The 70,929-nt window shown below is 50.8% G+C and overlaps 2 protein-coding genes across 3 annotated transcripts in view; one reads left to right on the forward strand and one right to left on the reverse strand.

Moving 5' to 3' along the window:
* Nucleotides 1-19,252: 19,252 nt before the first annotated feature.
* Nucleotides 19,253-47,296, forward strand: Trim62 (tripartite motif containing 62). Its single transcript, XM_059254999.1, has 5 exons — nucleotides 19,253-20,265; nucleotides 32,834-32,929; nucleotides 36,825-37,081; nucleotides 38,638-38,753; nucleotides 45,029-47,296. Exons 1-5 carry the CDS (start codon nucleotides 19,858-19,860, stop codon nucleotides 45,577-45,579), a joined length of 1,428 nt encoding a protein of 475 aa, XP_059110982.1. The 5' UTR covers nucleotides 19,253-19,857; the 3' UTR covers nucleotides 45,580-47,296.
* Nucleotides 47,297-67,564: 20,268 nt separating this feature from the next.
* Azin2 (antizyme inhibitor 2) overlaps nucleotides 67,565-70,929 on the reverse strand; it is a 35,983-nt gene continuing 32,618 nt past the window's right edge. For both annotated transcript variants that reach the window (XM_059255001.1, XM_059255000.1), the window contains 2 exons: nucleotides 70,673-70,887; nucleotides 67,565-67,910 (listed from right to left, as the gene is read on the reverse strand). In XM_059255001.1, coding sequence (XP_059110984.1) covers nucleotides 67,775-67,910; nucleotides 70,673-70,887 — 351 coding nt within the window. In that variant the 3' untranslated portion in view covers nucleotides 67,565-67,774. The remainder of the gene's footprint in view (nucleotides 67,911-70,672; nucleotides 70,888-70,929) is intronic.

The following is a 70,929-nucleotide window of genomic DNA, read 5'->3' on the forward strand; positions in this document are numbered from 1 at the left end:
AAGGCCAGCCTGGTCTACAGAGCAAGTTCCAAGACTGCCAGAGCTACACAGAGAAACCCTGTCTCAAAAACCCAAAAAAAAAAGAGAGAATAGAAAAGAAAAGAGGCAGCCGTGAGTTTTGGAGGGATCATGGCAAGAGTGGACATGGGAAGGGTAGGCAGAAGGAGGTATGGAAAATAATGTAATTATATGTTAATTAAATAAAAATAATTACATTAAAACTACACAAAATTTCCTTTTTAAAATTTTCACCTAAGAGGGGCTGGAGAGATGGCTTAATGTTAAGAGCACTGTTTGCTCTTCTAGATGATCTGAGTTCAAGTACCGGCACCCACATGATGGCTCACAACCATCTGTAACTCCAGTCCCGGGGGATCAACACCCTCTTTTGGCACGTGGTACACAGACATGGAATGCAGACAAAACACTCATAAACATAAAAAAAATTTAATTTAAAACATGCCTAAGACTTTATTACTAGTAAATGGCAGAGTTGACACTTGATGTCAGCTATGTGCTTCAGAGCCCATGTTCTGCACTGATATTCTATACTGTCGATCACAGTTCCCCTTTCTGCTTGTTCTGAGCTGCATTCGGGGTGTTACTAGAAATCAATGGGAGTTTATCAGTTCTCCTCCATCTGTGTCTAGTTAGCCCTTCAAAGCATCTACTGCATTTTGGGGAGACTTGGGGATTTTTTTTTCTTTCACAGCTGGGGATCAAACCCAGGGCTTTTAATATTTTGTTGAATATATATGTAAATTTTATTATAAAAAAAAAACTTTCAAAAAATCACACACAGAAATTAGCCAGACCCAAGATCTGTACATCTCAATGAGTGTCTATACAGTTAGGGCAGCCATTCTGAGGCTGTGGAGCTTCACAGTGAGTTTTACACTTTCACTATCGAATATATACATATTATATACTGGGGCAGTTCGAGACAGGGTTTCTCTGTGTAGTTTTGGTGCCTGTTCTGGATCTCGCTCTGTAGACCAGGCTGGCCTCGAACTCACAGAGATCCACCTGGCTCTGCCTCCCAAGTGCTGGGATTAAAGGCCTGTGCCACCGCTGCCTGGCTATCGAATATGTTTTTATGCACTTCTCCATCATCAAAAATGAAAAATTCACAACAAAGTTAGAATTAGGAAAACAATCAGCTTTACATCCTCTTTCATAGCTCATGTGCATTCAGTTGTTAAAAGTTCCTATCTACTACTTCTATTTGGTTCTTTTTAAAACAAGCATGCAATGTAATAGATCTCAATGGGGCATTTTCATATATTCTTTGCTCCTCCCCCTGCTCCTTTCCTGCTCCTCGCCCTGCCCCCTTCCCCTTCCCTGCCTGCTGGTCCCCTTCCCCCCATAGCTCCCCTACTGCTTTTGGGTCATATGTATTCTATTATCCCCTCCCTTAAGATCTCTTCCCACCCCCATAGTATTCTTTCTAGTTCCATGACCTAAACCCATCTCCCACACACATGTATATGTACACGTACATAAAATTTAAATCTGAGACTCAAATGACAGCAAATACTGGTAAAGATGATGAACCTTTACTCATTGCTGATAGGAGTGTGACCTACAGTAGCCACTGTGGAAATCGATACGGAAGTTTCTCAAAAAACAAAAACAAAAACAAACAAAAAATCCAAGATGGTATCTCAGAGTCATTTTGATTTGCATTTCCCTGATGACTAAGGAGGTTGAGCAATTCCTTAAATGTCTTTCAGCCATTTGAGCTTCTTCTGTTGAGAATTCTCTGTAGCTCATTTTTTAATTGGACTGTTGGGTATTTTGATGTCTAATTTCTTGAGTTCTTTATATGTTCTGGAGATCAGTCCTCTGTCAGATGTGGGGTTGATGAAGGTCTTTTCCCATTCTGTTGGCTGTCACTTTGTCTTGTTGACCGTGTCCTTTGCTCTACAAAAGCTTCTCAGTTTCAAGAGGTCCCATTGATTGATTGTTTCTCTCAGTGTCTGTGCTACTGGTGTTATGTTTAGGAAGTGATCTCCTATGCCAATGCGTTCAAGACTACTTCCTAATTTCTCTTCTATCAGGTTCAGAGTAACTGGATTTATGTTGAGGTCTTTGATCCACTTGGACTTCAGTTTTGTGCATGGTGACAGATAGGGATCTATTTGCAATCTTCTACATGTTGACATCCAGTTATGCCAGCACCGTTTGTTGAAGATGCTTTCCTTTTTCCACTGTATAGTTTGGCCGAACACCCTGGCTGTCATGATAGAACTCTCATCCAGTGTCTGATGGAAGCGGATGCAGAGATCCATGGCCGAGCCCCAGGTGGAGCTCTGGGAGTCCAATCAGCAAGAGAGAGAAGGGATTGTATGAGCGAGAGATACTGAGACCATGATTGGAAAAAGCACAGGGACCAAAATGAACTGTGAGCCAATGGCTGAGGAGCCCCCATGGAACTGGACCAGGCCCTCGGGATAAATGAGACAGTTGTTTAGCTTGAACTGTTTGGGAGGCCCCCAGGCAGTGGGACCGGGACCTGTCCTTGGTGCATGGGCTGGCTTTTTGGAGCCTGGGGCCTATGCTGGGACACTTTGCTCAGCCTTGGCATAGAGAGGACGGGACTGGATCTGCCTCAGCTGAGTCTACCAGGCTGGGCTGACTCCCAAGGGGAGATCTTGCCTTGGAGGAGGTGGGATTGGAGGGTGGATGGGGGGGCGGTGAGGGCTGGGGGTGGGAGGAGGGAGGATGGGGGAATCCGGGGCTGATATGTGAAATTAAGTTAATTATAAAATAAAAATATTTAAAGCAAAAACAACAAAATAAAACAACAACAACAAAAAAGAACTACTGTAGGACCCCAGTTATGCCACCCCTGGGTCCATACCCCAAGGACTCTGACCACTATCACAAAGACGCTTACCCATTCATGCTGCACTATTAACAATAGCTTAAGAAACAGAACCAGCCTAGAGGCTCAACAACAAATAAATGGACAAAGAGAACATGGTGTTTTCTTCTTTTCTCAAAAGCTCTTTTTGCCTTATGATTTCTAATTTTATTTCTTTTAAAATATTATCACTGCTTGGCAGTGGCCACACACGTCTTTAATCCAAGCAGCACTGGGAGGCAAAGACAGGCAGATCTCTGAGTTCAAAGCCAGCCTGGTCTACAGAGTGAGTACCAGGACAGCCAGGACTACACAGAGAAACCCGTCTCAAAACCAACAAACAAACCAAAATATTACCATTACTTTTATTTCATGTGTATGGGTATTTCGTCTGTGTGTATGTCTGTACACCATGTACACTCTGGTGCCCACAGAGGACAGAAGAGGGCATTTGATTCCTCTGGAACTTGGGTTATAATAATTGTGAGCCACTGCTCACAACAGCCACTATTCACTCAGCCCTGGGTACTGGGCATTGAACCCAGGTCCTCTTGAAGAACAGAATGTGCTCTTAACCCCTGAGCCATCTCTCCAGCCTTTAATTTTATTTCTTGTAAACATAATTGCACTAAAAGTCTTTCAGGTTTTTTTAAATGTCCTAATTTGAGGAAGGTGCACCCCTTGGATCTCTCTTCAAGAAAGAACTTGTCCATTGGCCACAAGGAGCGCAGTTAGCCGGCAACTTCAAGTTGTTGAGGCCTTCAGGACCTGCCTCAGCTTCTGAGTCAGGGCTGTGCTCTTCCTGGTAGCCCCTACCACCACCTGAGCACAGGGAGGGGGGCCTGCGCTTTTATGGCCGTTGTTGCTCAATGGACTGCTTTGATGGGCGGTGTCTGTTCTACGGTTCCTCTTTGCCCTGGTCAGATCTTCATCGTGTGTGTGAGTTCTCTCCACCTGGCCATGCTTGCTCCTCACCCTTAGCTTCGTCATCACTGTCCCTGGATCCACCCCTTGCACGCCTAACTCCATCCGTGCATTGACTTCCTGGAGGAGCACAGGACTCGCCCAAGTCACTTGGTCTCCTGACCTCCTCTCCCAACAGTCTTTCTCGTTGTGACTTTACACCGTTTCTACTCAGTTCTCTTCCGTGGGAGCTGTTTCCTGTGGAAACCCCACATGCCCTGCCCTGAGCAGTTTCCCAAGAGGACCCTTTAGTTTAATCGGTTCGAAGACAAATGTGATGGCTGTTTCTCGCCTAGGGTTCTCCCCAGGCACTAACATCACCATGGTACAGTTAGTGCAAACCTATCCTCACACTCTCCTAGTTCAGACGGTGATGCCCATTGCTCCCAGGTGCCTCTTCTCTACCTACGTGCTTGGAGTTCAGCCTCATACTGTAAAACGTGTTTGTCAGGTATGGTGGCACATATCTGCATCCCAGCACTCCGGAGGCCGAGGCAGAAAGACTGCGCATTCAAAGCCAGCCTGGGCTACAAAGTGAGTTTGAAGGGCTGGAGAGACTCCTCAACAGTTAAAAGGACAGACTACTTATGTGGAGGGCCTGAGTTTGGTTCTCAGCACCCACAGGTGCAGCTCACAACCACCTTAACTTCAGCTCTGAAGGATCTAACACCTTGTTCTGGTTTCCATGGGTACTGCACTCAGGTACACATCTCTCTCTCTCTCTCTCTCTCTCTCTCTCTCTCTCTCTCTCTCTCTCTCTCTCTCTCTCTCTCTCTCACACACACACACACACACACACACAATTTAAAATGAAATAAAAACAAACTAAATTTGAGGCCAAGCCTGAACTATAGAGCAAAACCCTTAAAATGAGTAAATAAAATTAATTTATCTTTTATCCAATGTTTCTATATATTTAGAGCAAGAAATGAAAGGGGCTTTGGGACATCTTATAGTACTTCACACTCACTAGAATTAAAACCCAGGAACTTGATATATGCATCATATATGTGATATATAAACCTTGTATGATGTCTTATTTGTGTCTTCTATATTCAAACACCACACAGAACCAGTGAGATGGAGGTGTGTTGGAAGCCAGACAGACACAAGGCTTTCTCAGAGGCCATAATGAAAGGACAAAGGGGATGTTGCTCTGTGTCCTTGTCCAGGAGCCAACTTGGTAAGGTCCAGTCTTGGTAAGGTCCAGTCTGGGGCCTAAGCCTGGGCCTTGAAGGAATTAAGGCTTTGGTTCCTAGGAGCCCAGCTTTGCTTCCTGAAGGGCTGTGGTTATCGGTCCTAAGGCAGCTGTGTCTGAGGTAGCCCATGTTTTCTTTGTCAATATTGTTTGATTTAACTTTCTACTGACCTTGCCCACTCTCCCCTGCAAATAGTACATGAGATGCTATATATAGCTTAGGCCAGGCGTGGTGGTGGCCCATGCCTTGGATGCCAGCACTTGTTGACCATCTAGGTCTATATAGCGAGTTCCAGGGCACCAAGAGATACCTAACAGAGAGATGCTGTCTCACAAAACAAACAAACAAAAACAAGACGCTGTGCTTCTTGATAACTTGCTTGGCGTCAGTCATCAGCTTATGCAAGACTTCCCGTCTTCTTTTTTCTCATCCCTGGTCCTTCCACTTGACACCTCAGTCCTACCCCTGTGGGCTCAGGCACAGGTGCTTGATGCCAAGACTAGCAACCTGCATTCCATCCCCAGTGCCCACGAGGTGGAGGGAGAGAATCAACTTGCGTAAATTGTCATCTGACCTCCGCACGCACACTATGGCATGTGTGCCTCCCACACGGGCAAAGCAGATAAATAAGCATAAAAAACCCTTCACATGGCACTCTATTAATATATACATATTTAATCTCTTTATTATTGTATTATCTATTAATATATAGATATTATTTCTATTTTAAATATCAGTTAAAATTTACATTTATATTTACATACATGTTTAACTATTTCCATACAATTTGTTGACTTGGTCATCTTGTCTCTTTTTAAAATTTTTATTTGGCTGTGAAATAATTGTAGTGCCCAGGAAGTTCCAGAGAAGTCACACGTGTGCATCACAGTTTCTCCCAATCAGGACCCTGCCCTTAAAGAAAGGAATCTGAGGGCTGAAATGTGGGTGGACGCTGTTATAGAGCCTGTCAGTTTCCCGTTTGTGTCCCCTGGAACTTCCTCCTGACCGGCGTGCCCACCCTTACCCAAGGACACGGGGTATTGCTGTGTAAATACCCCGCATCCTCACTCCTCAGACAGGTGGTTTCTGGGGCAGACTTTGCACATCTCACACCGAGTGGCTGCTCTTCTTTCTCTTCTCACTTCCCTTTCTCTCCCAGTGACACTGACTCCCCTGGAATGCTGGTCTGACTGGTCTTTGTCTTGGGGTCGGCCTTCAGTTTGTTAAGCTGAGGCAGTTTGAACCGTAAGTGTCTTAAAAAGCAGAGTCTGGGCCAGTGAGACGGCTTAGCAGCTAAGATGCTTGCCACCAAGCCTAGAGACTTGAGTTCGGTCCCCAGGACCCACACAGAGACAGGGGAGAACCAATTCCCACATTTCTTCCCCTCCACACGCAAGCCATGGCACATGCGCACATGAACGTAAATAAATAAATTTAATTTTAAAATGTTTAAACGGAGCTTGAGAGATGATACTCAGCAGTTAAGAGCACTGACTGCTGTTCCAGAGGACCTGGGTTAGATTCCTGTACACATACAGTGGCTCAGAACTGTCTGTAACTCCAGTTCCAGGGGATACAATACACTCTCCTGGCCTCCAGAGGCATCTGTCATGCATGTGGTGCACAGATAATTATGAAGGGAAAATACATACACATATAGAATAAAATAATGTTTGAAATATTTTTTTTTTTTTTTGGTTTTTCGAGACAGGGTTTCTTTGTGTAGCTTTGTGCCTTTCCTGGAACTCACTTGGTAGCCCAGGCTGGCCTCGAACTCACAGAGATCCGCCTGGCTCTGCCTCCTGAGTGCTGGGATTAAAGGCGTGCGCCACCACCGCCCGGCTTGTTTGAAATATTTTTAAAGTAGGTCCTTAGGATACATTCAAGAATTGAATAAACTGTCAGCAAGATTCCCCTTCCAGTGTGGTAGGATCCCCATCATAAGGACTCTTATGTGTGGTTAACTGGGACTAAGACACAAGCATAAGGAGATATAGTGGGTTACATATCTCCGCATACAACCCTTTGCCAGAGACCAGCAGGCCCTTCCCTGGCCTGCATGTCAGGCAGAGGCCTCACCTGATACCTGCTCTCCTCAGACCTGCTGATACCTCCTCTGTGTCCTTAGGCCAATGACTAGGGTCAGGTCTCAGATCCGTACCCTTGAGAAGTATTATTTCTGTCTAGAGAAATGAGATTTTTTTTAAAAAAAAAAAAGAAGAATTTCAGGCCCCAGTTACTAGGCACTAAGAGAAGGCTGAAGGACATGGCTGGGAATGGATGTTGAGGGTGTTGAGTGAGGAAAGGGACGGAGAAGAGAACTACTGATCGGGATTTCTGTCCTGGGCCTCAGCATTTACCTCTCGGGATAGGGTAGCTGGAACTGAAGTAGTTTCTGGAATACTGGAGGGAAAACTATCAGCGTTCACCAAGACACAGAAATCCCAGCACTAATTTAAGCTGAGACTCTAAGTAAATCATTGATGAGTATGTATAACATTATTAAGTATGTAATCAAAAAGGTAAAAAAGAGTACTCAGGGGGACTGCAGAGACGGCTCTGCGGCCCAGAGCACTACTTACTGCTCATTCAGAGGACCTGAGTTCAGTTCCCAGGAGTGGTGTCAGGAAGCTCACAACTACCTGTAACTCTAGCTCCAGGGGATTCTGACATCCTGTTCTAAACCCCATGGGTACCTGCACTTCACACACTCACACACACACACACACACACACACACACACACACACACGAAAAAAAATTTTTTTTTGGTTTTTTGATACTGGGTTTCTCTGTGTAACAGCCCAGGCTGTCCTTGAACTCACAGGGATCTGCCTGCCTCTGTCTCCCAAGTGCTGGGTTTAAAGGCGTGCACCTCTATGCTCTGTGAAAAATATATTTTAATCTTTTTTTTTTTAATGTGTGCTCAGTTATCCCACAGGAAGCAGCAGCAGGAACAGATACCATAGAAGGCTGGCAAAACGAGAGAAGAGGTTAATGCTAGCGAGTCTGGGAAAACTGCGAAGTGGGTCCAGCAGCTGCCAAAGAAGGCACTGCAGATGCCAGGTCGGAGAGAGGTGTTGCTAGGGCGACGCTAGAGGAACAGGAAGCCAATAGGAATAGGCAAGTCCCCTCTTCTGGCTGCTGCTTTCCCGGCCTCTGTCCGGCACTCTTTCCTGGCCTCGAGCATCAGGAAGCGACTGTGGTCCTCTGAGCTAGCTCCAGCATCACACAGCATGATATAGAGGGCGGATGTGGCATTAAGAGGCAATAGCTTAGCGAACAGAAAGACAGATTAACATAAACGAAGGAATGCTCAAACTTCCAGAACTAGAGGATACAGCTGAAAGGGTCAGAGAAGTGAGTCCTGCTGGAAGAAAGACACCACTTAAAGCCTTGAGGGCTGGAGAGGTGGCTCAGCAGTTAAGAACGCTGGGCTGCACTTCCAGAGGACCAGGGTTCAATTCCCAACACTAACTGTCTGTGAGTCCAGCCCCAGGGGAATTGATGGTCTCTTCTGGACTCCACAGTCACTGTATGCGTAGGGTGCACACACATACAATGCAGGCAAAACACCCACCCACACAGTAAAATAAAAACCAGAGGGCCCACCCGTGCTGTGCCCACCCCCAGTATGCTTCCCTCACCGAAGCAAACAGGAGTGGGCCCTGGCATCACCAAGCAGCTTGGCAAGCGGCTCACCAGTGGCTGTCCATTCCAGGATAGGTGGACAGTAGGGGAGGTCGCGGCAGGATCCAGATGGTGGCACTTAACACATCAAGAGCAACATGGATGCCACCGTCACAGTCAGCAAGGTCAGAAAGCCAAGCAAAGGTCCTACCCACAGGAATCTATGGGAACCTGGAAACCCTGAACCGAGATCAGTGGGCAGTCCCCGGAGCATTGGTGGCCCAAATAGACCAAGAGCATGTGATCTGAAGGCCCGGGGAGCTACCACCATGGAAAATCACAAGATCCAGAGCCCACTGTTTGAAGAAAAGACTAGGTTCTGTTTGTCTTATTTATTTTGTTTTGTGTTGTGTTGTTAGAGACCCAGCTCTGGCTGGCCACACTGTCACTATGCACCTGAGGATGGCCTTGAACTCATATTCCTCCTGACTCATTCCTAGAGTCCTGGGATTACAGACATGCCCCACCACACCCAGTTTTATGCAATTCTGGGGGTCAAACATGGGGCTTTGTGTGTGCCCACTCTGCCTATTGAGCTACATCCTCAGCCCTCACATTTCTTTTTTTGTTTTGTTTTGGTTTGTTTTTCTGGTTTTGTTTTTGTTTTTGTTTTGTTTTATTTTTTTGTTTTGTTTTGTTTTGGTTTTTGAGACAGGTTTTCTCTATGTAGCTTTGCGCCTTTCCTGGAACTCACTCTGTAGCCCAAGCTGGCCTCGAACTCACAAAGATCTGCCTGCCTCTGCCTCCCGAGTGCTGGGATTAAAGGCGTGCACCACCACCGCCCGCTGTCACATTTCTTAATGTATAAAGACAGATCCCTAATGGTAGGAAGGTCAAATAGAAACATCTGACATTTGAGGGGCAAGGTGGAGAGGGAGAATGTTCTGGTAAATGTGCTTTCTTTGTTCATCCCAGGCACTTTCAGAAAGGACGAGCAGATCTGCGTCCACTCGGAACAGATGGCGGTGTGCATGCCATCTTTCCCCAGCTACGGCGCGTTACAGTGACTCTCACACTGGTTCACTGTGGTGATCACATGCTCATCTGGTCTGACAGAGGGAAGCAGCAAGTGTTGTGGATGCCCTCTAAGACAAAGGCAGGTGTTGTGTGAATTTTCCTGGGTAAACAGGAACAAATAAATGTCCATTTACCCCAGAGGGGTAACAAGGGCAAACCAAAGCAAATAATTCCACTCTGGCGTGGTTTGGTGAACCACTGACTTTGTGTGCGTGCGTGCGTGTGTGTGTGTGTGTGTGTGTGTGTGTGTGTGTGTGTGTGTGCATGCTCAGAGGAGGATATTGGGTGTCCTGCTTCATCACCGTCTCTCCTATCCCCTTGAGACAGTGTCTCTCACTGAGCCTGGAGCTAGGTCAGCAGCCAGCAAGTCCCAGTGATCTTCCTGTCTCCGTGTCCCACAATGCATTGCAGGCACTGGCACAGCCACTGCTAGCTCCCCACATGAGTGCCAAAGATTTGAGCTCAGGTCCTCATGCCTGCACGGGTCCTCACGCCTGCCCGGGTCCTCACGCCTGCAGAGATCCTCATGCCTGCCCGGGTCCTCACGCCTGCACGGGTCCTCACGCCTGCAGAGATCCTCATGCCTGCCCGGTTCCTCACGCCTGCCCGGGTCCTCACGCCTGCAGAGATCCTCATGCCTGCCCGGGTCCTCACGCCTGCACGGGTCCTCACGCCTGCATGGGTCCTCACGCCTGCAGGGATCCTCATGCCTGCACCGGTCCTCACGCCTGCATGGGTCCTCAGGATTGCACAGCCCTCATGCCGGCACCGCAAGCACTCTTATGCACTGGGCCATCCCCTCAGCCCCAGTGGGCCCAATCTTCTGTCTCTTTAGGGTAATTTTAGTTGCTCTGATTCCAAAATGGCAAAAGCCGTGTGATACGAGGACAGAATAAGAGAATGGGAGACAAAAAAACAGTTGGGCTCTGACCCAGCTGCTAGGGACTGAGTGATCCAGGACATTCGGTAACAGCCCTTCTGAGGAAAGACAAACAGGCTCTCTACTTACAGCCTAGAAAGACACATTCAGTAGACTTCTAGGATTTGAAGACAGGATACGCCCCATGTGAAAATGCTGCTCCAATCCATTTACTGTGTGAACACTGTGCATGTGATAGAAGTATCCTAGCACATAGAGATCCTGAGGAAGAATCCTGGGGTGCTGGGCGAAAGCACTGAGGGATCCAGGGATCAGTCGGTATCTGAAATCCAGTACTTAGTGTTGCTTTTAATAGACACTGAGCATTTAGCCACACAGGGACCGACCACGCAACCAGAACTTCCCATCGTAGGTTGTATCTCGTTAGCCCCGCCAAACCAGTCAGGAATGTGCCCAGCAATCCAAAGCAGGTTGGAAACGGAGCCTGCAGAACCAGCTGTCAAAAGCAAGCTGTAGAAGTCAGATCAGCACCCCTGTGCTATCACTTCTGTTTACAGGGGGGCCTGTCCGGCCAGTTCACACCTATGACGGCGTCGGGGATTCTTTCTGACCGTTTGACCCAAGGAGGAAGTGTCTCTCCTTGGCTTCTGGAGTTTGAGAAGCAGAGGAAGCATGGGTGAATGTGTATTGTCGACATGGGCACAGCTATGTCAAAATCCAAGGCATCCTATCCATGGGAATTCATCAAAACCTTCCTCCAACCTGGGGCTAGGCTCTGGGGGATACAGGAACCCTCCTCTGGTCCAAGTATGAATGAATGTTGGTAGTGCGTACGTGCGTGCATGCGTGACAAAGCTAGCAACTGTAACTTCTCATCCCAGATGTTTACAGCTGAGACTGCTCACCTACAGACATCTCCTACCAGGACTAGCTAACTCCTCCGGACCTATACTGTACATAATAAACTCGCTGAGGTTTCAGGTTCCTGCAGAGTTGGTACAACTCCATCCGAGTGGGCACGACCCACCTGACCCCAGTTTTTCTACACATGTGTCTGTGTGTCTGCACATCCTTCATGTCCCCGTTGCTCCACATAGGTTTCAAGTGCCCAACCGTGTTGGATGCACTGGAAAGGCTAACTCAATATATCGGTGGAAGACAAAAAGAGTTCTTGCATTACAGCCCCTCTCAGGGACCCTAAAGAATGGCGGTCAGGGAAGATCCCGTCCTCCCCTTGCGGAACTTCAAGCAGTGTGTCAATCAAATCATCAGTTTGGTATAGAAAGGAAAGTAGATTAAGGTCAGGACTCCTGGGAAGTTTGAATGGTATAGTCAAGAGTGAAATTTTAAAATTACAGACAAGGTCTAAAGAAGAAGTCTGTGGGCACATCAGTGGGCAATGATACAGGTGTGTGAAGCTCTGTCTCATTTTATTGTCTGCCAGAGACCCCTCGTTTAGCAAGCCCCAAATATCCGGGTAAATGGAATGACTCATCCAGTGGAAATGAGTCTGCCTCTCTTCTCAAACATCCCGGAGTATGCCCAACTGGCTAGTGAACCAAGAAGCCGTAGTGGCAGGAATAGAAGCTGTGTGCAGTCCAACAGCATGGGATCCCTATCACCAAGCTGATCTAGGTATTGCCACCACCAAGCGTCCAATCTGTCAGAGCAGATACAAGTTGAGCTCTTGCCTCTCTTGGAGAACATCCAGCTGCAGATGGTTGATTATAATGGGGGCAGAGTGCCCTAGAAGAACCATGACTCTCCTTGGACTTCGTAGAATTGACCAGTTTGAATTACCTTCTCTATTCACAGTGTCTTGGATAGCACCTCTCTCTGAGCCCCCACAGGATGTGGAATTCTCCCAAACATGACTGTAGAAGAAGTGGGCATGCGACTAATACTCAGGTTGTCCTGCTGTATACCACCCACCAGCTGCCATCATAAAACCAAACAACCAACATTGAACCAAGCACCTGGAGGCAGAAGCTGAGGCACCATCTAGAAAGTGGGCATGAGTTGTCCTTGATGCCCTTCTGTCCCTTGAGCCAACAGCACCGTGGGTGGACTGCATCCCTAACTGGCAGCGGTCTGTAACAGACCCCTGTCACCTTTATGCTAACACCCGGCCTGGTAAATCAATGCTCCCTATCTCCAATGCTTTAGTCTCTGTTAGGGTGAAGATCCTAGATCTCAGAGGGTAGGGAGAGAAGAGAGGGCCTGTTCACAGCTTAACCCAACTGGGTTCTATCTGCTCATTGACAGTCTGGGGCTTCCCACAAACTTTGGGCAAACCCTGGGCAATGAAAGGAGCCCAGCACTGGCAATTTAAGTAACTTGTGCTGACCCAGGAGGGGAGAGAAGGATGACGAGTAGTTACAGTCTAAGCAATGGGGACTAGAGCTTGCCCTGCTCTCCGCCCATTCCCCTACTTATTCTCTCTCTCTCTCTCTCTCTCTCCCTCCCTCCCTCCCTCCCTCCCTCCCTCCCTCTCTTCCTCTCCCTCCACCTCCCCCACTTCTTTCTCTTACATCAGCATCAGCTTCCCTAATGCTGAGCCTGCAGGTATCCAGGCCCACACAGTCCTGTACACAGTCATACAGCCCAGATCTTCTTTCTCCTTTTACTCCGTTGTGAATGACCGCCACCATGGAGAAGCGGTGACAGCCTGTGAACTTACAATGGCTGTGAAGGAATCTGAGCAAGTGCAAGAGGGGAGGCCATAACAAATTCTGTCACTGCCCTGCTCTTATTGTTCACACCTGGCAGTGTATCCCCAAGAGTGGCAACTCCTAGCCCCAGAACTACTGAGAGCTAGCTGGCTGTTGCTTACTGGGGTCACGGAATCACACACCTTTGAGATGCTGTCGCGGCACTCCAAGATGGCAAGTGAACACCTCCAGCTCCTGTACCTTTCTGGGGAAATGACTCTGAGATAAGTGTTTTGTACTGTTGCCCGGGGCTTCCTGCAGAGTAACTTTCTAGCTGTCTTCTGTGATAAAAATGTGCCCTTCCCCACCTCGCTTTCCCACTTCCCTATTCCAGTTGTTTGTGCTCCCCAAACAGACTGTCTTTACTGGAATCTTTCAATCTCAGCTCTTGGAAGAAACCACACTAAGGCACACTGGTTTAGAGAGAGAATCCAAGACTGTTTTTAAAGATCTCCTCTCTCTCTCTCTCTCTCTCTCTCTCTCTCTCTCTCTCTCTCTCTCTGTGTGTGTGTGTATGTGTATGTGCACATGCGTGTATCTTCCTTCCATGTGTGTGTCTCCTTTCCTCATGTGTGTGTGTGTGTGTGTGTATGTGTGTGTGTTTCCTCTCCTCATGCGTGTGAGTGTGTGTGGTGTGTGTGTCTCCTCTCCTCATGTGTGTGTGTGTGTGTGTGTGTGTGTGTGTGTGTCCCCTTTCCTCGTGTGTGAGTGTCTCCTCTCCTCATGTGTGGTGTGTGTGTGTGTGTGTATGTGTGTGTCCTCTCCTCATGTGTGTGTGTGTGTGTGTGTCCTCTCCTCATGTGTGTGGTGTGTGTGTGTGTGTGTGTGTGTCTCCTCTCCTCATGTGTGTGGTGTGTGTGTGTGTCTCCTCTCCTCATGTGTGTGTGTCTCTTTTCCTCGTGTGTGTGTGTGTGTGTGTGTGTCTCCTTTCCTCATGTGTGTGTGTGTGTGTGTCTCCTCTCCTCGTGTGTGTGAGTGTGTGTGTGTCTCCTCTCCTCATGTGTGTGTATGTGTGTGTGTGTGTCTCCTCTCCTCATGTGTGTGGTGTATGTGTCTCCTTTCCTTGTGTGTGGTGTGTGTTACATGTGATAAAGGGTATAATGCAAGTTTACGTCCTTCTGATGGAGGAGTAATGAACATTTAAATTTCCTCAGCTCTTTCCTTGGGTTTGTTTTCATACCGCGGCCCCTGCACATCAGAAGCTATTTTTAATTGGCAATTAGGAGATGATTAGTGAATTCAGTGGAGTCGTGGGCTGGCACATGGCAGGGGAGGAGGTGCAGACGATTCTTTCAGGAAGCTGGGCTAGAGAAAGGCCGGCAAGGGGTGGTGGCTGGCAGGGGAGACCGGTGTGGGAATCGGGGAGTGTCCTTTTGGGAGAAATTTGAGCATGTTTATAGCCTGAGGACAAGCAGCCAGTGACAAGGAAGGAGGCAGAAATGGAGTCAAGAAGGGGAAAATTGAAAGAGCCAGAATCCAGAGGTGGCCTGGGGGTGGGGCTGGGCCAGCGCTGAGGTGGAGGAACTCCTTTTGAACTTCAGGCCAGCTTCACCCTCTGAGGCTGGGGGAAGGCGGGTGAACGAAGATAGGAGTGTGTAGATTCCATCCGTAGGTTCATTTCACACTGCCTCATGGCGCCCAGCACTTACGTGTTTCTATAGATACCCTGAGGGTTGGAAACAGAGAAGTCCCACACAGGGGCTTTACTCTCTCTAGCAGTAGGAGGCAAGGTCGCAGCAGGGCATCTCCCTGAATTAGAAGGGCCGGGGTAAGGCTTTGGGTAATGGGGAGCCCCACCTCAGAATTACCCCGTGGGGAGGGCTTGGGAACTGGAAGGCCACTTGGAGTCTTACAAACAGAGTGGATAGGCAGACCCAACAGCTAACTTGGTAGCACTTGCTCCAGCAGCATGGTGTAAGATCCTTCTATCGCCTGCTGGATTTGGTTTCACACAGGCCACTTCGCGGTTTCCAGCTCTGCAGCTGCAGAGAAAAATGTCAGCTCCGGAGGGCTGCTATGAGATTTTCATACAATAATGACAGGAAGCACCCAGATCAGTGCATGGCTCAAGAGGCTCACTCAGACCTTCGCCCTCCTCTTCCCTGCCAATGGCCTGAGCCAGCATTACCTAGATGGAAAGGGACGTGGGTGTTGGTACCTTGCATTGGTAAGTGCTGTTACACATAACTGCTTTAAATACAGCCGCCTCTCACTGTTCGTGGTAGTTACGGTCTATAAAGTCAGTGCAAGAACCGACTTTACAAATACTGAGTCACTGCCCTGAGAGGAAACACAGGGCTGCTGCGTTCCTGCAAGTAAGTCCCTGAGCACATTTTCAACCATCTATCAATATGTAACTGCATTTTATGCATGTTTCTGTTTAAAGATACTTTAAATATCCAGCCATCCTTCAAGATCTTCGGGGACTCTCACGTTAACCAAAATCCACGGGTGTTCAAATCCAAGTGTAATGACATTATATTGTATATAACCTATACATGTCTGCCCATAGATTTAAATCAGTTCAAGATTGCTTATAGCATCCAACATATGAAAATGCTATGCCATTTTAGACTGTATTGTTAAGAGGGAAATAACAATTTAAAAGCTTGTTTGTGTTTAGCACCAGTGATTTTTTTTTTCAAATATCTTTGATCTACAGTTGGTACCTCAAGTATTGGTTTTCAAGCCAGATTTTAAGAGAAGGTGAATTTGCAAATGTGAAATCTACCAATAACAAGGCTCAATTAAATCCTTATTTTTCTAAATACAAAAAAGTAGGGCTATATAATGAAAAAGTTAAAGTCTCTCACAATTCCAGCCCACAGCTGCACACACTTAGAATTGCTATGTGGTTCTGCAGAATTTTTGGTCTGAAATTCATGTCTGTGTGTATGCATAAGTCCACATGTGCTCATGTCTAAGTGTCTGCATATATTTGTGGGGTTGTTGTTGTTGTTGTGGTGGTGGTGGTTGTTTTCACTCAATAGTATCTATTGAAGAGCTCCCCCTTCCCTTCCCAAAAAATGTTTCTTAGAAACAAGTGGTCTACACTATGGTCAGCTTGGTCTTAGCTCACACCATTCATTCACATCCATGTCAGCGGGTGGTCCCACTCCACACAGTCATTCAGGATCCCAGGTTCCTTCCATATCTTTGCTCTGTTAGCCCTTTGAAGGATTACTGAAGTTAAGTTCCTGGCATATAAGTGGCCCAAGTGGACACAGCATGGAAGAGCAAAAGCTCATTGCCTTAAGGTCTGTTTCTTCTTACAGTTCACTGGGAAGAGCTGAGTTACAAAGCCACACTGTGATGTGAAGGAAGCTGGAAAGTTCAGTTTCTGGCAGACCAGCTACTTCTTCTGATTGCTTCTCTACTACCATCAACAAACAGGAGGAGGACTTTTGATGGACAGCCAGTGATTCTACTCCACTCCTGTTTTCTGTATCTTGGCATTTTCCTTGGTAAAATGGGGACCATGATCCAAACTGGTTAAGACTGCTTTGAGACTCATATCCAATAATGCCCTGTGTAAGTGTAAGAATATGTTCTTGTTTTTCCATCGAGCCTGCAAAATGCATAGTATATTTCAGACCCTAGTAAAAGGCTTGCGTGTATCAGTAAATACACACTGAACAACACAGCCTGTTTTATACATCACCAAGCCTTTTTTTTTTTTTATCATTTCTCTCCAATTGCTTCAATAACTTAGACTCTGCTCTGTTTTGGGGGAAAAAAGGTGGTGGGGGAATATGTGTCGAAGTATCAGTCAGGATTCTTTAAGTTGCCAAGTGACAGGACCCCATGGATCCTTCCCTCTCCTCAGGCACTGGCTGCATGCTCAGACTAGGCACGGCACGGCTACTCTAATGCCAAAGCACGGAAAGACTCCTTCCAGAAGTCTCCCCATCCTTAGTCTTTCTCTCGGGTTTGTTTTCCAAGTCGGAAATGACCAATCCATTACTGACAAGAGGGATGCCACCATCATAATTTGGATCAAATACAACTCCCTCCTGGAACTGGACTGAGGTCTGCCTTCCTGTGATCATATTGGATAGAGAGCCACTTGAACGGAATCCAGGCTCTGAGTGCAAGGAATAGCTGTCTCCTGAGCAACCAACCCGTCTCTCACAAGGTGAAACAGGAGCCAGGAGAGGATGGTGGAGGGTGTACCAACAGAATTAAGCATTTCTTTCTTAAATTGTACTTCAGGAAAGTTTAACTCCGGTGAACGCACTGGTGGAAGAGGCGGGCACTGGGGAGCCACTCGGCTGCGTCGTCATTTCCTTTGCATGAAATGTTCCTTCCAAGAAGAGGAGAGGCTCACAAGACCCAAAAAGTTAAACAAAACCCCCAAGTCTCAAGAAATGCGGACGGGCACAGGATTCACTAAGCCCCTCCCCAAGGGTATACAAGCCTCAAAGCGACTGACAAGGAGAGGGGACTCTCCGGCATGCTGAGCCACCCGAACGCTGTGCAGGGCTCCCTAAGGATGCAACTTTCACGAGCTGTCACTCATGCTGGGGTGGGATCCTCAGTGATGCAGCTGCCTTTGAGTCAGCCCTGCTCCTGTAACTAATCCCAATAAACTCACTGGTTCACCATGCCTTAGGTGCCTGTCTGGGGTGAACAAACCTTTGCTCATGTCTCCACAGGAAAAGTCATGCAATGTGCTCTCAATGCTTCCTCTCCATCACCCCCTTTTATCCACCGCTAACTTTTAACCCCATGGCCTTCTCCTGACCCACAGTCATCAGCGGCCAAACTCAGAGCTGACCTCTGGCAGGCACTAGGACGGTCACCAGCTCCCCGGGACCTATCCTTTCCTTCCCCCTGCCAGCCTCAGCTTTGCTGCTGAGCTCACCTGTACCATTTTACTTGTGCCCAGCACTACGTGCATGGGAAAGGGTCCCTGCCTTCACTGTCCTGATGATGTAACGAGCATTCAACACTTCCAGAAACCCAAACCATGACAGGTCATTCCCTGCTTGAAAGCTCAACTTCTTCAAGAAATTCTTTACAAAGACCCCCATACTTTCCACCTTCCCCAAACCTCTTCTCCATCCCACCCCAACAATACAGAACAGCATGGACATCCCCATGTGCTTCCCTCTCTCTCTCTCTGTCTCTCCCTCCCTTTGTCTGTCTGTCTGTCTGTCTGTCTGTCTCTCTCTCTCTCTCTCTCTCTCTCTCTCTCTCACACACACACACACACACACACACACACCTACTTAGAAATCCCTTACCTCCTCTCTATCTGGCACAAAAGACAAAGTCTCTCATTATACCTTTTCCTTCTCTCCTACACCACCTACACACACACACACACACACACACACACACACACACACACAATGCAGCAGTGCAGAAGTGTTTGATGAATGGCAAGAACCCTTGAGGCCAGGCATTAGCCAGGGTTCTCGCCACAATGTTCTACTAAGAGCGTTCCTAAGAAAGTGAAGAGGAAACAGGACCTGAGGGCTTAGGTGTGTGGCAGCTTTGAACTTAGCCTAAGCCAACATGGCAAGTCTCCAATTTTATACCTACAATCTATGCAAACGTTATGTTTTATGCAGACTACACAGCATCGTCTTGTCTTAACACTCAGTATTGTTTTCCTCAAATCTCGATCATCCAAAAAATTGACCGTCCATTGAGATGGTCCTTACTTGGGCGCTGGCCTCTCACTTTTCTGCATTAGCTCTCCTCTTGGCCCCTGCCGCCAGAACCCTAAGCAAACCTGCCAGCTGTGCAGACCCAGAACAAAACAGCTGGTTTCCATGTCCCTAGTGGCCAGAAGCACTGTGGAGGCCAGGCGGGATCTGGAGCCTGGAGGCCCCGCCCCTCCCCCGCCCGCCGCGGGGGCGGAGCGGCTTGGGTCCCGCCCGCGGGGGCGGAGAGGGAGCCAGGGCGCCGGGCAGCTCGACTCGGCTGGTTCCGGGTTGAGAGGCTGCGCTGGACCGAAGCGGTGGCCGCTGAGCTGGTGCGGGTAAGGGGCCGCGCGGGGCCGGGATCTGCGGCCAGGGTCGGGCAGCTGAGCGGGCCGGCACCCCTCCTCTGCTCTGCCGGGCAAAGCCGCGGTGCGGCTGGGTCTGGCTGCTCTGTCCCGCAGAATTCCCCATCCCCAGCTCGCCCCGCTCCCAAAGCTGTCCGGGTCCCAGGATTCCAGCCCCACTGTGGCCTCCGCCCCGCTTCGGGATCTCCTTCTCGCAGCATCCATCCTTTGGGACTGTCTGGTCCTCTAGACCCTCCTCGCCTGGAGCCCCTTCCTTGGGACGCCCTCCGCCTCTCTCCTCCAGCGCCCATCGCTGGTGGACATCTAGTATCTCGAAACCGAGCTCCAGGGCTCGCATCCCGGGTGGCCCCCACTCGGCACCGAGCCACCGAGTCCCCAGCGTCGCAGACAGCGCCCCCCGCGCTCCCCGGCGCCTGTCTCCCGTGCCCCCGTGGGCCTGGCCCCCGGGTGCCGCCCCCGATCGCGCCGCGCCGGCTGCCGGCCTCCCGGGCTCCGCTCCGCACCGCCCCCGGCGCCATGGCGTGCAGTCTCAAGGACGAGCTGCTGTGTTCCATCTGCCTGAGCATCTACCAGGACCCCGTGAGCCTGGGCTGCGAGCACTACTTCTGCCGCCGCTGCATCACCGAACACTGGGTGCGGCAGGAGGCGCAGGGCGCCCGCGACTGCCCGGAGTGCCGGCGCACGTTCGCCGAGCCCGCGCTGGCGCCCAGTCTCAAGCTGGCCAACATCGTGGAGCGCTACAGCGCCTTCCCGCTGGACGCCATCCTCAACGCGCGCCGCGCCGCGCGACCCTGCCAGGCGCATGACAAGGTCAAGCTCTTCTGCCTCACGGACCGCGCGCTGCTCTGCTTCTTCTGTGATGAGCCCGCGCTGCACGAGCAGCACCAGGTCACCGGCATCGACGATGCCTTCGAGGAGTTGCAGGTGCGTGGCAGGCAGGCGGGGACGTGGGTGGGGTCAGGGTTCCACTAGAGGCAAGGGCCCCAGGCCGACTTAATACCAGAGGGGCGTGGTTGTGGTGAGGGGCGGGGCAGGGGGCGTGGCCCTTGGGCATCTCTCTATCGAATGGGCTTGAGACGTATCTGGGGTGGGAGTCCGTGCGTCGGAGAGAGTGGGGTGGGAATGATGGGTAGAGAGGGAGTCACAGCTGGACCAGATGCTGGCTGAGGCAGAAGGAGAGACATCAGCTCCTTCGGGCTAGGGCAGGACCACTGTCACAGCTAGCGCGGGATGGGGGGATGGGGAATATGCTATTCTAAATGCAGCCACAGTGGCAGGTTTGAGGGCATTGTGGGTGCGGCTTGCTGCTCCAGATGTTCATAGAGATCTAGAGTGAGGACCCGGCCTCGGCTGTGCCATGCAGGTGGGAGTTAAGCTTAAGACATGCAGATTGCCCCGAGGGCAGATTTGGGTGCCAAGTCTTAGGTCAAGGTGTGTGAGGGTCTAAGGTTGGGATCAAGTTCAAATATGGCAAGAACCGTTTTGTATTTAAACCAGAGAAGGGGCTGATTGAGAGTGGAACCAGGAAATGAAAATTCAAGATTTGGAGAATTAGACTCAAAGCTGATAGGGGAAGGTGAAGACAGGCCCCTAGGACTCACCAGGGCCTCTTGATGACCCCTGTTGAAGTCATCTACATGAAAATCTTTGAGTATTCAATTGAACACAGCCTTCAACTGCAGCTAATCTCCCTTAAACCTCCACATTGTCACTGACAAGAGGGCCAGGACCCTTATCAGTGTCTTTAAAACTCCCAAGGCTCCACTTAAGACATCTTCCCTCCAGAGCTTCCCTCAAGCTCCATTGGCATATATATATATATATATATATATATATATATATATATGTATATGCTTTATATATACATATTTATATATATTTATATATATGCTTGCATAGAAAGAGAAATGCATATAAAGAGAAATATAGATATATACACATACTGAGACCTACATTTTCCTTCATGTCCTTTATCAATAAGTATGATATTTTGTTTATTTTTAATTATTTTATTTTATGTGTATGAGTGTATGCCTGTGTGTATGCACACCGTGAACTTGTGAGGTACCTAAGAGGCCAGGAGAAGGTGTCAGATGCCCTGGAACTGGAGTTACAGATGATTATGAGTCATCAGGGGGTGCTGGGAACCAAACCCAGGTCCTCTGCCAGAGCAGAAGCTCTTGGCTGCTGAGCCCACCCTCCAGCCTCAGGTGTGGTGCTTTGCAAGGAAGCATTCCGAGGTCAGATTATTGGGATAATATTGCATATCTCCATAGTCTCCCCATTAGAGAATTCTTGGTTTCACATTTGCCTACTAAAGGCTTGGAGAAATCTTGAGTCGATTTAAGATTAAGTCTGTTTAATAAAGTGATTCCCAAGCTTATTTGAATCCTTTTTACAAGCTAACCTATTTCAACCCAGCAATTCTCTTCCCTGGCTTTGGGATACCAATAGTAGACAGTTCCCCAAGGTTTCAACGGCTTTTTCCTTGGTAAGTTTATTGTCCCCCAAAAAAATATGGTGGATGAATGAATGAATGAATGAATGAATGACAAAGCTTGGTCTAAGCTGGCCCAAACCAGAGGATTTAGAAGTAGAAGATATTAAAAAAAAAAAATAGCCAGGCAGTGGTAACATTTATCTTTAATCTCAGCACTTGGGAGAAAGAGGCAGGCAGATCTCTGAGTTTGAGGCCAGTCTGGTCTATAGAGCAAGTTCCAGGACAGCCAGGGCTACAGAGAGAAACACTGTCTCAAAAAAGAAAAGAGAAAAAAAGAAAACAGAGTCAGCTAACTTTCGAGTAGCAAGTTCTCCATCCCTCAAGAACTTAATCAGGAAATAATTACCTCCCTCCCCGCCTGGACCTTGCTGTGGCTCATCTGGAAAGAACTTATTTGAAGTGTCTAGCCAGGGTAGGAGGAGCAGCACACATTCCCATCCTTCCTCCTCCTGAGATCTCTCAAGAACTAAACTTCCATCCCCACCTCTCTCACCTGAGAAAGAGACTCGCCTTGATGTCCCCTTTGGACTTAGGCAGATGGTGGCAGAGAAACTTGCCTCCCCTCGCCGAGAGGCCACGCCCCACCCCCATCTGCCTCTCCTGCCTCCTAGGAAATCAGGCTCAATAACTGTGGCTGAACTGAGAACTGGGCAGCCTCCACCCTCAAGCTCTGCTTCCCCCAGCAGCCAGTGGCCCCTGTGCTGGGGCCCCTACCCCAGGGAATGCCGGACAGAGCTGGCAGAGCCTGAGAGAGCACCTGGTGTGGAACTCACTTGCCAGATGGAGAACTGGTGGGGGGTGGGGGGAGACTTACCCAAGGTCTTGAAGGCAGGAGGAGGCCAGGCTTACACACAGCTGGGGTCTCCAGACCCCCTACCCAGAATTTGGCCTGCAGCAGTTACCTTTATTCTAAATCTTGGAGACTACGGAGTGGGAGGATTAATAGCTTTGTCTTTATCCTCAGGCTGCTCCACCCTGGCCCTGCCATATGCTGCTTGTGTGACTTTAGGAAAATGACTTGTTATCTCTGAGCCTCTGACCCCTTGACCTGCCATACAAAACTGTTCTGTACCCTAGATTCCAGGGGGTGCATCCTGACGTGCTGCAGGAGTTCAGTCAGGTCACCTCAGTCGTCTGAGTCTCCAGGTGTCATCGATTACATTCCCAGGGAGGGCGTCGTAAAGGTTAACAGTTCTTGATTCGAAGTGCCTAGAACTGTGGCTGGCACAGTCAGCCAGCATAACTTTTAGACATCTGTACTTATTCTAATGATAATATTTACACAGGAAGTGGGGCAATATGATATAAAAGGCCAAATATCCCTCATCCTACCTCTGGATAAGCCTGGCTAGAATTACTGTATAGTTGTGTAAAAGTTTCATGCCGATGTGTGTGTGTGTGCGTGTGCGTGTGCATGCCCCCCTCCTCCCACCACTGATGAGCACCTGGAGCACAGAGCAAAGGGGAGGGATGAACTCATCTCCAAAGAGTTTGGGGTCCATGAGCCAAGGGCTGCCCACAGCTGTCTTGTAATGCATCACGTGGTCTTCATAACACCTGCTGTGGGTACCGTTGTGATTTATTCCTTTTGTAAATGGAGGCAGGCTTGCAAAGCTAAGTGATGGTGAGTGTCAGGGTCAGGACTTGGGGCCAGTCCAACCGGGCCACGTACAGCCTCTCTGCCGCCTCTCAGGGCCATTCTCTGGCCTCCTCATCCATCATTCAGAATTGTCTCCTGCCCACCCCGCCTGTTTTTGTATCAAGCACTCTTAGCAGAAGACCAGACTAGGGACACAGTCTGTTGGTGCCGGCTGACACCCCAGGGCAGATGGCTGGGATGTCACCCTGATCAAGCAGAGCATCCGGCTCCCTAACCATCTCAGGTTCCTGACCCCCAGAGAGAGGATCCAATTCATCCGAGCGTCCCTTTCCAGGCCTCATGTGATCACTGGAGCTTTTCCTAAGGTGTGCCTCACGCCAACAAAGGCAGCAGGGCTGGGCCTTGGATGGGAGCCTGACAAGCTGGGCACAGTGATGAGAGAGAGAAGAAGTCAGCCCAGGAGGGAAGAGCGGGCTCGTGGGTGTGGGGCTCAAATCTCGGCTCTGACTTGTTCTGCAGAGTGGAAGGCATGGGCTTTCCTGCCCCCCTTCTGATCTAAGACATGAGAGTCAGAGGAAGACTGTTCACCTTCCGTGTAAAGAGAGAGTCACTACCTAGTGACAGCCACAAAAGCGCTTATTTTGTACCCTGGTCAAGGAGACCGGTGAGGTTTTCCTGTCCTGGGGAAATGGCCCTCTGCCATCACATCTCCTGGGACAGGGCAGGGTTTTGTGCACACAGCAGCCTGCATGAGCGTGAGGCTGGCGGCGCCCACACTCCTCTCCGTGAAGCTGTCTGGGCAGCCAGGAAGCCTAGTCCAGCTGCACAGAGCTCAGGTCACAGTGTAGAGCTAAGAGTTGAAGTTGTCCCCCGACACCCCCCAGAATGTTCATTTTCTGGAACAAAACTGTCTGGGGACAAGGTTGATAGTGGCGAAATACAAGTCTGAAGAGTGGAGTGGAGTGGGTGTTTCAGGTGTACGTGGTGCTGTGTGGTGGGCACAGTCCCTTGAGATAGCCCTTCCTGTCCCTACATCCAGAGAGGGTCAAGGCTCAGCAGCATTCTTCAGACACTCCCTGAGGCTGGGAGACTGGGAACTTGCCTGAGTCTTCCCTATAAGCAGGCGGAAGAGGTGGAAGGCACAGCCTCTTTATCAGCCCTCTGACCGTCTCCTTGGGTAGCAACCAAAACTACATGAGCTTTGGACACCCTCTGGTCCACTCTCCCCACCTTACAGATAGGAAAATAGGCTTGCCAGAGCCCTGTACCCAGTCAGTCCAAGGTCACAGTCTGGCTGGCCACCCTACCTTGAGCTCTGCTGGATACAGGGTGGGCATGAAAGATTTGGAGGTGCGATCAAACTTGGATTCAAGGTTGACTTTAATGTTTTGTCCTGGACTTAATACCTGTACAGCTGCTGAGGGTTGGTCCTGTGTTGAACCCAGGACAAAGGTACCTGATCATGGCCCTACCATGGTTCTATGGGTCAGGCCCCCTCCTGAATAGGGAGCTGTTTCCAAGGTCTAGCCAACTCACCGAAGTGATACAGGCCAGGGAGGGTGTGAACAGAGGAAAGGAAGACATCCATAGCTATAGCACAGGGGGCTGGGTGCACACTGAGAAGGAACAGAGTGTGTTACACACACACACACACACACACACACACACACACACTTTTTTTTTATGGTTTTTCAAGACAAGGTTTCTCTGTGTAGCCCTGACTGTCCTGGAACTAGCTCTGTAGACCAAGCTGACCTTGAACTCAGATCCGCCTGCCTCTGCCTCCCGAGTGCTGGGATTAAAAGCGTGCACCATCACCACCAGGCTGTTCCCTCTCTCTTTTAATACTCACAACCATTGCCCCATTTTACAAATGGGGAAACTGAGGCACAGACATTGTTCTTAGATCATACCACCAATAAGTCAATTGGAACTTGAATTTGGATCATGAATATGGCCGGGGCATGGATATGTGGGCACACATACAGATGGACAGTTGTTGGGGGAGGGCATAAGGATTGGAAAGAGGCTTGATTTGCTTAGGATGGGCCCTGGATGTGGATGTGGCATGGGGGTGGGGGGGATGCTTCAAAGGTTAGAAGTTGATCCTGAAGATGCTGGGGAACCAGAGCCAGATGTGAGCAGACCGTGTAGACTGTCAGTTACACACCTGGAGCGGTGCATGGCCGTCTGTGGGAGGCCCTGGGACAGGAGAGCAGCTGTATTGCCAGGGACTGTGAGGCTCCAAGGGGCACAGGGAGGGCTTGCCCTCAAAAATATTGATGCCAGAGAAGAGCTCGTGTCTGTCAGGAGGAGCAGGAGCACCCAGGGGAGGGACTGAGCAAGGTGACTCTGGGTAGGACCACAGGCAAGCAGTGTCAGGATTCTGACTCTGAGCTTGTGTGGCCTCCGTGGAGATGAGAAGGGTCCCTGAGGCCAGAGTCAAGGTAGCTTCTACAGCATCTTTCTCTGCCCACCCCCACCCCCCTGCCCCCCAGGGTCAGGAAAAGGGACACCTTCATAGTAGAGTAGTCTGGGCCTTTGAGCCCTGGTTCTGTCCTCTCTGTAACCACTTCCTCTGAACTGATCCTTCCAAATAGATGGAGAGCCCCAGGGCCTTACAGCTGATGATAGAGCTGTTCAGCTGTGTGCTTATGTAGACCTACACAGTGCCCCACCCCCATTCCCTGTCATTGCAATGAACTAGATCTGATGGACTGAGGACTCCAGCTCTCCCCAGATGACATCCAAGGCCTCCACTCCAGCCCAGCTGGCCCTAGCTAGCCTTTCCAGTTTGTGACTCTACCCACCTGCCACCTGCCTGACTCTGGCGACTTCCTGCACACATCAGGTATACCCTGCCTGACCAGTCCTTACCACTTGGAATGGCCAGGGGAGCCCGGTCACCTGCCTTCTCTGCCCTCCCATCAGAAATGAAGGCGGACTCCAGTGTTCTCTGTGATCCAAGGTCCTGTTTCTCTCATTCTTAGGGTGACAATTGCGTGACTTTTCTGGGTGTTCTGTCAGACAGAGAGGGCAATGGCAAACCAGAGAAATGCCTGCACCCAACTTGGTGGACCAATGAGTTTAGGCTCCTTTACTGGAGAATGGGTGAGAGGTTGCTTATAGAAGTGTGGATGGCTTCCAGAGCCATGTCTTGGAAATATCGTAGGTGACGAGTCACATAAATGGCTTTATCCTCCTTCAGGTAACCTCCCACCTCCTATACACCCCCAAAGCTGGGGCGGGGTTAACACAACAGAGGGAGCAGGAGGCGCGGGGTGGCTGGACTCTCACGTGAGAATCTGATGGCCCCTCTCCCATTTCTGTGAGGGGGCGCTAACCACCCAGTCTTGAGCAGACAGTCACAGCGGCCTGGAGGACAGGGTTCCACAACCATGACAGCCCACCCTGTGTGGTGTGTCATGCCAGGAACCGAGCTGTTTAATGGTCCCAGCAACTCTCCGAGGCCGATGCTGTTACAGCCTCACTTTACAGGTTGGAAACCCAAGACGGGGGAAGGTGCCACCGACCTGGCCAAGTGGTGGCAGCTGTACTGGATCCCAGGCCGACCCCCATGTGAACTCTGCTCTCCCTGACACCTATTCGAGATTTTGCCTCTCCAACTTAGCTGCAGACTATTCGATGTCTCTACGATTAGGGCCTCACACAACCCTGATGCCCAGTGGCTGCTCTGGATTTTGAGGTACTTGGCAACTCTAAAGTGTTGCTGTTGAGTAAGGGGAGTAGAGAGCTCAAGGGTCAGTCTTGAACGTGTTTTTGGAGTCACCCAGAACCTCGTCTCTCTCTCTCTTAATAGCTTTGTGACCCTAAGCAAGCTGCCTGGCCTCTCTGGTCGTCAGTTCCTCTCTCTGTAAGATAGAACCTTCTAGACTGTTGTGAGTACTGGGTCATAATGACATGCCTGTACAATTCAAACTCAAACCCCACTACTCCCAGCTCCGGTGGTTCCAAGCCTCCCTACGGGCAGCTGTGCGCACCATGTCCTTCCTCTGCGGCTGCTCTGTCACTTAGGAGTTTATTGACAGTTTCCTGTTTGCTAACTGGCCTCTCAACTAGGAGTGAGTTTTCTGGCTTACTCTCCCCTGGCAAGCTGTGTGGCCTTGGGCCAGTCAGTCCCTTAGATTTGTTTCCCGTCCTGGCGAAGGCAGGGGTTGGAGCAGATGGTCCCTCCCACCCCTTCCTGCTTTTGCCATCTCAGGAAGCAGGGAGGGGCCGCCTGGACACAGCATGGGACAAGGACATGAAGCGGTGACGGGGCCTCGGTTGGAACACAGTGACAGCATCCCAGGCACCCTGTAAATGCCAGGTTATGTGCCCTGGGGGTCGAAATACATCCTACTGTTACCACATATCACTGTCTCCACCTGGGACCTATGATTTATCACCATTTTGCAGATGAGGGCCTTGGGCCTCAGAGAGGTTAGATTACATCACAGGGGACACACAGCTGGCAGGTGACTTTCTCACCCACATCTGTCTGATCCGAAGCCAGAGAAGACGCTAGAGTGCCGAGTGGCACAGCTCAGTCTGCCTCCTGCGCCTACCAGTGGGCTCCAGGCTTTGGGCTCCCTGGGTTAGCTGTTTCTGAGGCTGGCCCAGAGCTGCCTGCCCAAGTCCTCCTAAGCCGCTCTCCCTACCTTTCTGTCTCATGTCCTGGTCTCTGAACAGGTTCACCTAGCAAAAGTCAGAAGCTAGATGTGTCTGGCCCTGGCCTAGGTACCGAGAGTGAGAACAGCTCCAGGGCACGGTCCCTGCCCACAGGAGCCCAAGATCTAGCAAGGGAGACTGATAGGTAACCTCACAGTTAGAATACAGTGTGTGGAGCTTGGGGAATGTGGTTCCATTAATAGAGGACTCACCTAGTATGTGTGAATCTCTGGGTTCAATCTCCAGCACCTCATAAACTGGATGTGGTGTTGCACACCTGCAGGAGGGTCAGAAGTTCAGGGTCATCCTCTGCCACTTAGTGAGTTTCAGGCCAGCCTGGGCTATGTGAGACCCTATCTCAAAGGGAGAAGAATCCATTTGCACCAACGGTGTAAGGATGGGCCCTGCACACAGAGAGGAATGTCCCGAGACAGGGGAGGGTTTGGGAGATGGGCTCTCGGGACAGATGACCTCTGAGTCACATGAGCATCCTGAACAGAGGCCACATTGAGCAAGGGCTGGGATGCAAACACTGCACGGTATTTAGGGCTGTCTAATAGAACTTTCTGGAACACCGGAGAGTTCTGCGTCTGTATTGCTTGATGCACTAGCTGCCAGCCCTAAGTGGCTATTGAGCCCTTGAGATGAGATGAGACCAGTACGGTCAAGAAATTGAATTTTCCACTCCATTTCATTTTCACCCAATGTAAATAGCCTCATGAGGCTGAAGCCTGTCGTGCTGAGCAGTGCAGGTGCAGACCAAGAGATGACTAGAGATGGCGGGGTTGATGTAGAGGGCTTTGAATGCTGCCCCTGCCCCAGGCCTTGTGCCCTTCTTCCCAGACTCTGAAGAAATCTTGGAGGTTTGGAGAAACACTTTTATGTCCATTGAAGCTGCTGTGGGGGGCATCGGGCACAGAACAGAGAGGGGTCCTGAGGTTGGAATTCAGAAAAGGCATGGTGAAGGCAAAGCAGGAGCTGTGGGTGTGGTGACAGGACCAGACTCCACAGCAAGCCTGAGGTTTCTGGCCAGGATGGCATCAGTGAGTACCCTTCACCCCACAGAACCACCTCTCCTCAGTAAGGAAAGGCAGGTCTGATATCCCCAACACTATCCCTGAATCCACTGTGGTGCGTTTGTCCTGGTCTCTCCCCAGTTCACCCTGTCCCTTGTTTCTCTGTCCCCAGCCCTGACAGTGCCATAGGTGTCCTAGGAGACCTTGGTGTGTATGTGTAGAAGGGTGAAAAGTCTCCACTGGCCCTGGATGGATGTAGGAAGAAGGGCAAGGCAGTTCCTTGGACCCTGGGTTCAAAATCAGTGAGGAGTTTGTCCATATTCCCAGGATGTTCTGAACAATGTGACAAATGGGGTTTCCAGAACCTTACAGGACCCATGGGGACCACCATGAGGGAGAATGCGGCACTAAGCCATTTCCCCAAACATCTACTTCTTGACAAATTCCCAAGCTAGATTAGACCCCAAGCTGTCAGGGGGCCAAGGAGCCACATTCTGCACTACAGTGCAGTAGGCCTGCATGTCGAGGACTCGGAGGCCCGGGAGCCTTTCAGCTGGTGACTTTTGTGGTCACCGTTGCCTCATACTGAGATGGCCGCTAGAATTCCAGCCATTGTGTCTGTTGAAGCTCTCTGCTCTCACAAAACGTGCCACCCCCATATTTTTTGTTACCCCTATTTTCCTGGCTGGCTTTATGCTCGTGTACCTTCCTCTGAGTAGACCTCCCCAACCTCGGCATCTAAATTGACCTGCCCGGCACACACTCGGCCATCTTCTCTCGCGCATGGACCATGTCGGTCATCCCCTTGCTCGTTGTTTATCTTTCCTGTTTGTTGTCAGTCTTTCTCATTGGACTGGAAGATCCCCGCAGGTGGAAAGTGCATCTGCCTTGTTCTCTGTTGTCTCTCCAGACCTCAGGGGTGCCCCCTCCATCGTAGCTGCTCAATAAACCATTGGAGAATGAGTGAGAGGTAGTAAGCCGGGGTAACTCTGTGTCCTCCATTCCTCCTTTCCTAAGTTATCCTGGCCATTTCTTGTGTCGGTGTTTAGTGGACCAGCTGTTGGTCGAGGATCCTCCCTGCTCTGACAAGATGGATAAGTAAGAAGGAGGGAAAAATAGGAACCAGCTGGGTAGTGGTGGTGCACGCCTTTAATGCCAGTGCTCTGGAGGCCGAGGCAGACAGAGCTCTGAGTTCAAGGCCAGCCTGGTCTACAGAGCATGTTCCAGGACAGTCAGGGCTACACAGAGAAACTGCCTCAAAAGGAAAAAAAAAATAGGAACCAGTAGCTCAGCCTGTCTGGCACTACTTGGCCTAAGCTGACTGGAGTCCCCGGGATTGCACGGGGTCTGTTTTCATGAAAATTCACTGACACGGCCCCTTCCTGGAGCCCCAGCTAGTACCAGATAGCCACTGGGTGCAGATCACAGAAGGAGATAAGTAGTCAGGACCTACATGGAGGACCCAAGGGCTAATATGGGGAAGGTGGAAGGACAGACGGGAGGACACTTGCTTATGATACAGAGGCTAGAGGCTCAGTAAGTGAAGACAGCTGGACTCCGCTGGGGACCACCCACCTCCACCCCGATTTGTTTATTTGACAAATAAACAGACCCTGCCATGTGCTCCTACCACTCTGGGCACTGAGGATACAGGAAGCTGTAACAGCAAAGTGCACAGGATTCCTACTCATCAAAGTCCTATCGCAATGAGTGAGGCGAGCATACACACCCAAGCCGTGGACGAGTCTGGCCCCTTCTGTCAAGGAAAGGTGCAGCGCAGACCCCAAGACTGTGTGAGGGAGCTGCCTCTGCCTGTGGGGTGGTCAGACAAGACTCCAGCCGATAAGTGGACGATATTAAGCCCGAGCAAACAGTGAGTGCGAAGTCCCAAGGCTGGAGGGATGAGAGTGTGGCTCCACTGTGGTATGCTCGCCTAGCGTACCTGAGGCGGAGGGTTGCATCCCTGCACCACTGCTACCAAAACAATGTCCCAAGTGTGAGTCAGCTCTGGATGATGGAGGGGAGCCGTTTGGGCTGCATGGGAGCGAGAAGGGAGGATAGTGGAGACAGTGGTGGAGGCAAGGGGCAGAGGAGGGAACTGCAAGGTTGAAGCAGATTCCAAATCCCTCAGGGGTCCACATGAATAACACCCAATATGATATTTTCTTTTCAAACAAAATTAAGGCCAGAAAACCTATAATGAACAAACTATCAATGTTTTAAGTAAGGCCATCATAAGAGTCCTGCTGAGCCAAATGGAACTCCGGGCAGAGGAAAAATCACAACACTGAGCCTGTTTTTTGTCAGAGGGGGAGGCATTTGTGTGTGTGTGTGTGTGTGTGTGTGTGTGTGTGTGTGTGTGTACATGTGTGTGTGTGTGTATGTGCTCACACATGGAGGTCAGAGGTCAACCTCACCTGTTGAATCTCAGCAGCAGTCCACCTTTAAAAAAAAACTTAATTGTCTTTGTTATTATTCTTTTCAAGATTTAAATTTTTATTTTATGTACCTGAGTGTTTACCTGCATGCATGTCTGTGTACCACATGCCTGTGTGATGGCCACAGAGGCCAGAAGAGGACATCTCATCCCAGAGACTGAAGTGACAGACTGTGGCAAGCCACTTTGTGGGCGCTCGGACTGAACCTGGCGCCTCTGGAAGGGCAGCCAGTGCTCCCCACAGCTGAGCCCTCTCTCCAGCCCTCCACCTTTTTTTTTTTTTAAACAGGATCTCTCATTGGGCTTAGGGCTCACCGACTAGGTTGGGGTGACTAGCCAGTGAGCCCCAGGGATCCCCTTGCCCCGTTCCTGGTTCTGGGGTTGTATGCGTGTGCCACCACAGCTAGCTTTGTGCATCAGGGCTGGAGAGCAAACTCAGGGCCTCCTGCATGCATGGCGAGCTCTTTCCTGGCTGCCTGTCTCCCGGTTCCCAGTCCTGTTTTCAGTCTGAGAGTGGCGTCTTGTCTGCCTGGATTTGTTGCTGCGCGTCATCTTAGATTCGTCATTAAGCTTGCCGGCTCCAGCTCACCGTGCTGGCCCTGGCCGGTATGTGCAGGCTGTATGTTTGGGGCCAGGTTCTTGACCTCCTCATGCCCTTTTGCCACTTGAAAATGGAGGTAGCAATAGTGCTACAGATAGGCTGCAGTGACTTAGTACCAGCAGGAGGCTGAGAGCAGGGTCCAGCCAGGCAAGCAGAGACCGTAGGCGTGAGCCTGCGGCGGCGGTGGGCTGTGCCACTGCGATCTGGGTCCCCATCAGAGCGTCACACAGGTGCCAGCCAGTGGCTAAGGGGCAGGGAGAGAGAGGGTGTGCAGAGGTTGTTTGCCATCAGGAGGACCAGAGAGCGAGGCCTGGTGACTCATGATTGTAACCCTAGCTACTTGAGAAGGTAAGGCAGAAGGATTGCCACAGCCTGGACTACACAGTGAGTCCTGGGACAGCTTGGTCTACGGAATAAGACCCTGTTTCAAAATAAAAAGAGGTCTAGGATATGGCACCATGACTGAGTGTTCTCTCTTGGATTTAGGAAACAAATCAGCATACTCAACGGAGTATAGTGGGTGAACTATAATGGGAGGTGGCCGTTGGGGTTGGGGGTCAAGGGCAGGATAGGCCCCAGCTGCCAACAGAGCTGGGCTCTCCATCATCGAAGACTGCCCTGGCTGGGTGTGGCCTGCTCCCCCATGCAGGCCCTGTGTGTGTTTCAGAGGGAACTGAAGGAGCAGCTTCAAGCCCTTCAGGACAGCGAGCGTGAGCACACGGAGGCGCTACAGCTACTTAAACGGCAGCTGGCAGAGACCAAGGTGAGCCTGACCTGTTGTGGGGACGGACGGGCCGGGCAGTGGTGAGGTAGGGCTTTGAAGGATGGATCCTCCTGCCCTCTGAGGAAACCTGGCTTCCGGGTGCGTAAGTGTGGTGGGAGAGAGGCAGGGTGGGCAGGAGTGGAGCTTCTGAGAAAGCGAAGGGGAGCAGGACCCACCCCCAACGCCACAGAGGGCTTTGGTGCCTGAGTGGGACCATTGCTCTTCAGCTTCGACAGGCATTGGGGTGGGACCAGGAAACGCTGACAAGGTCTACGCAGTATCTCTTTGTTCTTCCCTTATTAAATGGGCCCACTGCCCAGGAGCCGACTGTGGCATGTCCCCTCCAAGCCACGACTCCTGTCATCTCCCTTCAAGCACTCAAGCATAGAGATAAGGACTCTAAACCCAGGTGTCGTGAGACACACCTGTAATCCCAGCACTGAGGAGGCTCAGCAGGAGGACGTTGAGTCTCAGGCTAGCCTAGGCTACATGGCAAGACCATGTCTGGAGAGGATAAGGGGGACCTGACTCCAACGCTGAAAAGTAGGACAAAATTCTGTCCTGTGGTCTCCGGCTACAGTGATGGGGTGGAACCTTTTGTCCCTAACCCGAGAAGAGTGATGGGTCCAGTCCTAACACTGCCCATGTGACACTGAGTAAATCACATTCCTGGGCTTCCTAATCTAAACAGTGGGGACTCTGGCCGGTCCAATCCAGAGCTTCACACACAGAGGGACTCTAGGGAATGACTTTGGGCTGACCCTGCTCTACAAGATGAAAGCCACCGCAGCCGGGGCAGAGCCTTGGGGTTACCTGGCCTGGAGAAGCCATTGGTAACCTACATCTGTGTCCCAGCATGGCCACATACCCGCTGCGTGGTCTTGGGAGGGTCATGACATACATTCCTTCAGAGGACATTCCAGAGGGCCTCTGAGCAGGACCCCTCCGTGGGTCACAGATGAGAAACAGCCACGGGGTTGCGACCTCCATGCTTCTCACGGCCTTAGTTTCTCTGTCTATCTGGTGACTCCACACTGCTCCCGTGAGGAGAAACAGATGGAAATCTCTCTGGCTGGGCGGGTGTCTGAGGGTCTGTTCTCCCCTACAGCTTCACTTCTCTTACTCACTTCTCCCCCCCCCCCCACATTCCTCCCCTCCACTGACCTCCTGCCCACCTTTCCTGTCCATCTGTGTGCTGCTGGGGGGCCCGCCTCCCTCCCTTTCCCCAGCCTGGCTTCCTGTCTGGACGGGTGTATTTATATAAGAAATGCTGATGGAGGCTTTGAGGCCATATTTCACCTGGTGCCTGACTGGTTCCTCTGCAGCGCCTGCCTGCCCTCCAATGGCCTTGCCTGGGGGCCGTCTGCTCTGACGGTGTTTTCCTTGGTAGGCTCTGAGATGGATGACATGTTCTTGGCAAAGTGTTTCTGAAAGGGCCACAGCTGCCCCAGACCCAGTGTGTGTCTGGGAATGTGGTAAGCTGGGCTGCCTTCCCCACCAAGGAGCCAAAATGAAAGGCAGGGCAGCGTCGCTCTGCCGTAGGATTCGATAGAGTAGTCAGGGAGGGTGGTTCAGCACATTAAAGGTGCTTGCTGCCAAGGCTGACAGCGTAAGTTCAATTCCCGGGACCCCGTGGTGAAAGGCAAGTCCTGAGAGCCGGACTTTCCAAACTTGGCACAGCATCTGATCTGTAGTAAGGAGTTGTAGAAGTGTGTAAACAATAACAATAGTAATAAATCTCATTTGGTAGTGAGAAAGTGCAATCCCACTTTGGTCAGAGAGGAAAGTTCAGCCGGGAGAGACTGGCAGACAGGCCTGAGGTCCCATAGTTTGTTTTAGTGGCAAGATGTATGACTTCGTGAAGAGTTTGGGAAGACCCAACAGGGTCTGTACAGGAACTCCTGGGCTGTCACTCTGATGCGCCACTTCCTGGTCCCCTCTCTCTGCCTCTCATCCTCTTTCTCTATCCATCCCTTCTTGTCCTGGGGACACTGGACACTCTAGTCTGGAAAGGAAATGGAGTCTGCCTTCACCGTTGTGACATAATCTTAAGCAATTTCATCCGTCCATCCGTCCGTCTGTCCCTCCCTCCCTCCCTCGCTCCCCCGCTCCCTCCCTCCCTCCCTCTCCCCTTCATCAATGATGCTGTCTGATCTCCAGCCTGCACCAGGCCTGGGGATGTACACAAGGACAGGGAACGTGCCATTCCTCCCTAGGAAGAGCTCGTGCACTAGCTAGAGAGACATATTGTGGAGGAGGCAACAGATAAGAACCTTGGCTACCTAACAGCTGGAAAAATGAGAGGGCCTCTCGGGAGGCCCTCCCCCACCCCACTAGCCTTGGGGAGGCACAGCCACAGAAACAGAGACAAACCAAGACTCAGCAGCCACTGGGTGGATAGTGCTGCGGAGCAGTTTAGTGGGAGCCAGACAGGGGAACCTGGAGCCTGGAGGCCCTGGAAGATGGCTCTAGAGAATACAGGGAGGTGGACCCCATCCTTTCAGCAGCAGCAGCCTGAGCCTCCCTGGGCTGGGGCTCCAGGAGGCCCCTGGCAGCCTTTCCCTCCATGCCCAGCCAGCCTCTCCTCCTCTCCTTCTTTGTCTTCCCGGCGTGTTGGGTGGGCATGCGCGGGGAGGCTGGCCTGCTGCCAGCCGTCCTTCCTGCAGGCCAGCAGCCACCACAGGAGAGAACAGGCCCTAATTGAGCCTTTGTGGAGCCTCCCACAGAGCCCCGGGCACTGAACACAGTGGGGTCTCTGACTCTATGAACTGCCAGCCAGAGGCCCACAAAGTGAAATTGCAGAGGCAGGCCCCGCATGCGGCCACATCCTGTGTCACCTGACTGTCAGCGTTCCTCAAGCTCCCCCCTCTGCCTACCCACCCCCCACTGCCATGCCCAACCGATGCTCCCCCCATCCCTGGAGCCCACTCAGAAGCCACCTCTCCGTGTGGACTCCATGGGCATGCCCGTTGGAGATCATTCCTTTGCTGTACATCAGCTTTCCCTCTGTGCCTGGAGTGGCACCCCATTTGATGAACCATCTCCACCACACCCCTGCAATGTGGCTTTTGTAACCCCTCTTACAGATGGGGAAACTGGGGTACCCAGAGCTTAGGTAGTTGAGGCCACCACAGCTAGAGACCCAGAGTTGGGACCTTTCTCCAGCCACTCCTCTGCCTCCTCTTGGGCCGCGGGGAAGGGAGAGTCTCTGGGCATGTGCAGACCTCCTTTGGAGGTGGCCTTGTTCCTAGAGTGAGCACCAAGTTGTGCCCAGTCTCTGCTTGTTTATGAAGGTCTCTGACCTCCATGATCCCCTTGTCATCATCTTTTGAACCTATAGATGAGGTGTTTAAAATACAGACCACTAGCCAGGCGGTGGTGGCGCACGCCTTTAATCCCAGCACTCGGGAGGCAGAGCCAGGGGGATCTCTGTGAGTTCGAGGCCAGCCTGGGCTACCAAGTGAGTCCCAGGAAAGGCGCAAAGCTACACAGAGAAACCCTGTCTCAAAAAACCAAAAAAAAAATACAGACCATTAAATCCCGGCCTGAGCACATAGGCATCCCCCATGGAGCTTTTCCCATCCCTCCTTCGCTCGTGCTGGAAATCTGGGCAGTGTAGCCCATTCCTGCCTCTCACAGCCTCTTTGACTCCGCTGTACCACTTCATTCGTCTCCTGATGGACCCCCATAGAACTACGAGCCCTTCTGTCCTGGGCAGGTCCCGTCTCATCACCTTGCTTCTCTGTGTGCCGTACCCAGCCTGCTAAGCAAGGCCCCCTCCCCCATTTTTGTGTCAAAGCTGCCCCCTCTCACTGGCAACTGAACACAGTGAGATTCACACTGGGTCCCACCTACGCTTTCCCATAACCCCTGATGGTCATCCCCCCCCTCACAGTCCTCCACCAAGAGCCTGCGGACCACCATCGGGGAGGCCTTTGAGCGGCTGCACAGGCTTCTCCGAGAGCGGCAGAAGGCCATGCTGGAGGAGCTGGAGGCTGACACTGCCCGCACGCTGACCGACATTGAGCAGAAGGTCCAGCGCTACAGCCAGCAACTGCGCAAGGTGCAAGAGGGTGCCCAGATCCTGCAGGAGCGGCTGGCTGAGACTGACCGGCACACTTTCCTGGCTGGAGTGGCCTCCCTGTCTGAGAGGTAAGTGCCACCTGGTTCCAGCCTTCCCTGGGTGCCTCTCCCAACCCAACTGAGGCAGTGAGGGGGTTCATGGGAATGGGGCTGCCAGCAGATAATTCATCCAATCATATTTCCATCATCGTTTATAGGAATCTGCTATAAATATGCCAGAGCCCAGGCTAAAAGCCTTCCGTGTCCATATTATTCTGTATATAATACATTCTGTCTAAGCTGGGTGTGCATGGGTGGCTGACGCCTGTAATCACAACCCTGAGGATATTAAGGCAGGAGGTTTGTGACAAGTTTGGGGCTAGCCTGGGCTACAGAGTGAAATCTTATCTCAGAACAGTACCTATATTGTAACAGCATAAGCAACATTTGTGGGTGTTTATAGCCCTTCAACACACTTTTGTGCTATGTGTCACGTATGTATTTTATGTATTTTGGGGAGATGGGGTGTGCATTTCATGAGTGTGAAAGCCAGAGGACACCCTCAACTGTCCTTCTTCAGGTATTGTCCACGTTGGTTTTTTTTTTTTTTTTTTTTTTTTTTTTTTTTTTTTTTTTTTAGGATTATAGCTATGTGTGTGTCTGTTTAAGTGTATACCACGGATGTATGGGTGCCTGTGGAGACCAAAAGAGGGCAAAGTCAGATCCCCTGGAGCTGGAGTTACAGACAGTTGTAAACCACTGGACATGGGGTGCAGGGAAACCAACGCAAATCCCCTGAAGAGCAGTAAGCTCTCAACTTCTGATGCGTCTCTGTGACCTCCACCTTGTCTTTTGAGATGAGGTCTCTCACTGACCTGAGCTCTTCAAGCAGGCTATGACTGGCTGACCAGTGAGCCCCCAGGGAATCTTCCTGCCTCCGCCTCCCCAGCACTGGGATTTCAAATGCACACCACCACACCTGTTTTTATTTTCACTTGGGTTATAGGGATCGAACTTAGGACTTCATACTTGCAAGGCAGGCGCTTTACCAACTGAGCTATCTCCTCAGCCCCTAACTTACAATAACATTAATACTATATATCATTCTTTAGAGACATTATATTATTGTAACCTGAGCCCCCAGCAGGGAGTTACAATACTCATTTCACAAGTATAGAAACTGAATCTCAGAGAAGTTAAATCAGTTGACTGATTGGTCAAGGCTACTTGGTCTGGTGGTAAAGCCAGGGTTCGAACCCAGGCTTCTCAAAGCTCCCCTTCATGGCATCACTTAGTATTGGCTTACTGGAGATCGACACTCACCACTAACATCATGTGCTTGATGTTGGCCATGAGCGAGCCACTGAGCTAAGCATTTTCTGTGAATGACTCCGTGAAATCCTCTCAACAAGCCTCGAAAGGCAGGCCTAGCACAGTACCCCATTGCACTTGACTTTGGCCAGGAGCCTGAGAAACAACTGCACAGTACCCATTTTACAGAGGAGAAACAGACTTAAGGTAAGAGAGAGGTCCGACGTGGCAGAAGCAGGCACTTGCGTCTCAGTCCCACAGACATCCCACTCATGACCTCGCCCTGGAGGTGGGTACTGGACCCCATGACGCCTTCTGTCCTGCTGTCCTTCCAGGCTCAAGGGGAAGATCCATGAGACCAACCTGACATACGAAGATTTCCCAACCTCCAAGTACACGGGCCCGCTGCAGTACACCATCTGGAAGTCTCTTTTCCAGGACATCCACCCAGGTGAGGCTCCGCCTGTCTTCCCAGGGAGACAGGGGGAAGTGTGGATTGCCACCTGGGCCAGGTGTGACAGGTGGCCGAGCAGGATGTGGGCAGAGTGCCTGCTGATGTTCTTCTGCTCTGTCTTTAAGTGCTGTATGTCATCGTGGGGGTACTTACCACAGTAATCGCATGTCACACGTGTAGAATTGGAGGTTCAGAGCTAGAGCAATGGGATGGATCTGCTGTGCCCCAGAGCCTATGCTGAGCTCACCGAGTCCCCAGAAAACCCTCTCCAGCAGGTGCCGTTACTGTGCCTGTTCCCCAAGTGGAGGGACAGATGTTCCCTGTCCTGGCACCGGAGTCAGACCACCTGGATGGATTCATTAGTCCGTTCTACAAACAGTGACTGTGCCTCAGTTTGAAGAGTCAAGCCAAGTGGCCAGACCTTGGCAGACAGGGCTCTGACATGGGGTTTGCACATCATGGAAGCCTAGGGCTGGGGGTGGGGTGGGGTGGGGAGGTGTGTGGGCAGGGTGTGTGAGCAGGGCAAGGGGTCAATCAATCAGAAGCTCCAAATGGAGCCGCCAGGGGAAGCTTAGGTTTGCACTGAGTATTGGGGAGCGTGGGAGACCCCAGGATGTCCTCAGTTGAGCCCCATCAGTGATGGAGAGGGCCTGGTACAATTACCAATGCTGGGTCACAGAGCTGGGGCTCCCCTTCAGGTGACAGGCCTCATCCAATATGTCATTCCTGCTGTCTTAGAGTTGAAGGGGGGAAGGGGGCGCTAATTAACAAAAGCAACAATGGTTATGGGGAAGGAACATTTTCTAGCAGACTCAACTGCCTTCCTGGGGTGTGCTCCCCGCCTCTGAAGAACTTTCACACTGAGCCATTGGTGGGTGAAGCCGTGTACCTAAAGGGAGGCAAGAGCCCCAGGTTCTGTTTTCTCCTCCCGGGACCCAGGGCAGTCTAGAAGCTGTCTCGAGTGGGTGGTCTAGAAGCTGTCCGCCTCAGCTGCCACCTGCCCCTTCCCTGTCACTCAAAACCCTCCAAGACATCACAGTCAGCTGTACTGAGCCATCTCCAGGCTGTGCGGGAGCCAAGTTCTCCCTCTTCTGCACATTTTGCCCGGAGACCTTGGCACCGTCTTCGGTATTTGACGGCCAAAACTCTCTCCTTTGTAGCTTCGCCTTTAAACACCTCAGCTGAAACGACTTGCTGGGTTTCCTCGGGGAACCCTGGGCTTTTCTGATTGCAATGCCTGATCATAGCCTATGTGGCTCTCTCTGGACTCTGAGTTCTAAGGGAGAGGACGGAGGTTGAGCTCAATGCATCCCCTGCAGCCAGCAGTCAGTGTTGATGAAGGAATGAAAGAACAAGCCTGCTTCTAGAGCAGTGCCTAGTATATCCAGCAGGTCCTCAGTAGGTGTCAGAGGGACTTGCTGCAGGTCCTTGGATACTCCCATTCTCCTCTAGCCCAGTTATGTCCTCTGAATGACGGGGACATTGGTAACCCTTTTTTGCCTCCATCACAAGTGAACAAGTGATTGCTCCGAGCAGGGAGTCTCCAGCCTCTGTGTCACTGACCCACAAGGTCTCGCTGGAGGCCCTGTCCTACACACAGGAGACTAGCAGTCTCTTCAGCCTCTACACACTAGATGCCACGGGCCCCTCCCCTCTGTTAGAGCAAAAAAGTGTCTCCGACCGTGGTCAGATTTCTTTTGGAAGCAAAATTGTCTCAGTTGAGACCACAGGCCTTGAGAACACTGCCCGCAAGAGGCCTGAGGGGACAGGTGTGTGACCTGAGCACTCTGCCCTGAGCAAAGGCCCCTGGGACTTCAGACAACGGTGACCTGGTTGGCTGGGCCCTCTCTTTGTCTGTGGGACCTATGAAGTCACTCTGGCTTTTCAGGGAGCACCAGAGCCTTTTATGTCCAGATGGGAGGGCAGCTTTCCCCCAGGGACCTAGCTGTGGCTTCTGGTGGCTTCCTGCCTGCCCCTCCTTTACAGCCTGAGCTTCCCATTGGGTCATCTGAGAACCCTGTGGAACACCTGTCGCTCCTCTACTCTGGAGCTTCCACACTGCATCACCGCCAGCCGCCTGCCCACCCCCCACCCCCCACCCCTTCGCCCATCCTCCCTCTGCCAACCCAGCCCTATCACCGGCTCCCAGGTGCAAACCTCCCCAGCGAGCCAGGCAGCCCATTATCCCAAGGACACCAGACACTCCTCTCCCTCCTCAGCCTCCCCTGCCTTGTCTGGCCTCTCCCCCATTGCTACTCATCTGGATCTAATCAACTGGAGTCCCAGAATGTTCTCTGCCCCGCTGTGGGACCCAAGGCAACCTACCTCCCCTCCCCCCACCAAGCACTCCCCTCCCCCCGCGCCCCCCATGCTCCCCGAAGCTGAGCCTCAATTTCTTCACCTACACTTTAGAGATGGTCCTGGTTGTTGCCCAGGGTAGATAAGAGAGAGAACTGATTTCTCTGTGAAGATGATCCCATAATTTAGCAAGCATGGTTACTATTTATTATTATGAATCAGACTCTTTCCCCATCTTGCTGGTCACATTTTCTGAGGCCGAAGAATGGAAGGACACCATGTGAAAAGACCAATTCACCTTTCACCCCAAGTAGAATCTAAGCAAATCACTTAACTCGGAGAGCCTCAATTTTCTCTTCCGAAAAATGGCTACAATCATGGAGACCCTGGGACTACTGTGACTCTCTGGAGTAGTACCTATTCTGTGCAGAGACTGTGAAGGAAGCAGAGGGTACTGCAGAGGGTACTGAGGGCCTGAGGAGGTGTGAGACCTGAAGGGCTAGATTTCTTTTTTTTAAATGCCTGACTTGAAGAGGGAAAAATATACAGACATAGTTACTGTCCCATCAGACCCCTACCATACTGGAGAACCAAGAGTCACAGGCCTCCAGGTGCCAGGCCGTGTCCCGGGCTGGGCATTTGGGAGGCCTTTCTCTGCTGCTTGGGTGATAGGTGGAGGAGGAACAGGAAACATTTTCACGGGACTTGGAAGTCTGTGACCCTTTCTGGATGCCCTTTGATCCAAGGTCTTGGAGACATTTTAGAGACTCAGCACACACCTGGAGAGGAGAGAGGCCTCGGCTCAGCCTTTGTTTATAAAGAAGAGTCACAGCTAGAGGTGAACTCTGACCTCTAAGGCAATGAGCCTGGAGAAAGACTTTGGTTTCACTGGGTCTCATCACTATCCTGAGGGTACAGGCTTCTTGGAGGGGGGAAAGGGGAGCTGCCACACCAGCGTGCCCCTCAGGGCCCCTCACTTTGGACTGAAGGTCACTTCTCCTGCCAGCCCCAGGGAGGGTGCTGTGAGGCCTGGGGATGGGACCCTCTGTTAAAGACGAGGTGAGAGAGCTTGTCGTGGCCTCACATTCTCTGGAGTGCAAACACCAACCCAGAGTCAGGCCATACCTCTTGCCTAGGGAAATGCCAGGCTCACAGCCCAGGCCCTGCCCCCCAAGAGCTGGCCCCACCCCCAGGGAATCAGGGTCTGCACAGAGGATGGATGCCCCTTGGGGTCAGGCTTTCCTCTGCCCACAGATTCTTCATTGTCACACCCGTCTTAGGACCGCCAGGAGCCCTACCCACTCAGCAGAGGCTCCGGAAGTGGCCCACAATGCCCTACACAGACTTCGAGTCCGGCTGAGTCTGCATGCTGCCTGCCAGTATCCCCTTAACTGCTCCTTGAGCCTTGGGGTCTCCCTTTTGCTGGCCTCCTCACAGTATCCTAGGCGTCTGGGATGTGGGAGTCCGACATTCCCAATTGCTGCAGTTTTCCCTGGGACCCTAACACCCGCACATCACTCCACCCCCAGTGTATCCCACTGCCTGTAGTGTCAGCGACACAACATCTGTCTCTAATTACACACACACACACACACACACACACACACACACACACACACTTCCCTCCAGCCTTTCCTCTCACTGTGGGAATTCTTTACACTGCACAACTTTCTTGTTCTCACCAACTACCCAGTGACTGACAGAATACAGGCAAATGTTCATGTGTGGGTCCATTAGCCACCCCCCCTTTTATGTCCCTGGACAAGGGACTGTTCCATGGGCCTCTCTATGCCCAGGGCTCCTGTTGACACACAGCTCTCTGCATTCTGAAGACAAGAGATACATGTGAGGTGCAGAAGTGAATTACCGCGACCTAGCTCATGGAAGAAGCTCCATGCAAGTCAGCCTGTTGGGGTTGCATGATGCTGGGACCAGCCCTGGCTGCCTAGTGGGACGGTCACAAGCAATGGAGCGTCTTGTTTCTCTGTGTGTACAGCCTACAGAGGCACCGAGTAGGAAGTAACAGGGGTCCAGTCTAGAGATCATGTCCCTGCTCCAGCTAATAAGGAAAGCTCCAGCGAGCTGGGGAAAGTCCTTGGCCCCAAGGAACAGTAGCAGTATCCCATCACTCCCTCCCGCTCTTTCTCGCCTCTGTCTTGCTCTGGCCTGGAAATACTCATCTAGCTGAGAAGTGCCTGTCCCAGGCTTCCTCTGCTCCTTGGGGGGTTGTCAGAATGAGCCGGAAGAACAAACAGATGTCTTGACAAGAGTTCAAGAGACCGTCCAATCAGACCTGCTGAGCCAGTATGGCCAGCTCAGAGCAGGTGACCCAGCCTACACCACCCTCCCTCCAGACGCTGTTGGGCAGGGGTGAATGCATTCGTGACACCAGAAGCCTGTCCATGCCAGGCTCCGTGCTGGGCACTGAACTCTCAAGGGAGAGAGAGTTCACTGCAACCCAGGCCTTGGCCTCTGGATGCTAAGTGGGTGAGATAGGGCCCAGAAGGCCATGCCCCGTGTAGGAGACCAGCAGAGAGAGCACAGGAGTCCCGGAGGCTAGGGGAGGAACCACCTGAGTCCTCCAGTACAAAGGCTCCTAGAGGATTGGCCTTTGAATAGAGGGGGGGTGGGGGGGCACGACACCTGAGCAAAGGTCCAGGCCTGAATCAAGAGGTAGACTGTGGCCAGGTACCAGGTGGCCTTGAATAGTCCCAGGTCTACCAAATTTTTCGATCTGCGATTAGTCAGGGCTCCTGAGGGTCTTGATTTTCCTGTCTGTCAAATGGAAGAGTTGGTAGGATTACAGATTTCCAACATTTTGGGACATATTGTCTATTTTTTCATAACAAATAAATTTTAAATCTCAGATCATACATATGACCTTTTAAATATATATGTATATACAATAATGTACACATGCATATGTAACAACTGACCAGAATATAGAGGAAAAATAGAAGATTATTTGTAGTTAAACATCTTTGAAGACAGCACTTCTTGCCGCACAGCCTGGCCTCGAATTCACTGTGTAGTGGAAGATGACCTTGAATTTCCGGTCCTCCTGCCTCCACCTCCAGAGTGTCGCAATTCCAGGCACATACCACCATGCCCAGTTTTATGAGGTGCTGGGAATCAAACCCAGGGCTTTGTGCATGTCAGGCAGGGACTTTGCCAACTGAACTATATCCCCAGCCTGTAATTAAATATTTTGAAGGTCAGTATGTAGAAGCTCATTCAGACTGGCATTGGAAAACACAGCCAAGCCACCATTAGGTGCTCACAGTGTAACTGAAACACCATTCAGGAGACTGCCTATGTCAACGGTGTCATCCTTGGAGGTGTATTTTCCAAAAGAGCAAATCATCTTAGTTCTAAACAACAACAATAAAATGTAGCCCCCCTCGGTTTGGTCGTTGCATTCCAAAATCCTCATTGTGTTTTAAAATTACAAAAGCGGTACCACATTTATACATATACAGCAGTAGGTTTACTTTTGGATCCGCATATAAAGATTTCTCGACCATGTGGATGTGTGGCATCTGGAGTACAGTGGTGGGGGTGAACGATCCCCAGTGGTGAGGCCGGCCTGCCCCAGGCTCCCACCAGTCTTGGAGACAAGGGGCAAACGTTTCCAGATTGCCCTCTAGGGGGCAGTATCATCTGACTAATCTTGCTCCTTCCCAGCTCTGAAACTCCCGTAATTCTGGACCTCCTCTGGGCTTTTGCCCTGGGAGTCATTCCGTGACCCTATCAGCTACCTCTCTGCAGCCAGGTGTAAAGATGGCAGGCTCTTCCATTTTTCAGAGGAGAAAGAAACAGACAAGAGGACAAGTTAATATTCATTTATATTATGACACAATAGGTCAATAGCATCCTGGAGACCAACCAGGACCCTCTCCCCAGGGAGGCACTGGCTAATGGACCCACAGCCTTCTCTCCACTGATCTTTCTATCCTCCTCTCTCTCCCACCTAGTGCCAGCTGCCCTGACCCTGGACCCGGGCACTGCCCACCAGCGCCTGATCCTGTCTGATGATTGCACCATCGTGGCCTACGGGAACCTGCACCCACAACCCCTGCAGGACTCACCAAAGCGCTTTGATGTGGAGGTGTCGGTGCTGGGCTCCGAAGCCTTCAGTAGTGGTGTCCACTACTGGGAGGTGGTGGTGGCCGAGAAGACCCAGTGGGTGATTGGGTTGGCCCACGAGGCTGCCAGCCGCAAGGGCAGCATCCAGATCCAGCCTAGCCGTGGCTTCTACTGCATTGTTATGCATGATGGCAATCAATACAGCGCGTGCACAGAGCCCTGGACGCGGCTCAACGTCCGTGACAAGCTTGACAAGGTGGGTGTCTTCCTGGACTACGACCAGGGCCTCCTCATCTTCTACAATGCCGATGACATGTCTTGGCTCTACACCTTCCGAGAGAAATTCCCTGGCAAGCTCTGCTCCTACTTCAGCCCTGGCCAGAGCCATGCCAATGGCAAGAATGTCCAGCCACTGAGGATTAACACTGTCCGAATCTAATCCGGGCCGAGGGAGACCAAAGCCTTCTGGGTCTGTGACCACCAGCAAGAGCCCTTGCCCAGGAGACGGGAGCCTGGATTACTCAGACCCACCGTGGCCACCCTGAGACCTCAGGCCAGTTGTTTATCCCCCAGCCTCTTCTGCCCTGCCTGTGAGCTGGAGATTGTGGTCCATGGTTAATGTCCTGTGGTTCTGATCATAATGGGATGTGACGTGGCTTCTCCCCAGGGCTGCCCTTGCCCAACCCATCATCCCTATTATCCCAGGGACAAGAAATCTCCCTCCTTCTGCCCAGGTGACCTAGCCTCGTGACAGATCAGATGAGATCACTAGCTAGCAGCCCAAAAGATATACAGAATCCTTTTATGCTCGCGGCCTAAGACATGACTTGGCCCTGACCAAGAGAGTAATGGGCCATTTTACTCTTGACCCAAGTCCACAGGAGACCCGGGCGGAAGCTGATCCTAGGGTTGCCTGAGGTCACCCTCTCCTGCCACCTCTGCACCAAGCCGAGAGCTGTGGGTTTCCTCCTCTCCCACTAATCTTCAAGTCAGAGACGATGCTGTGGCATGTGACAGGCAGCCCACACAGTACAGTCACGCCACTATCTTCCAGTCCATGGATTCTGGGGCAGGGTGAGGCAGAAGGGCCCCAGAAACCAACACAGAACACTGTCAGGGCAAAGCACCAATGGACATTCCATGTCCCAGCCAGCCCTCATCAGCCAGGCCTCTGTCACCTGCTATGGGGACAGAGAGGGCGCTGGTTCTTTGCATCAGGACCTGCCTGAACCCCAGGAGGGCTGTAGGCAGGGACCACCTTGGACTTGGCATCTGACTCCCACAGGATCCTGACGCACAAACAAGAACCACTTTAGTTGGCTTCATCAGACAAGAATTCGAAATCAGCTCCCTGGTGGCTTGCAAGATCACTAGAAGGGCTGGAGGAGGAGAGCCTTGGGGTTTCCAGGAACAACTCCAAGTGGCTAAAGGGATCGTGTCTCAAGTAACCAGGAAAGCTGTTTCCAGCAGGGAGCCCCTGCCTCACAAGCTGCTCGCCGACACCGTCCATGCCAGCAAGTGATTGTCCGGGCCTGCCTCTCTCTCTCAACTCAGGTTCCAAATCAACATCTTTCAGAGGGATCCCTTTGGGGAAACCTGAGTCAGAACCCAGACTTTGACAGCAAAGAAGTCTGGGAAATGTAGTTTTTCTCTTCCAGCCTCAGCCATACAGAAAGTTAACATGGAGGTGGAACAGGCCCATCTACAATTTCCTTGCCACAGCATCCAACTGTGCAGAACTCAGGAGAATCCATGAATCCATCTCAAGGCCTTGACTTTGAAGCAGAGCTGCTAGAGATGTCCTGCTCCATGGCTCTGTCCCTGCCTGTCTCTGCCCAGAGGCAACAACCTCAGGAGTAGGTAGTAGTAAGAAGTGCAACCAAAATGGCCCCCCAGCCTCACTGTAGTCCTGGGACTTCAATCCTGTATTTGGGATTCGGTGAGCATGCCCATCTCCAAGGAGCCAGAATGGACAAATTTGAGGGGCTCCCACTTACAACTGCCATGCACTGGGGCCTCCCTGAGCAAGAGGAATCCCGAGCCCTATTCACGCCCTCAACTCCCAGACTCCAGGCTACTCCTGACAGTATTTTTATTTAAAACATTGCCCTTTTTTGTGCATCATGATCAATTTGTATTAAATTAAAGTTACAGGGCACAGGTGTCCGTTCCATTCATTCTGATGAACACAAAGCCCCACCCCAGAGAGGGGACACTCATTAGCATAGCCAGTCCAGTCCCCAAGGCAGCCCTGCTGGACACATATCAGGAGCACAGTGAAGTCTAAAGACAGGATGTGAGTCTGAGAAGCCCACAGCCTACACTGGACAGTAAGAACCGAGTTCTAGGCCAGCACCCACACCACAGCCCTGCCAGGACAGCCCCAGGCAGGGCAGACCTCTGTCTGGAGGAGAATGGGGCAGCCTTGAAAGCAGAAAGGGAAGCCTACAGGGCAGCAAGAGTCTTGTCTCTCTTTTTTTTTTTTTTTTTTTTTTTTTTTTTTGAGCTGAGGATCGAACCCAGGGCCTTGTGCTTGCTAGGCAAGCGGAGTCTTGTCTCTTAAACTATATAGGCCTGGGCTCTGGATCAGGCTTCACTTTATGAAAAACAGCTTAACCTCTCAGGGCCTAAGTTGCTCCCCTCAGAGAATAGGGATAATAGCATGGACTTAACATGATTTCTTGGGAAGCTATAAAATGAACAGTCACCGGGGCCCTGTCTCGCCTCCTGCAGTCTGTGCCTGAAACTACATAGATTTTCTAAACTTCCATGCCCCCTTGGCCCCTGAGAAGTCCATCTTCCTCCTGCACCCTGTGAGGAGTGTGGAACAAGGTAAATAGGGAAGTCCTTAGGTTGCTATGGAGACCAAAGTCCATCCTACCTCCAACTTATGGAGAAGCAGCCTAGGCAAAGTCGGCCAGGGCCCTGCCTGTGTGCACACAGGCCTTGCCCACAGCGAAGTAGAAGGTTGTCTGGTCCTCTGCAGCTCTGTAATGCAAGAACAGGAAACATGGGGTCTAGTCCTGGCTTTTCATTGGTTCACGTTGCCTTAAAGCGTCCTTGCTTCCTTTCCTCACCTGCAGGGTTAGGGAGGTAGATCATCTAAGGCACTAAGTGGGTCTTTAGACCCTAGAGGTGGGATGGAGGAGAAGCACCCATACCAGGCCCTGGATTGTTGGAGTTCCTCGGCAGAGGGACTAGATCTAACACTGGAGACAGAGGCCTGGGGGAGGGGGAAGACCCGGGGCAGGGGGGAGACAGAAGGGGAGGGAGGGGGGGAGAGAGAGGCTGGGATTGTCAGGCTGACAGTCCAGCTGAAGCGGAGGCTGGCAGGAAGAACTAATTGATTGTCCCGAGCTCCTTCTGAGTCCCCATGCACGGTCTGTAAGCAAAGTGCTAGTACATTCTACACTTTATCTAACCACAAAGAGGAGCCCATGAGGACAGGGTCATTACCTCAGTGTGAGGGCCACGAGGCAGCGCTGCCCAGGGGATCCACAGCTGCTCCTTGGTAGAGCTGGAAGTGCAGAGGCCACACTCCGTTGGACCTCTCTGGAGGGACCGTTCTCAATGCTGAGGACCATTCAATGACAGGGCAGCCACCAGAACTAGGATCCGGGGCTTTGAAGAGGGATCTTACACCATGGGTCCCCTATGGCTTAAAGATGGGCTCTGAAGCCCCCTGTGTGACTTTGAGCAGGTTCCTTGTCCTCGACGGCCTCTATTCCCCATGTCTACTGGAGAGAGCTTTGAGATCTACTTGATTTCCAGGGTAAGTGGAATGTTGGGTCCCACAGCTTGGGCCCCCCCGATCCCCAATAAATTAGGCTATTATCTCTGTCCCTCTCTCTGGGGTGGTGGCAGAGACAGAAAACAACAAAGATAAAAGTCTCTTAGCAGTAAATAGCTCACCTCGGAGACTCTGGGGACAGGCCCTTCCCCCCACCGCCAGGGAGGCCATCCCAAGAGGCTGACTGCTCACACCTGGACAGATTCCTCTCCTCCTGCCTGGGTCTCGACTCTGTTCCACATCCCCAAGCTCACCACCAGCTCAGCTCAGAACCAGAACCACCACACCAGAAGGTCAGTTGCAAAGGCCTGAGTCACAGGCTTAAATGCTGGGGGCCACACGAAGGCCCTGGGGAGGGGAGGGGCGCTGGCCAAGGTGCTGAATTGGATCCTGGCTGTCCACCAGGTTCTTATTCTGCAAATCCTGGACCACCTGAAGGAGGAGGGATGGTGGAGAGCAGAGCAGAAATGGGGTGCACAGAAACATAAAAAGAGCAATGCCTTTCTTTTTAAATGTCTTCATTTTCCTGTTTTTATCTTCTATCTTTATACAAGTGGGTTTGTTTTGGTTTGTTTTGTTTTTTACCCTAAATATGGAACAGTCTTCCAGGGGTTGGAGAGATGGTTCAGTGGACAAAGCACTGGTTGTGCAAGCATGAAGAAGCAAATTTGCATCTGCCTAACACACATAAAAGCTGAGTGTATCCACATACATCAGCAAGCCCAGCACTAGGGGGAGCGAGCGGGTGAAGACAGACAGATCTGGGTTTGGTAGGACCCTATCTCAAAACTAAGATGGCACACAACAGAGGAATACACCCAGCCCTGGCATCTGATGCCCACACTGTACTCGTGGGCAAACACACATGCACATGCACACATACAACATACACAGCGTTTTTAACTGCTTTTGAGTTTTTGACAGTTCTGTGGTTTCTCTTATTATTGTAAAGTGCTGCTCCCTTACCCTAGGAATCAGGTGAAATGAGGAAATCATTGACAATTTGGACCAGATGCCTGGGGGAGTCCTCCCCTGATGTCACAACAAGCATGGCCTGTTATGAGGGCTGACGTTAAAGGCACAAAGGGCCAGGTCTCAACACAGCTCCTACCAAACAATAGTCCTAGGTGTGACTGAGTCTGAATCCTGACGGAGCCTGAGTGATCCTCTGACCCAACCTGAATCCCAGAGAGGGTTAGCTTATAGCTCAAGATTCACAGCATGGGGCAGAGCTAAGACCAGAATCTCTGGGCCCTGATTCCCAGGAGGCTCACAAAGCCAGCTAAGAGGGCCCCAGCTCAGACAAGCAGGGGAGAAGCAGGGGAGAAGTAGGGGCAAGCTCAACATGGTAGGTGGAGGCCTGCCTGTCAGAGTCTGGGACTGCAGCACCCAAAAGATGAAGAAGGACATGGGAGTGACAGGAAGTCCTCTGGGTGGAGACTGACCATGGATGGGCTCTCAGGACAACTGGTATATAGCTTGAGAGGTATCCGTCTCCAACCTATTCCTATTTACCAGAAGATTGACAGCTGGTGATGGTATCTCAGGCACCATGGCAATCATGTGGGATAAAGATGACACTGGGGTTGCATATGATCCTGTGCTGGTAGTGGCAGCTTCCACTCCACTGTCTCAGACAGACTGGAAATATCAGAGCTTTTGTCAACCAAGCCAGCCCAACCCTCAGCCCTTACTCCTCCTACCAGCATCCCTGGTCACACATCACGGCCCAGCAGTTCCCAGGGGCCTTCCTCCTGAGGGGGAAGATGCTGTGCATACAGTGGCAATCCCAGCACTTGGGCCATTGAGGTCCCTAATACAATGGACAGTGTGCTTTCATTCTTCACACCTCTGCTTGGGGAAGACTCTCCCCCTGCCTAGAACACCCACCCCTTTTCCCTTCCTCTCGAAACCTGGCTAACTGGCCATGTCTGGGTCATCCAAGGCCAGCAGAGTCCATTGCCCTGGAACTGGAGTGCTTTTGGTCTCCCATTGTGGTACATCTTAAGATGGAGAACACTTCTGCCAACTGCAGGCGAGAGGGGAGCTCAGAAAACAGGCACTGGCTGGGGTCATGTAACCACCACATCTCCAAGCTGGAAGAAATCTTAGGGACCAGAAACAGAACTCCCCCCTAGAGAAGCTTACATGGAAGCTGGGCTGCCAGGAAGCACCTCGCTGGTCACTCCAGCCAGACTCTGCTCAAGGAGAACCAGGGAGAAGTGGAAGAGACTCCGTGAGTGGCTTGTCTGCATTTGAAGCAAGTTATAAAGTCACTTACATTCATTTAAAAACATCAGGGGCTGGTGAGATGACTTAGCGGCTAAGAGCACTGGCTGCTGTCCCAGTGGACCCGGGTTTAGTTCTCAGCACCCACATGGCAGCTCACAACTGTCTGTGACTCCAGTCCCAGGGGATCCAACACCCTCCCCTCACACAGACATACTTGCAGGCAGAACACTAGTGCACATAAAATAAAGAATAAATAATAATATCAGACAAAGGGAAGAACAGGAATTCCTTCATCTTACATTTAGAAATCATCAGCTACTAATAGTCCGTTGCATTCTTCCAGGCATTTTTGCTTGTACATTAACAAAAAAAATGTCATTTCTTCTGCAAAAACATGATCATTCTTTACACTACTCCTCTTTCTCCATGTTTTTTTTTTTAAAGATTTATTTATTTATGTGTAGTGTTCTGTCTGCACATATGCCTGCAGGCCAGAAGAGGGCACCAGATCTCATTACAGATGGCTGTGAGCCACCATGTGATTGCTGGGAATTGAACTCAGGACCTCTGGAAGAACAGCCAGTGCTCTTAACCCCTGAGCCATCTCTCCAGCCCCAGTTTCTCCATATTCTGTAGTAGATTCCTTCTAATGGAGCTGTGGGTCAAGAGGTCTGCCCATTTCTTTCCTAAGTAAATATTTTTCTTATATGCATTATGGAAAATACAGTCAAGATGCCCAAGGTGAAACTCACCCATTATTGGCTACTGTTCAAACACTGATACAGCAATTTTGGCAAAAAGGTTTAGTCTTTTCCCCAAGTGATTATATTTTTACAAAAGTCAGGGTGCTGGGAAGATGATTCAGTTAGTAAGGTGATGGTGCTCACACATGAGGACCTGAGTTCTGATCCTCAGTATCCATGTAAGAAGCCCAGTGTGATGGAGCCACCCCCAGAGCTGGGAGGAGAGACAGGTGGGTCCGTGGAGTCCATTGTCTGGCCAGCCTAAACAATCAATGAGACACTGTCTCAAAGGTTAAGGTGGAAGAGCCAGTGAGATAGCTCAATGGATAGGGGCACTTGCTGTCAACCCTGATGACCTGGATCTAGTCACTGAAACCCATGCCTTGGAAGGAAAGGACCAGTTCTATAGCATCCATTTAATATGGTGTTTGAGCTGCATCTGCTTGTCCTGTCCCGTTCTGAGCAAGGAGTGCGCTGCCGCAGGAGGCTTAAAGCCTGTCGGTCAGGGTGCATCACTTCCTGCCTGCTTCCTCACAGGAATGAAATACCATCAAAGATCCTGAGCACCTGCCACATCTGGCCCTCCTGGGCAGAAGTGCCACCATCCTCCTGATGGGCACGGTGTCCTCCTACAACTTCTCCTCCACTGCTGCCCACCTGTGCAGTAAGTAAATGCCAGCCCTTTCCCCTGCCACTTCCTGGACTCCGGGATCCTCAAGCTTTGCTGCCAACCCAAGACTCAGCATGGGAAGAGGAGCTGATGTTGAGGCAGGAGGGTCTCTGGACTCAAGCTAGGTAGGGGAAGTGTCACTTGCTTTGGTGCCTTGGCCAGTTTTCTCTCAGCCTGGTGGGCTGAGGGAAAGACAAGTGATTAGCAGGTATGGGACAGAGGAAGCGATGATCCAAACGGTGTCGGACTGAGTGTGATTTGGAGCAGGTAACTCTTCTCTGCTCCAGTGACTTCCACCTCCCCATAGTTATATAATGGGAACCATGGGCCATGTGGTTCCTAAGGCACATCCCCCACTCAAGAATGCAAGGCCCAATTCAAATCCGTGTTTTCTTTCTTCTCAAAGTCCCAGCATATCTTGTAATTGGTTTAATCCAGTCACGCACCAGATCTTGAGACATTTTTAACACGGTAATTATTAGCTGTCACCCCATTCAACTCTCACAATAAGCCTAAAACAGGAGGTGCCATTTTTATCCCTTCATTACGGAAGAAAACACCAAGTTCAGATTTTGCAACTCAACAGAAGAGTCCAGATCCTAACCCAGAGCTGTGCAGGGCCCAGACACACGCTCCTGGGTAGCCGCTGATGGAGAGAATTCTTCCCTGCAGCTGATGGAACAGAGGCCAGAGAGGAGAGATGACCTCCTCCAGAGCACACAGCAAGGCCATGGCAGAGCTGAGAGAATCCAGGCTATGTGCCCTCCCCACCCCTGCTCACCCTCACCTCTTGCCCAGAACTAAGTGTTCAAAAAGGGATGATGGGAAACCGGAGGAAGCCTTGGACTAGAGTCAAATGGCCAGGGTTGCAGGAGGATGGGAGGTGTCAGCTGAGAAAGGTTGTTTGTTCAGCCCAAGATCACTTCAGAGAAGTGTTGACTTTGGCCGAGTCCCCAGATCGCCTGTGCGGCAGGCAAGGGCTAGGCCAGGAAGCTTCTTTCTTCCCTCTCTTCCTCTGGCAGCCCACAATGGCCTCCCCACTTTTCAGTCACTCACCCCCAGATCCCTATCTCACACCACTGAGATGTACAACCACAGATGGGGGCCTGGGTTCTGTCGAAGAGTACACAGTGACCAGACCATCACGGCGCATATGCTGAGGGCTATGGGAAGGCGGGCTTACTGGAACTCAGATGAGAGGTGCCCCCTGGAAGCTGAGGCCCAGAGGATGGGGAGGAGCTAGGCAGTGTTTCTGGAAGATGGCAGCCTCTCCAGGGATGGGAAGTGGGAAGGAGGTCAATGCTAAGGACTGAATGTGAGGGTGTTCTCCGCTTTTGTGTTGCCGTGATAAACTCTGATAGAAAGCAACTGAAGAAAAGGGGTGTAGACAGACTTTTCTTTGGGGGCTGCCAGCTCACAAAAAGTGACACAGAGACTTATTATTAATTATGAAAGCCCAGCCTTAGCTTAGGCTTGCTTCTAACCAGTTCCCATAACTTAAATTAACCCGTATATTTTAATCTATGTTCTTCCACGTGCTCCTTACCTCATCTCCATTTTGCCCATCCTGGTTATTCCGCATCTGGCTGGCAACTCTGCCTGTCTTCTTTCCAGAGCTCTCTCTGTCCAGAAGTCCTAGCTATACCTCCTGCCAAGCTATTGGCCATTTGGCTTTTTATTAAACCAGTCACAGAGACACATCTTCACACAGTGTAAAAGGGTATTCCACAACCAAAGGGTCTAGGTGGCTTACACTTCCAGGCCACAGTCCATCATTGAGGGAAGCCAGGGCAGGAACGGAAGCAAAAACTACAGAGGAATGCTGCCTACTGCCTTGGTCTCTAGCTCATGCTTATCCAGCTTCTTCTACAGCCCAGTTGGCCAAGCATGATGTCACTCACAGTGGGCTGGGCCGTCCCACATCAATCACCAATCAAGACCATCTCTCACAGATAAGGCCATGAGCCAGTTTGATCTGGACAAGTCCTCCGTTGAGGTTCCCTTGTCCCAGGTGACCCTAGGTTGTATCAAACTGACAACAGGCATAACCAGTTCAGAGAGCAAAGGAAGAGCAACGGGGCCCGAGAGGAACATGGGCATGGGTTGTGCCAGGCCGTGGGCCACCCCGGGGACAACAGGGAGCCAGGGCAGGGTTTTAAGCAGAGAGAGTGTGGAGTCCTAGTGTGCAGGATGCAGCAAAGCTGGAGACAGAGAGACCTGAGCGAAGACAGCAGTGCTTGGGAGGTTGAAGCCTGGGGTGATGAGGGATGAAGGAAGTAGGCAGCCAGGGATTTCTCCTGGGAGTGCTGGGACTTTTTAAAGTCAGACTGCTCATCCTTGATCCCTTGTTTCCCAGGCCTATCAGGTACAGTACCTGACCCCTGCTGTGGGACAGCAGAGCCCCACATATGTTCCCGACCCCACAGAGCTTTTTGGATACTTGTGATCTCAGGCCCCCACACCACAGTGTACCTGGGTAAGCGTGTGTGATGATGGAGCTCACATCCATGACCCACGACTGCTGTGTCCACCGGTCCTGGCCCTGTCCTCTGAGCCCCAGACTGGCTTGACCTCCTTTCCATGAAAGAAGGCTTGCAGGGCCCTCTGGTAGTTCCCTAGACTCCCTGTGGCTGTTCTACGGAGTAATCCGAGGCAGAGCAGACCTGGAAAAAGTGGAGCCAGCCTATGTTTGAACCTGACCTTGCCACTTTGCAACTGGGTGACCTTGAGTAAGACATTTCATATTCCCAGCCTTAGTTTTTCCATCTACCCTTAGTACCCATGAGAGATCTCAACAGGTAAAGGCACTTGCTGCCAAGCCTGATGGCCAGAGTTCAATTCCAGGCGGCCCAGAGGTGGATAAGCTCCTAGAAGTTGTCTACACACACACACACACACACACACACACACACACACACACACACACACCAGGGTATGCATATGCCACCAAAAAAATTCTTTTAACTAATTTTTTGTTTTGTTTTGTTTTGAGACAGGGTCTCTCTGTGTAGCCTTGGCTGTCAGGCTGGCCTCAAACTCACAGAGATCCACCTGCCTCTGCCTCTGGAGTGCTGAGATTAAAGGTGTGCACACCCACACCTGGCTAATAATATTTTTAATGTCTACTTTTATTGGTTTCTGCACAGACTGAGCTTATCTCATCTTATTATTGTTATCTTCATAACAATAATACTTAGTGATAGCAGGAGTTTTCTGAGGGACTCTTGGGAGCCAGTGAATCCTTCCTGGTCTGGGCTACATACCTGGCTGGTGGTCAGTGTTCAGAACATGCTTGCGGGGAAGCACATGAGGAACATGAAGGCATAGAAACTTGAGGATCTGGGTTGGGGTCCCTCCTCTGCCCTGCAGCTTCCCCGGCTGGTAAATAGTGCTAATGGAGGTGGCTTGCTGGGTTGGAAAGCATGGGGTGTTACTGTCGTGCCTCCTCGTTTAAGTCTACAACCTCTATCAAGCACCTGCTAAGTGCCTAAACATTCACCCCAGGTCCGACAATCTTTGCCTCCAATCTTTGCCTGTGTTGTCCTGTACCATGCCCCCTCCATGACATGGAAGTCTAATGTCATGTAGGACATGGCTACAGAGGTCAGGGGCACAGCCTGCCCTGGGAGAGAAATCCACCTGATGCCCCATCCCTTTGTCCAGATAAGGGCAGCCTCCAGGCTGCGATGATCATCATCCCAGCACTGAATTCCTTGTCCACGCTGCTGGTAGTCAGCTGCATCTTATGGAAGACATGCCGACGGCGGTCCCAACTCACCTATCCCAGCCCTCCATCCCCATGAAGGATCCAGGTAAGCCACTCCAGGCCCATGATGGCCACGGTGATGCATACAGATAATCCCAGTACTTGGGAGGAGAAAGGAGGAAGCCAGCCTGGGATACACAGGAAGAGCCTGTCTGGAGAAGAGGTCCATATAACGGGGGGGGGGGGGGGGACCCATTTCTCCTTATTTAGTTTCATCATGAAAAATACTCAATAATTGCCAGGCGGTGGTGGCGCCCCCGCCATGTCTGCACACCTGTGACACTGAGTTGTGACATAAAGAGAAGAAATTCTCCTTATCTTCTCAAGGCAACAAGTGACGATGTGCTCTACTGCCTTAAGTCTCACAGAGGTCACAACTACGGTATCTGCCTCTTAGATTCCACTGCCCTGCTAAGGCTCTGCTGGGCATTCCTCAACAACCCCTTAGGTCCAGAGGCGTTCATTCAGTCACCCTTGCTACTGTGGCCTTGATGACTGTGAGCTGTATGCTGCCACTCTGCAGCCCCTTGAGTGTGTGTGTGTGTGTGTGTGTGTGTGTGTGTGTGTGTGTGTGTGAGAGAGAGAGAGAGAGAGAGAGAGAGAGAGAGAGAGAGAGAGAGACAGACAGACAGGCAGACAGACAGAGACAGAGAGACGGAGAAAGACAAAGACAGAGACAGAGAGAGGATGGGGGGAGGAGGAAGAAGATGTGTGTGTGGGCCCACATTACATGGCACACACATGGAGGAAAACTTTGTGGAGTTGATTCTCTGACCTGGACCAGCAGGTCCTTCCTCAGTGACAGGTCCCTGAAAGGAAGGACCAACCATAAAGTCAGAAAATAAAGAAGATAGGAAAGCAAGGGTCAGGAGGTCGTATACAAGCTGTCTTATGCCAAGCAAGTTTATTAAGAAGTGCAGCATCGCTGGGCAGTGGTGGCACACGCCTTTAATCCCAGCACTCAGAAGGCAGAGGCAGGTGGATCTCTGTGAGTTTGAGGCCAACCTGGTCTACAGAGTGAGTTCTAGGATAGCCAGGGCTACAGAGAAACGCTGTCTCGAAAAAGAAGAAAAGTGCAGTATCTTATATACAGTTTTCAGGGGAAATGGGACAGAGTCGGCGGGAAGCTAATCAAGCGTGTGCACAAAGGGAACAGAAAATATCTCAGAGGTGTCACAGGAGCACACAGCTGCCTTGGGACTGAGCACCGGAGCTTAGGATGCCACGACGGAGGTCTCAGGATAAAGTCACAGCTCCCCCAAGGCCCAGGCCCCAGGCCATCACTGGCCTTGTCAGGCATGTTCCAGGCTTTCGACAAGTAGCTATGTTCCTTCTCCATACACCAGAGCCTCAGGAAAAAGCTCCCCTAAGGCTCTGACCCCAGGATATTACTGGCTCCACCAAGTGTGTTCCTGCCTTTAGACAAGGAACTGCATTCTTTCTCCATCCATCAGGGCCTTGGGGAAGCCTTGGATCATCTGGCTCCGAACGGCGCTCTCTCTCACCACCTTTCTGGGTTCTGTGGACTGAGCTCAAGTTATCAGGCTTGGCAGCAAGCGTTGCCCCTGCTCAGCCATCTCACTGGCTCTAGTTTCTGTGCTTTCAGTGAAGAATGAGCACACACACGCGCGCGCGCACACACACACACACAAGTACTAGGGATACAACTTTAGGCTTTGACATGCTAGGCAAGCGCTGTACCACTGATATATAGATATAGATATAGATATAGATATAGAGATAGAGATAGAGATAGAGATAGAGATAGAGATAGAGATGATATAGATATAGATGATATAGATATAGATATAGATATAGATGATATAGATATAGATATAGATGATATAGATATAGATATAGATTAGATATAGATATAGATATCCCCAGCCTTTTTTATTCCTGAAACCAAACTGTCCAGGCTGGCCTTGAACTCATGCAATAGCTTTTGCAGTTTATGGTCCTCCTGCCTCAACTGCCTAAGCATCTAGGACTACAGGTCTAAGTTACCCAGGTCAAGCTGGGAGAAAAAAAAACTTTTATCGGTTAAAATTAATTAAAGAAGAAAAACGAAACTGGTGAGCATAGCTTTAGTCAGCATAGCACAATATACATATGAGACATATATATAATTTTAGACTTTCTAACTGCCACATTAAAAAGTTTTGTAAGTAAAATTAGTTTAGCAATGTATTTAACCAAATATATACCTATGATTCTATTTCAGTGTGTAATTGATACTTTAAAATATTAGATATTTTTGCAATCTCCTTTTCAACTGTTTCTTTGACATTGTTATGTATTTTACACTTGCACACCTCTCACCTCAGACTAAACACTTTCCAAGTGCTCCTCTGCCACCGACATGTGACTGACGCCGTGGATGACAGATTTTGACCCTCAGGACTGGGTGGGACTGGCTTAAGTCCTTCTCTCTGAAGCAATGGTATCCCTTAAGGAGATTCAGACAAGGAATTCACATGGTCAGATCTGACTTCTACTTAAAGGCCAGACTGGAGAAGAGCGAGCTTGGGAGACAGGTCACAAGCAGCTGAAAACTAACTCCACCTGAGGCGATGCTGTCTGGGACTTGGCAGTGGGGAGATAATGTCTAGAACTGACTGGGGGAGCTGAGGCAGAAGACCTCGTTGTGATCACGGCCATCACATACCAAAGCTGGCTTCCACCTGTCCGCCTTTATACACCCCTCCTCTGCCCCACCCTAACTATCTTTCTTTATCCTCTCTGGAAATGAAAATGGCGAGTCCTTCCCAATCCCCTCGGCAGATACGCACATAAATTGGTTCACAACAGGAGATAACAAATGCTTCTCTCCTCCCTCAGACTTCTCAGTGCCATCCCACACTTCATCCCCAATCCAGAAATGTAAGAACCTGGAACAATTCTGGTGCCCCCCAAAAAATATCTAGGATGGGGCAGAAGGTCTGAAGTAAGAAGTCCTTTCAGTTGCATGGATGTGGGCAGCGTTGTATTTAACTGGGTTGTGGTTCGGCTAAGACAGACCAACAAATGAAAGAGAGACGAGGGAGTTGAGGGTTAATGCAACAGAGTGATTACAAAGTCTACCCGTGGAATTGAAGCTGGTATAAGAACCTTCCCATGCTCTTCATAACTAGTCCGGTTCTCCCGCCTCATCTCTTTACCCTACTTCTAAACATTGAGTAGAAAACAGTTTTCTGCCCACTTTAAGTTGATTGTGGCCATGTGCCTGATTTGGGTCAATTTGTTGGTGATAAGTCCTAGATGGAGCAATTGCCAACAAGACACTCCCAAGTTCACTAAGTCTGACATAGTGGCCAGCATTATTTGAAGTTTTGGCTTCTTCCATCACAAGATTCCCCAAAGGACTGTTAGTAGAACTCTCAGAAGTCCCATAGTGCTTAAGTAGTACAAACAAGAAATAAAAGCCCCCTTTTAAAATCTTAAAGTCTAAACCACTGAAATGTAGGGACTCTTTGTTACTGCAGCACCAGTTAGCCTATCCTGACTAAGAGAACTGGAAGAAAAGGTATTCACATGGTGAGACTTAACACAAAATGTAGGATTATTGCAGTGCCTGGTGTTGATGAGTTGGGGTCAGATTACAAGAGAGAATAACTGGAAATACAGCAAATGCTGCTCGGAGAATTGGATTTATGACACTGTCTAGCACATGGTGTTGTAGTGAGTGGCATAGACAGAGAGGGCAAGATCTTCGAAAGAGGTCTACAAACGGGATGACAGCATTGGAAGGCTCATCTGTGTGCATATCAAAGTCCTCAAAGTTTAAACCTGTTACACAGCCTGGGAGTGGCACCCGCAAATTAAAAGTTTTGTTTCTACCTGAGACCAAGTGATGAATGCAACAAGGGCAAGGATTTTTATGTCCCCAGTACCCCAGTACCTGAAACAGTGCCTGTTACAGAAGACACATGGTCAATACATGCTGAATATGTGGTCCGATGAAGCAGAGTGCACTACCCTACACACTTGGATAAGGAGATCTCACTGGGAAAAGAGTTCTCTCCAGCACTTACCATCTCTGATCTATTTTTCTCACTCTATCATCTCTAGACCACAGTGGCTGTTTCTCTTTGCCCATCCCTGAGTCTTCACTGTTGATTTATCTTGTTGTTACAGGAGATCTTGAGGAGTTCCTTTTAAAACTCATCCCAGTGACCTGTGTGCTGAAAATGCTTCAGATCCCATCCCGTGTGCTACTAAACATGGATGCCATTCTCTCCTGTCTTCCCCTTTTTGTTTCCATCTAATCCCACTGAAAAATGTCTTCCGTTCTTTTTCCAAATGTACCTCAGTGTCATCTCCTGCTTTTCACCCTCACAGCCATTACCTAGTTCAAGTTTTTATCATCTCTGCTCTGATCCTAACCTTCTTGCATACTCTGTGCATCTAATCTCTGTAGAAGTATCTATTGTGTGAAATTTTTACCTTGAAACTAGGCAAAACTTACAACCCTTGTTTCGGTGAGTCAGGAGCCTACATATGGCTTACCCAGGTGCCACTGATGCGGGGCCTCTCACAGGGCTCAGTCAGCTGTTAGTCAGTGCTGCCATGATCCCAAATCCACTTTCATACTCACTCATATGACTGTTAGAAGACTTCAGTCTGGCCACTGGTCAAATTCATCCCTTCCTGGACATACAGACCTGTCCACAGCAGAGCTCATAACATGGCTGATGTCTTCCCCCAGCAAGAGTAGGCACCTAAGATGAAATCTAGCCGGGCGGTGGTGGCGCACGCCTTTAATCCCAGCACTTGGGAGGCAGAGCCAGGCGGATCTCTGTGAGTTCGAGGCCAGCCTGGTCTACCAAGTGAGTTCCAGAAAAGGTGCAAAGCTACACAGAGAAACCCTGTCTCGAAAAACAAAAACAACAAAAAAAAAAAGATGAAATCTAGTCTCGGTCATGACGTCATCACTTCTAACATGCTCTGTTCTTTAAGATGCGATCTTTAAGCTCGGCCCCTACTCCAGGAGACAGAATTGAACCAGGGTGTGGATACAGGGGTGCGGGATTGTTGATGACAATCTTAGAGACTGCCTGCCACACTCTTTTCAGGCCTCCTACCTCATCATCTAAAGTGTAAAGATGACAGCTTCTCTCCTCGCTCAAAAATTCTGATGACTCACTTGAACACCCAGAACATACTCTTTCATAATATGCCCCCCAACCTCCAGCCCATTCACACCTTCCGTTCTGCACTTGAACTCTCAAGACTTGGAATTACCAGGCCACTCTTCCTGTCACACGCCATTCCTTTGAAATGTCACTGCTTCTTAGCAAGTCAGCTCTGGGCTGAGCAGGCAGTTATGTCTATCTCCAGCTAGACATCCTTTGGAGGCCTTGTTTTTCTCTAAAACAACCCTCAGCACTCCAAATTACAGCTCTCTGCACTTGAATATGTCCTGGGATCACAACCTTAACATGTTCAGGAGCCCTTTTATTCTTCCCTGGGATTTAGCCAACATTTCACCTTGAGCCACCTATCCCCATTTCTTACAGAAAGCTGGCCCCTGGTCTGGTTATACAAGACCCTCACCAACTCCACTGGTGTTCAAATGTCTAGAGAACATTCATTTGTGATAGGGTGCTAACAAGTCAATACACATGCTACTAATAAAGGCAATTATGCTCATCAGCAGCTGCCTACACACACAGGAAGAAACTGGGTGAGTACAGTTTCTCTCTAGGGTTAGGCAAGGATGCTTCCTAACCTGCCTCTCTAGTTGCTGTCTATTCTTAGACAAGTTACTTCATATTTAAGCTTCTGTTTCCTCATTTGTAAATGTAAACAACTTAGGTAGTCACTAGTGGTTACCATATACCAAGAACTGTTCTGTATGTTTTAAATATGTTAATCAAGCAACACATAAATCAGGTACTATAATCCCATTTCACAGACCCAGAAATCGTGGCACAGAGTAACTTACAGCGCAAGACGCTGCTAATAAATGGTGAAACTAAGATTACGATACAGGCAGTGAGGGCGAGAATCTTTGTCGTAAAATTCACTTCACAGGGTTGTGTAGGTAAAATGAAATAATGTGAATTATTAAGGCAAGGGCGAGGCAAGGCAGGGCTGACAGTAGGTATCCTTTTAAATGCCAAGTATCTTGGCCTGGAAACGAAGGATTCGTTCAAAGCCTCCGGCTTTCTACAGGAACTCAGCAGAGACATCCGCCCTGCTTTAAGGTTCTCTACTATGGAAGGCTCCTCCTTAGTTGGAAGCAATGGTAGCAGATGGACTAGAAGGCCGCTTCCAGCAGGGCCTGGGTTCCAGGCATCTCTGAGCTGGCAGAGACCAGGTCGACCCTGCCCCACGCCGCTCCAGTCCCGGGTTGACAGGTTTCCCGTGGGAGCTCCGCCCTCGGCGAAGGCTCGGGTTTCCATTAGTGGAGATTGGGGTCAAAGCCACATCTCTGGCTCTCAACCCATGGATTCTGCAGTTTTTCAGACCGGTGAAGTCGATTCCTCCTCCCGGCAGGCAGAGGGCGCAAGAGCACATGGTTCGAAACCGAGGAGTTTGTTGGGCGCGGAAGTGACGTCACGAAAGCGGAACTCTGCGGGGCTTGGGAGCGATGTTGAAAGGTTCCCCGAAGTTGGCCTCTCTCGTACATTTGGTTCCGAGGAGCGGCACTTAAGTGTGTCTTCCAGCTCTGACAATCCGATTTATATTTTCAGATGAGAAAAGTCAGTGTCCTAGATAAAGGGACCTCTCCTATTCACTCAGAGCTTCCCCCGCTGTCCCTCCGAGAGGAAGGAGAACCCCGAGAAGAGGGTGATGCTAGACCTAAGGAGGCCCAGGCCGGGTGTCTCAATGACTATCCAGACTCATGGAGGAAGGGACTTCAGTGTCGAAGGAGTGGTTTGCTAGGTTAGGGTTGCTCGAGTTAGCAAATAAAACGTAGGACGCCCTGTTAAACCTGAATTGCAGATAAAGAAGTAATGTCCTGGCCTAAAAATGCCTCAAATATTGCACAGATGGACACACACAAAAATTATTTATGTGCATTTAAACTTACCTGGGTGTTCTGTATTTTATCTGGCACTCCTACCCCTAAGGCCACCTAGGAAGCTGTACTAAGGCTTTCTATATGCCTACAAGTCTCTCATAGTGTTTCTAGTTCAGTTCTGCCCAGGTGTAACCCTGAGGTTATTTGTAGGGCTCCCGGTCTATCCCATTGGTGACTGTACATTCTAAGGCTACTCGGGAGCTCTGAGATCAAACAACCCTCTCAGACTTCAAAAATACCCTCCACCTCTAAGACAATAGGGAACTGAAATGTGACCATGGCGTGAGACGAGGTGGAGAGCTCAACACAGAAAGGGTACTATATCTTTTATTGGCATCTCAGTGGGAACCAGCTGAAGGATTTTCAGCAGAACTGGGAAATTACCCGAAGGGAAATTGGGACTTGTGTTTCATTTCCCTAATGGCCAGGATGTTATAGCTGGTGATTTTACACAGAAAGGGAGTTTTTAATGCCTCAAAGGGGTGAGAGTTTCCCTTTACTATTGCCTCCCCTGTGGTCCCTTTACTACAGGAAGTAGGCTAGCTTGGACAGGTGTGTTTGCAGGGATTGGTGTAGGGCTCTCAGGACAGCATATCTCCCTGTGACTTCATGAAGCTCCCTAGCTGGGCCTGCTTCTCCCTGGCTGGGCCTGCTTCTCCCAGGCTGGAGGAAGACGAAGGAAAAGCTCCTACTGGTCTCCTCCCACTGTTCTTTTTAAATGTCATCTTCCCAAGGTCTCGTCACATATGTGTTTCAGAAGTATGTAGGACTCCATTCTCTGTCATTCCCTATTGCCACTGTGTGTTACTAGAGGACATACAGGGACTGATCTCAGCATCACCAGTCTCCACCACGGGTCGCAGGCACATTAAGTGTTGAATGAATGCTGAAGGAATCACCTTCAATGTAAATGCTAAGCCTTGGGCTGGGGACTTGATAGCCATTTACTTCCTGGGAATGATCCTCTGAGAGAAAGATACTCAGTCGTCATTGTTTTACAAGCGAATTAATAGATTCAGACAGGTGAGGAGCCATCTGTTCAGCTGCCATAAATACTGCCAAGCACTTGCTCTGATCTGGGGGTGAGAACACAGTGGACAAAGGAGTTCCTGCTGCCAGGGAGCTCACTTTCGAGGCAGCCTGAGAGATGATGTACAGACCAGCATGCTGCCCTGCCCAGTGTACTGACAGATACCAGCTGCTCTGAAGAAAAGGAAAACCAGCAAAGTGGAAGGACGTCCTGGAAAGTGCTGTTTTTCAGAGGTGGGTCTTAGAAGTCTTCACCCAAAGAGAACATTCGAGAAGATCCTGAATGAAGTGAGTGAGTTGCAGGGAGATTGTTCTGGGGAGAGGAGTCAGTAGATACTGACTCAGCTGTAGGTGTTTGCACTGGAGAGGAGGCTAATGTGGCTGGGACTAGCGAGAGGGGAGATAGTATAGGAGTCAGAGGTAGTTGGTGAGGGATTTGGGTGTCATGCTTGGGGGAATGAAGCCACAAGAGTGACAGGATCTGGCTTCTGAGTGAGGGAGAGAGGGAAGAAGCCAGCCTTTAGATGGAGAACCTGGGTGTCTGCTTTGGGCAATAGCAGGTCTACTGACTTTCCGGGAGCAAATGAACATGAGAAGGCAGGGCTGGGTGTGGAGAGTGTTAGAAGGAAGATGTCCCTCAGTAAGGTCCTAGGACAGAATGCGTCCATGAGGGCCACTGGCAGTGCACTACTCAGGACAGTACTCCAAGGGGACAAATGCCTATGTGGCCAAGACTCGAGGAATTCCGTGTCTATGATCAATTTCCTCAACACTGACCCAAAGCCCCTTACCACTCTACGTTTAATGCTTTTTTTTCTTTCTCTTTGGAAAAGGAGGTAAGAAACAATGGAAGAGAAATGACTCCTGGGATTGGAGAGATGGCTCAGTGGTTAAGAGCACTTGCTGTTCTTGCAGAGGACCAAGGTTCAGTTCTCAGTACCCACAGGGCAGCTCATAACCACTGTTTCAAGGGATCTGACATCCTCTTTAGGCCCCTATGGGCACTATATGCATGTTGTGCATATACATGCATTCAAGCAAAACACATACAACGTAAAAATAACAACTCTGTTTTTCAAGGAGAAGTGAGTAGTAGTTAGTATTATCAAGTAAGTCATATCAAGGCCTGCCCTCAGAAAGAAAATAGGACATAAACATACAAAAGGTGCCGGTGAAAGAGAGAGCTGTTCAAGCTCCATACCAAGCTGGAAGTCACTTCAAAAGCCACCAAGACCCTCCAGTGAGTCAACAGTTAGCCCTGAGCTGCAGCCCAGGCAGCCATGGCTCCACAGGGACCCTCCACCTTTGGGAGCAGATGCTTGTTCCAGAAGGAAAACGGCCTGTGTGTCCCCCAGGTGCCCTCAAAAATGAAGCATGAGTGGCTCCAGATGTGCTCAGACAGCGGATGGAGTCATCTCGGAAATGGCTGCACAGATGCTAAGCCAGCCTGGGAGTCCCTGTAAAGCATGGCTCTGGGTGGCTCACGGGAGCACGGGAGCAGCTCCAGCAATGTTCTGAGTCCTAAGCTTTCAACCTGTTGTCAAAATACAAAGACTAGAGAGGGAGACACCCCTGATTTTGGCGAACACATGCACCCTGACTCATTAGATGACCTCAAAGCCATGTACAAGCCCCAGACTGACTGAAACGCTGAAGCCAAGTAGCCAGGCTTATCCCGAGAAATGTTCCATAAAGGCAAACATTGTCATACTGCAATGTCCCAGGTGGGCAAGGCACAAAGAGAGTAATGTTGCCAGAGTGGCGGGGGGGGGGGGGGGGATGGAGGGTGTGGGCTCGATGCTGGGAATACACTGAAGAGTGTTCACCCTAACTTTTTGTTTGTTTGTTTTCGAGACAGGGTTTCTCTGTGTAGTTTTGGTGCCTGTCCTGGATCTCACTCTGTAGATGAGGCTGGCCTTGAACTCATAGAGATCTGCCTGGCTCTGCTTCCCGAGTGCTGTCACCCTTCCATTTAAAAGGGTCAGTGAACTTGGCCCAATGAGATGGCTCAGCAAGTAAACTTGCTGCCAAGCTGACAACATGAGTTCAATCCTCAGGACCCACATGGTGGAAGAAAAGAACTCCCAAAAGTTGTCCTCTGACCGACACATTCACACACACACACACACACACACACACACACACACACACACATTCACACACACACACATTCACACACACACACACACACACACACACACACACACACACCATGGCACATGTGTGCCTGTACACATCACACAATAAATAACAAGTTTTCAAAAAAGTAAAGCTAAATTTATGGCATTTGTCTCTGTCCCTGTTTTCCCTTAACTCACAAAGAAGAGGCTTTAGGAAGCCTACAGGAGCTGGGGGAAGTCTAAATTTGAAGAACTTTGCTCAGCACACACACTACAGCTTAAGACCATGAAAGTATGAAGGAGTCTGTGTCCCGGTAAGAACTGTCAGTCTGAGGAGACATCGGGACGCGGGTACTGGACACTACAATGCTCTGGGGCAGCCTTGTTCTAACAGTTGCTGCCTGAGCAAACCACACATGAGGGTTACTCTGCCTTTCCAGCTTACAAGGAGGGTAAGGGTACATAGTCCACTCAAAACCTCCAAGGGGCAGGGAAATGGAGCCAGAGGTGGAGCTCAGTAGCTAAGCACTGGCCTGGCATGCACAAGGCCCTGGGTTCGAGCCCTTGTAGAGAAAAACAAAACAACAACCCCCGTTCCTTTGCTCTCTTTCTGAAGCTTCTCTGGGCCAGGCACCTTCATGGTGCATCACACAGAGGCCACAGCCAGTCGTGAGTTTAGGAAAGGTCACAGCTGTGACCCCTGCCTCAACCAGGCAACTCACCCTGCCTCGTGACACCAGGCATGGAGGCCTGTGAGGAAGACGGGGTGACTCAGAGAAGCGAATGCCAGAGGGCGACGCTAGGGCTCAGGGGCACAGACGGGGCTGAGGTGAGGAACCAGTTTCTACATGCCGGGTGGGCCAGTCTCTCTCTCTCGGCTTTGCCTAGGCTGCTTTGTGAATGATTCCACTGAAGAATTTTTTTTAAAAAACCTAAATATTTATTTGCTTCGTATTTACAAAGGTGGGGCGGAGACTGAGAGACCCCCAGCACACCCCCACGCCTGGCTGGCCAGGCCCCTCACGCTGCAGAGGCAGACACGACTGGAAGGGACAGGATTTATGTTGCATACTTGAACTACAGCGAGTGTAAGACTGGTCCTGTTTACAGGGCAGGGACACTACAGGTGGGGCCTGGGGAGTAGCAGAGCGAGCACCAGAGTCCTGGCCAGAGGGTACCAGCTGGCCGCCTGGCCCACCTCTCCCGAGGCATCTCCTTGGCCCCGCTGGGGTTCTCCCGGGAAAACAGGCCCGCTCACATGATGCTTGCTGGGGTGAAGACAGGGCCCACACACAAGGTGTCTGTGATCTCCCAGCCGCAGGACAGAGGTTTGCACACATCCTCAGCATCCTGGTCTTCTGCAGGCACTAGGTGCCCTCGAAGCGCTTCCCTGAGAACAGGAGACAAATGGTGAAGGCAGGCGGCCTGGGGGCAGAGGCCCAGCGCTTCCTGTGGCCCCTGTTCCTATAGTCCTGGCCTCATTACACACAGGCCCTTGTCCCCCCTCTTCCTCCCCTCTGGTTCACACCACCCGATAGAGGAAAGGTGCTCGTGTTTATTGAGATTTTCCGTGCATCAGACACTGTGGCGGCTGCTTTACACCGCCTACCCATTGCCTGAGTTCTTTCTCCCGAAGCACGGTAGGAAACCAAACCACCTTTACTTTCCCACAGAAGAAACTGAGACTCAGAAAGAAGCAGCCTCCTCAAAACTCCTCCCTAACAGGTGGGGAGACTGGGACTGAGCCCCGCTCTTATCTCCACACCCCAGGTGTACGACTTAAAAAAATAGCCCATTGCCTGCCCCGCCCCAATCCCACCAACTGGTTCTTATCCTCTGTCCCCATGTGGATGAGCAGTCCCACCATCTGACCAGCTGCTCCAGCCCACACCCAGCCCAGCTCTGCCAAGCCCAGCTCCCAGACAACCCACTCATTCATCTCTGTCTCCTGCCGGGACCCACCATCGTCCCTTCCCGGCTCCCGCCCCTCCAGACAGACACAGCACAGATAAGTTCATCTTTCCAAAAGGCAAACTCTCCTCTCGCACCTCCAGCACCTCCTGCCATGCTCATATTCCATGAGACTGGCCCCGGTGCATCCCCAGGGTTCCCTGTCTCACACATCCCTTCCCAGTGCCATGCTGGCCCATGTGCGTTATCCACCCTCACTGACTAATTCCTCCTCAGCATCCAGGTTGGGAGCCCTACACACACTGTGGGCCTACTCGCAGAGCACCTCTCTTTGATATCCAGGGTTCACTGTCTACAGATCCCTGGCACCCCTTCACTGACAGAGGGCAAGGGATATGGCTGAATCCCTCATGCTGCAGGAGGCTGGCACCCAACAGACACTTGCTGGGCAGACAGGGGTAGACGCTGAGAGGACACTGGGTGAGGAAACAGTACAAGGACCTCGCCAGCTTACTCTTTAGCTCTGGGCTCCACTCTCCCCCTTCCACTCAGCCCTCCCCCCCCCCGCATTCATTTTCCACACTTCCAGCACATTCCAGTCCCCCATAGGTAGGAAGGCCTGACTGCTTCATACACCACAAATCAGAGGTAAAAGGGAGGATCTGCACCTTCGCCTCCTTCTCTGTAAATACAGGTTGGCCCAGTTTCTTAGAACCCTTCAGTGACCCCCTTCAAGGCCAAGGCCAGGCTAGGCCTCCTCCAGGGTTCTCAACTCAGTCTTCCCTACATGCCACTGCTTGACGATGGACAGAACTACTGGAAGTCTGTGACAGAAGGACCCTCTCAGACCTCCTCACTCTTCAGCCACCCTCTTGGCTGTCGCGGGCACCTGGGCTTCCAAGGCCTAGTTGGCTTCTGAGATGCTTCCAAGCACACCCCTTCTCCACCCACAGCTCTCCCTCCCCAGGGTCCCTCCCACTCCGTGCCAGGGTCTTTGGGTACAGATCTGCACCTTGGCTCACGCGACATGAGACACTCTTGTACCCTCAGAGCCTGACACAGAATAGGCCTCAGAGCAAACCATGTTAGAGGCCCCTTTGACAGAGGAGACTTTCTGACATGCCCGCTTCTCTATGTCAGTATTTTTGTTCCCGGTAATGGATGCAGGGGACTCTCTACCGCCTCATCCACCTGTAGTTGCTGGTGACAGTTGGGGACTCACAAGGAAGCCTGCATGTTGTTTTTGGTTTTGGGTTTTTGGTGGTTTTTGTTTTGTTTTGTTTTGTTTTTTTGGCTTTATCAAAATATACCCCAATGGCAAAATGACTGTATGGACCTGCCCTGTACCCCACACAGTGGAGAAACAAGTGTGTGGAATGGATGAATGAAATGTGACTCTCCTGTGCCCTGTCAGACCTGGCATTTGGTGATGCTCCTGGGGGCTCTCGAGATTTGGGCCCCACTTAGTCTGGGGGGCCTGCATAGAAGCCCCTCCCAGCTGCCCTGCCCTCCGAGCCCTACCGTAGCCTGACACCTGCTGTGTGACCTCTCTGGAAATGACACTGACCCTCGCAGAGTTCTGTGGGGTAAACAGAAACAATGTGAAGTGCCCAGCACAAGGTCTGACACAGGGGCTCCATGGCGTTGGCAATTTCCACTTCACCATGGAGGAGATAGACAGGATGGGCATTACTGCCCCCTTCCTAGACAGAGAGACTGAGGTATTAACTAACCCAGCAGGTCTTTCCCAGGTCACAGAGCTGCCACTAGCTTCCATGTCCACCCCACATCTTCTGCTCACGTCCTCTTTCCTGCACCCACAGTTAGAACGGTCTTTAGAAAATGCTGACCGGACCAGACCAGACCACGCTTCAAACCTGTCCTGGCTCTCTGCATCCTTCACTCTGCCTCCAGAGCCTCCCCAGGTCTGGCCCTGCCTCCATATATAGTCACCAGCAACCTTCATTGAGGAATACACCCCATTCCTTCCCCTGCCTGCCTGCTGCCCCTCACCTCTGACAGGGCCCCTCTGCAGCACAGCACCAGCCATAGGACTGTGTGCCCCCTACAGGGCTCAGCTTCGCCTGTGACCATAGCCAGGTGCCCAGCACAGGCCTTACCTAGGTGCCCAGGAGCTCCTTATCAAAATAGATTCCAAAACAGCAGCTTCGCAGCTCTGCCTCCCTACTGCTTCTGCCCAACTTGGCTCCCTCACCCCACTTCTCAGCGGGACCCCCTTACCAGGCTAGCCGGGACATGGCATAAGTGATTCTGTAGGCCTGGGTCCCCCCGAGGAGGGACTTTGTGTCCATGGTATAGGCACCTATGTTGTCAAAGACCAGCCAATCCCCTACGTGTAGTTGCGGCAGCCACAGGCCCTCAGCCACAGGGTCACAGCCATCAACTGCTGGTCCCCACAGGCTGCTGCTGTACAGCGGTTGATCCGCGGATGGTTTCTGTAAGAGAGAAGGAGGACGCCTCAGCCCCGGCACACATAT

The sequence above is a fragment of the Peromyscus eremicus genome, chromosome 2 (assembly GCF_949786415.1).
Source record: "Peromyscus eremicus chromosome 2, PerEre_H2_v1, whole genome shotgun sequence".
Taxonomy (NCBI): Eukaryota; Metazoa; Chordata; class Mammalia; order Rodentia; family Cricetidae; genus Peromyscus; species Peromyscus eremicus.

Bases quoted from the DNA above. Each gene is read 5' to 3' on its own strand.
- Trim62 (XM_059254999.1), top strand. From the start codon at position 19,858: ATGGCGTGCAGTCTCAAGGACGAGCTGCTGTGTTCCATCTGCCTGAGC. The intron at 32,930-36,824 runs GTGAGCCTGACC...CCCCCCTCACAG, and splicing joins GGCAGCTGGCAGAGACCAAG to TCCTCCACCAAGAGCCTGCG. The intron at 38,754-45,028 runs GTGAGGCTCCGC...TCTCCCACCTAG, and splicing joins TTTCCAGGACATCCACCCAG to TGCCAGCTGCCCTGACCCTG.